Source organism: Oncorhynchus nerka, linkage group LG20 (genome assembly GCF_034236695.1).
Source record: "Oncorhynchus nerka isolate Pitt River linkage group LG20, Oner_Uvic_2.0, whole genome shotgun sequence".
Lineage (NCBI taxonomy): Eukaryota > Metazoa > Chordata > Actinopteri > Salmoniformes > Salmonidae > Oncorhynchus > Oncorhynchus nerka.
This window is the reverse complement of record NC_088415.1, coordinates 60,829,045-60,901,133: the sequence shown is the minus strand read 5'-3', so window position 1 is coordinate 60,901,133 and position 72,089 is coordinate 60,829,045. Positions and strand designations below refer to the sequence as shown.

Below are 72,089 nucleotides of genomic sequence, written 5' to 3'. Positions count from 1 at the left end.
ACAGATGAAACCAGGGCCGGCTGGGGATGGGCAGAGGTTGGAGCACCCCGGCCGGTCTCTGACGTGAAGACTTGCTTTGGACACAGATGGAACAGACCGCAACAAAGGATCTCACATCCTCAAGATGTCGTCAAGGTAACAAAGACGAACCGATTCAACATGCCCTCAGGGTATCATTCACCAATGCTTGAAAGACTGCCGGTGAGTTTGATAACCTGAAGGTTATGACTAAATACTCAGTGGCCACTAGGGGTGTTAAAGGCAGTCTTCCACTCATCTCCCTCCATGAGTCTCACCAGATTGTAAGTGTTGCAAGTTTGGTGAATGGCCCCATGGACCAACTCCAATGTGGAGGACATAAGGGGTAGGGGGTAACGATTCTTCAGCCCTCTAATCGATGCCTCCATCCTTCTTACCCACGAAGAAGAAGGGGATGTGGAGGAGCGAATGAAACCTGCCTCCAGCGACTCCCAGATGTAATTGTCCATGACGGATTCTTCAGGGGTTGAGAGGGAGTAAAGACGACCCCGGGGCCACAGGAGTTTTATGGCACAGTTGTAAGGATGATGAGGGAGAAGGGTGGTGGCTTGCCTTTTACCGAAGGTCGAAGTATTCGGGAGGGAGAGGGAAGAACTCTTGGTTTTCAACAGATGCAGGGGGACGCTGCAAGGCTTTTGTTTTTTTTCTTAGGCATTTAGTCTGACAGTTCTTCCCCCAGTCTCGTAGGTGTCCCGTGGACTAGGAGAATAGTGGGTTATGTAGCATTAGCCAAGGGTACCCTAGGATATCGAGGTTCTTAGGAGCAGTGATAAAAATAAAACAAAGAGTCTCTGAATGGTTCACCCCAAGTTGCAGTAGAATGGGCTTGGTCTGATATTCCACCTAGCTGGAGTCGATTGGGCATCCATCGGGGGCTTGAATCTGCAGAGAGATTTAAGTCTTGCTCAATTAAATTATCCTGGGTAGCCGGGGCGTAACTCTGCGGCTTATCAGGGTCTACCCTTGTCCTGGCGAGCCCCGGCATTTCCCGTCAGCTCTGGGAATGTAGAACGGAGATGGCCAAGACCTCCGCAGTACAGGTAGCAGCCTTAGCGCATGTGCCTGTCACATTCCTGTGTGCTCAGACATGTGCATCCCAGCTGCACGGGCTCCTCAATGATGGCCTAGGGGAGCTTGGGGTGCTCAGGAAATCGAGATACTTGGGTTGTGTCAAAAAGGCGCTGTCTCTAAAGGTTCTCGGATGTGGTTGTCAACCCTGATTGCACGCGTTATCAGGGACAAGGTCCTCCCCCAGTTCCCGAAAGTGATGACCAGTGCCTCAGTATTCCACCCACTCTCGGCTGCGAGTGTGCGGAACTCAATGGCGAAGTCAGCCACTGATCTGGCCCCTAGGCGGATGTTGAAAAGTCGGCTGGCCGCTTCTCATCCACTGACTGGGTGGTCGAGGCCTTGTCTCAAACTCGGCAGTGAAGACCTCTTATGGAATTGCAGGATGGTGGCTGCTGTTCCCACACCACCGTTACCCATGCCAGGTCTTTGCCCGAGATCAGAGAGATGATGTAGGAAATCATGGACCGATCGTCCTGGAATGAGGAGGATTGTAACTCGAACACCAGAGAGAACGAAGTGAAGAGTCCCTTGCATCCTTGGACAAGGGATCTTGGGTTCCCAGTGCATGTTCCGTGGAGGAACTACAGCGACGCCTGTAGCACTGGGCGATGAGACTTGGGATGGGGTTGTGCCATGGCTGGAGGGAATTGGTAAGTGCCTGGAGGGTCTCTGATATTTGGGAGAGTTGTTCTTCCTGCCGCCCCAGTAGTGCTCCTTGGTGGGTTATAACATTCTTGATCCCTGTTTGGAACCAGAAGCTTGCTGTGACGTGATGAGGTTGAACCCAGGAGCAGAGAAGAGACCAGATGAGGAATCAGTGGTTTAGGAAAAACGTAAATACTTTACTGAGAAATGGTAACAGAACGATCACAGTAACACTGGGAATACAATAAACACTAGGGCTAGAAAACTCACATGGCAGACGTATCCAGCTTCTGCAAAGGGAAACAGAAAACACACCTGAGTGTCATTAATGTCTCTAGGACAGTCTCTGCCTTCCTCTGGTGACAGGTGGAACCATGACACATAGAGGATCTAGATATTTTTTTTAGACCCTCTGGATTACAACTAAATTATGATGTTGTGTATTATATTACATATTATACAACAGGTCGGTCTAATCCTGAATGCTGATTGGTTAAAACTGCATTCCAGCCAGTGTCTATTCCACAAGTTACCACCGTTACCACCTATACCACCGTTACCACAAGTTACCACTGGCTAAATCTGTGACATCAAAATGCCTATTTTGTTCCATCTGTTGGAATCGGCTAAACTTTGAACATTGAGATATTAAATAAATGATAGAGAAGAAGCCTTGAATAGAAAGAGTGAAATAGACTGGGTTTTATGTCAGAAGTTAATGGTTCTCTGTAGGAATACAGATAGCTTTGGAATGTGTTGGGTCGAAGGGAGGAGAGCAACAGGTTGAGATAGGGGAGACAGATGGACATCTGTGGACTAGGGGAAGTAGGGGTTGAGGTCAGGAGGTGAGGTCAGTTCCCCTTAATTAAAACCTCTTGAAACTAGGGGGCACTTTTTATTTTTGGAAAAATAACGTTCCAAAAGTAAACCGCCTATTTCTCAGGACCAGATGCTAGAATATGCATATAATTGACAGCTTAGGATAGAAAACACTCTAAAGTTTCCAAAACTGTCTGTGAGTATAACATAACTGATATTGCAGGCGAAACCCTGAGGAAAATCCAATCAGGAAGTGCCTCTTATTTTGAAACTGTTGTGTTCGTATGCACCCCTATTGGCCATTAAAAGGGATATCAACGAGATTCCTTTTTCTACGTATTCCCTAAGGTGTCTACAGCATTTTGACGTAGTTTCACGCCTTTATGTTGAAGAATGAGCGTAAACGACTACATGGCGTGAGTGGCCAGCTGAGGGCTCTGAGTGATTCTTGCGTAAAAGACAGAGGTAGTCATTTTTCATCTCGCTCCTACTGAAAAGCCAATTGTCCTGGTTGATATATTATCGAATAGATATTTGAAAAACACCTTGAGGATTGATTATAAAAAACTTTGCCATGTTGCTGTCGATATTATGGATAGAATTTGGATTTGTTTTCGGCGTTGTCGTGACCACTATTTCCGTTGGGTTTCTCAACATAACGTGACCAACAAACGGAGGTATTTTGGGTATAAAAATAATCTTTATGGAACAAAATGAACATTTGCTGTCTAACTGGGAGTCTCGTGAGTGAAAACATCCGAAGATCATCAAAGGTAAACGGTTATTTTGATTGCTTTTCTGATTTTCGTGACCAAGCGTCCTGCTGCTAGCTGGACATAATGCTATACTAGGCTATCGATAAACTTACACAAACGCTTGTCTTGCTTTGGCTGTAAAGCATAATTTCAAAATCTGAGATGACAGGTTAATTTTAAAAAGGCTAAGCTATGTTTCACTATAGTTAACTTGTGATTTCATGAATATGAATATTTTCTAGTAATATTTTTGGACCGTTGCGCTATGCTAATTAGTGTAGTTGATGACAATTCTCCCGGATCCAGGATGGGTAGTTCCAATAGGTTTTAAGGCCATCAAGACGTTTTGGCTTGAGATATTGATGATACAACAATGCAACAAATACATTGATCATCTCAGCAAGGCTTTACCCATGGTTGTGGAGCTGGGGGGAAGTGCAACTAAAATGTAGTTTAAATAAACATCTACATTTTGAATGTCTTTTTTTCTCGTTATTGTATTAATGAAAGCATAAATATGTTGATGAAGAACTGTTGGGGCCAAATTGGGGGATTTTCACATCTACAGCAGCCGGGCTATGAAGAGTTGCGCATCAATTCATGTGCCATGAAATCTCTTCCCAACTATTTATATGGCTCTATGGCATTTGCGGTTGCATGGAAGTTAGAAATGTAACATTTTAGAGAACTTAAGCATCGAATACATTACAAATTGGGGGATTTTCACACCTACAGTAGCATGGCTGTGAAGAGTCTATTGTCTTGCTAATAGGAAACATTGTTTGCATGATGGGCTACAGTACTACAGTACACTTGCGAAAATCAACAGCGTCCGGCTGTCCATCACTACTGTAAATAAAAACACAGCATCTTGTTTACGTTCTTTATTGTAACCACAATGTCACAAATCATTTGTATCTATCTTTCCAATTACTTTTATAGTTTGGGATTTACAAATGTGTGCTTTTCATGTTATTAGTAAGTAATATGCTACAGTCCAGTTACAGCTTGTTCTGATCAAGTAGAAGCAAAAAAATAAGTATTTTTTTAGGGTGTGCGTGCAGGACAGAGGAATAGCAATTATTACACTATTGTTCAGGAGGAACGGTAAATTGAATGTCAATTCATAAACAATGTGCCATCAAATCTCTTCCCAACTATTTTGCAATCTATATGGCTCTCCTCCAATAATTACATTTAGAGGATTGGAGGATTCTAAATTGATATCTAAGGGGCTGTGACGATTGTCTGAAGAAGTAGACCAAGGTGCAGCGTGGTAAGTGTTCATGATCTTTAATACTCAGAACACCAAACAAAATAGAGAAATAAAACAGCTCGCTAAGGTCAGAGCGTGACAAGGGCATTTTTCGTTAGGGAAAATCTGATCTTATATAATTATAATGCAGGGTTGATAATAATAATAATCGTTTTGCTTAAAAAAATAACAATATTTTGGAGATTATTTCATTTTCAAATAACTGAAAGTGAGCGATTGTAATTTGAATGAAAGGAAAAAGGCCATTCTTGAACATGAACATTCTTACGAAATTGTAAATAAAGCCAGTTTGTTATTTAGATTTCTTTATTTCTGTTTTTAGAGAGAGAGAATCCAAAACCGCACCATGCCTATTTTTTGGACGGACAAGGACATCCTGACCGGCCAAACCCTCCCCTAACCCAGACTATGCTGGGCCAATTGTATGTCGCCTCATGGGTCTCCAAGTCGCGGCTGGCACAGTTATCGAACCAGCATCTGTAGCAACGCAGTTTGTACTGCGATGCAGTGTCTTAGACCACTGCGCCACTCGGGAGGCCTCTTCCACAAAATGTTTTATGCTGATCAATTGCCTTGCACAAAGTATCAAAACCAAATGGTTTTTGGGACCATATCATATTATTTGTCCATGTTTGAAAACATTAACAATATTTGAGATTATTTCATTTTCAAATAACCAAAAGTTGTTGGCTGTACTAGAGAATTTAAAACCTTTTTTGTAAGAACATAGTATATAGGATTGATATTACGAAATGTAGCCTGATTAATATTATTGTGTTTCTATTCCAAGAAAAAAAGAAAAAAAACTCAGGGTTTCCGTTAGCAAAATATGGTGTTGTACAATGTGACCTTTATTTAATATGGCATGTCGGTTATGAACAAATTCTTATTTACAATGACGCCTACACTGGCCAAACCTGGACAATGTGGGGCAATTGTGCGCCACCCTATGGGACTTCCAATCACGGCCGGTTGTGATACTGTAACAGTTTTCTTCTGGGGAAAGTGAGGCGGACCAAAATGCAGCGTGCTTAGTTTTGTACATCTTTAATAAAGATGAAAATACAACAATCTACAAAACAAGAAACGTGAAAAACCAAAACAGTCCTATCTGGTGCCACAAACACAAAGACAGGAACAATCACCCACAAGAGACCTAAAGAATATAGCTGCCTAAATATGGTTCCCAATCAGAGACAACAATAAACACCTGCCTCTGATTGAGAACCACTCCAGGCAACCATAGACTTACTTAGAGTACTACTCTAACCACAATCCCATAACTACAAACAACCCCAGACAAAACAAACCACATAAATCCCCATGTCACACCCTGGCCTAACCCAAATAATAACGAAAACACAGAAATACTAAGGCAGGGCGTGACAGATACAGCCGACCTAACTAAGAAATTGATGATACAATTTTCCCCCAACCCTCCTTCTTGGCATGAATCGATTCTCCTGCTAATAGCCCATAACGTCACCGGTCGGGAATAGGCTACAGTACTACAGTAAGAGCAAAATGGTCCTAACATTTCCATACCCTATTTGTAGTCTATCCAGTACCCAAACGGAGATTCAGTGAAAATGAACATCTTGTTGATTTTGTCCAAGATGGCATAGCAGTCAGACGTCCTTTGTCCTCGTCTTGTCGTGTCCCGTGTATATATATATTTACATCTTTCTTCGCATATCTTTTATATATATATTTTTCCAAAAGCTCAACTTCAAAACACTCTCCTGCAACCCGCCTCACCAATTGGGAAAAAAAGTATTATTTACCTCAAATCTGAAATACACAATAGAAGCTAACCAGGAGCATACCAGGGGCTAACCAGGAGCTAACCAAAAGCTAGCCAGAACCTAGCCAGATTACTGGCTAACGTTAGTATTCAGTTAACCACGGTTGATGGTCATCAGCTATCCTTTAGCTCGAAAAGCTATCGCCAGTTTTGAACAACGCGACTCAGACCAGAATATACCGGACCTATTTTTCTCTCCATATCCTCATATTTCAACCGAAAGCTCTGAACATTTACACCTGGATCTCGCAGCTAGCTAGTTGCTATACATGTGACTATTGGCTTACGTCGGTCCCGGAGCAAACTTCAATTATTCAGGAGCTAGCCAGCTGAAGAGTTCCATCATCCACTCCTGGGCTACAATCACCTATCCGGACCTGTTTTACTGCCGATGCGGAGCCCCACCGGGCCTTCACGACTGTACTACCAACGTTATCTGCACAAGGGAGTTATCCAACTGGCTCCTCCATCGCGACGTTACCTGAACGGCCATCTGCAGCCCGCTAATCGTTAGCTGTCTTATCGGCTGCTATCTGAACATTTTCTGACAATTTTTCTTGGGTCACTATAACTATATCTATTTTGCCAATTGGATTGATCCCCTCTACCACACGGAACCCAACTAACCTACTAACGGAAACGCACAAAGTGGCTAAAAACAGAACACTGTCCTACTCTAGCTTGCTAACGATGGCCCGGCTAGCTGTCTGAATCTCCGTTACCCCAACCAACCTCACTACTCACTGGACCCTTATGATCACTCGACTAAGCATGCCTCTCCTCAATGTCAATATGCCTTGTCCATTGCTGTTCTGGTTAGTGTTTATTGGCTTATTTCACTGTCGAGCCTCTAGCCCTGCTCATTATACCTTATCCAACCTTTCAGTCCACCACCCACCCATGCGATGACATCACCAGGTTTCAATGATGTTTCCAGAGACAATATCTCTCTCATCATCACTCAATACCTTGGTTTACCTCCACTGTATTCACATCCTACCATACCTTTGTCTGTACATTATACCTTGAAGCTATTTTATCGCTCCCAGAAACCTCCTTTTACTCTCTGTTCCGGACGTTCTAAACGACCAATTCTCATAGCTTTTAGCCGTACCCTTATCCTACTCCTTCTCTGTTCCTCTGGTGATATAGAGGTGAATCCAGGCCCTGCAGTGCCTAGCTCCACTCCTATTCCCGAGGCGCTCTCTTTTGATGACCGTAATAACCGTAATAGCCTTGGTTTCATGCATGTTAACATTAGAAGCCTCCTCCCTAAGCTTGTTTTATTCACTGCTTTAGCACACTCTGCAAACCCGGATGTTCTAACCGTGTCTGAATCCTGGCTTAGGAAGACCACCAAAAATTCTGAAATCTCCATTCCGGACTGCAATATTTTCAGACAAGATAGAACGGCCAAAGGGGGCGGTGTTGCAATCTACTGCAGAGATAGCCTGCAGAGTTCTGTCCTACTATCCAGGTCTGTACCCAAACAATTTGAACTTCTACTACATCTTCTCTAAAAACAAGTGTCTCACTGTTGCCACCTGCTATAGACCACCCTCCGCCCCCAGCTGTGCTCTGGACACCATATGTGAACTGATTGCCCCCCTTCTATCTTCAGAGCTCGTGCTGCTAGGCGACCTAAACTGGAACATGCTTAACACCCCAGCCATCCTACAATCTAAGCTTGATGCCCTCAACCTCACACAAATTATCAATGAACCTACCAGGTACCACCCCAAAGCCGTAAACACGGGCACCCTCATAGATATCATCCTAACCAACTTGCCCTCTAAATACACCTCTGCTGTTTTCAACCAAGACCTCAGCGATCACTGCCTCATTGCCTGCATCCGTAATGGGTCAGCAGTCAAATTACCTCCACTCATCACTGTCAAACGCTCCCTGAAACACTTCAGCGAGCAGGCCTTTCTAATCGACCTGGCCGGGGTATCCTGGAAGGACATTGACCTCATGCCGTCAGTAGAGGATGCCTAGTTATTTTTTTTAAATGCCTTCCTCACCATCTTAAATAAGCATGCCCCTTTCAAGAAATGTAGAACCAGAGATATAGCCCCTGGTTCTCTCCAGACCTGACTGCCCTTAACCAACACAAAAACAACCTATGGCGTTCTGCATTAGCATCGAACAGCCCCCGTGATATGAAACTTTTCAGGGAAGCTAGAAACTAATACACACAGGCAGTTAGAAAAGCCAAGGCTAGCTTTTTCAAACAGAAATTTGCTTCCTGCAACACAAACTCAAAAAAGTTCTGGGACACTGTAAAGTCCATGGAGAATAAGAACACATCCTCCCAGCTGCCCACTACACTGAGGATAGTGACTTCCGGCGCCGACTGAGATGGCCGCCTCGCTTCGCGTTCCTAGGAAACTATGCAGTTTTTTGTTTTTTTACGTGTTATTTCTTACATTAGTACCCCAGGTCATCTTAGGTTTCATTACATACAGTCGAGAAGAACTACTGAATATAAGATCAGCGCCAACTCACCATCAGTACGACCAAGAATATGTTTTCCGCGACGCGGATCCGGTGTTCTGCCCTACAAACAGGACAACGGAATGGATCGCATGCAGCGACCCAAGGAAACGACTCCGAAAAAGAGGGAAACGAGGCGGTGTTCTGGTCAGACTCCGAAAAAGGGCACATCGCGCAGTACTCCCCAGCATTCTTCTTGCCAATGTCCAGTCTCTTGACAACAAGGTTGACGAAATCCGAGCAAGAGTAGCATTCCAGAGGGACATCAGAGACTGCAACGTTCTCTGCTTCACAGAAACATGGCTAACTGGGAAGACGCAATCCGAGGCGGTGCAGCCAACGGGTTTCACCACGCATCGCGCCGACAGAAACAAACATCTTTCTGGTAAGAAGAGTGGCGGGGGCGTATGCCTCATGACTAACGAGACATGGTGTGATGAAGGAAACATACAGGAACTCAAATCCTTCTGTTCACCTGATTTAGAATTCCTCACAATCAAATGTAGACCGCATTATCTTCCAAGAGAATTCTCCTCGATTATAATCACAGCCGTATATATCCCCCCCAAGCAGACACATCGATGGCTCTGAACGAACTTTATTTAACTCTTTGCAAACTGGAAACCATTTATCCGGAGGCTGCATTCATTGTAGCTGGGGATTTTAACAAAGCTAATCTGAAAACAAGACTCCCTAAATTTTACCAGCATATCGATTGCGCAACCAGGGGTGGTAAAACCTTGGATCATTGTTACTCTAACTTCCGCGACGCATATAAGGCCCTGCCCCGCCCCCCTTTCGGAAAAGCTGACCACGACTCCATTTTGCTGATCCCTGCCTACAGGCAGAAACTTAAACAAGAGGCTCCCACGCTGAGGTCTGTCCAACGCTGGTCAGACCAAGCTGACTCCACACTCCAAGACTGCTTCCATCACGTGGACTGGGACATGTTTCGTATTGCGTCAGATGGAAATATTGAAGAATACGCTGATTCGGTGTGCGAGTTCATTAGAACGTGCGTCGAAGATGTCGTTCCCATAGCAACGATAAAAACATTCCCAAACCAGAAACCGTGGATTGATGGCAGCATTCGCGTGAAACTGAAAGCGCGAACCACTGCTTTTAATCAGGGCAAGGTGTCTGGTAATATGTCCGAATATAAACAATGCAGCTATTCCCTCCGCAAGGCTATTAAACAAGCTAAGCGTCAGTACAGAGACAAAGTGGAATCTCAATTCAATGGCTCAGACACAAGAGGCATGTGGCAGGGTCTACAGTCAATCACGGACTACAAGAAGAAACCCAGCCCAGTCACGGACCAGGATGTCTTGCTCCCAGGCAGACTAAATCACTTTTTGCCCGCTTTGAGGACAATACAGTGCCACTGACACTGCCTGCAACGAAAACATGCAGTCTCTCCTTCACTGCAGCCGAGGTGAGTAAGACATTTAAACGTGTTAACCCTCGCAAGGCTGCAGGCCCAGACGGCATCCCCAGCCGCGCCCTCAGAGCATGCGCAGACCAGCTGGCCGGTGTGTTTACGGACATATTCAATCAATCCCTATACCAGTCTGCTGTTCCCACATGCTTCAAGAGGGCCACCATTGTTCCTGTTCCCAAGAAAGCTAAGGTAACTGAGCTAAAGGACTACCGCCCCGTAGCACTCACTTCCGTCATCATGAAGTGCTTTGAGAGACTAGTCAAGGACCATATCACCTCCACCCTACCTGACACCCTAGACCCACTCCAATTTGCTTACCGCCCAAATAGGTCCACAGACGATGCAATCTCAACCACACTGCACACTGCCCTAACCCACCTGGACAAGAGGAATACCTATGTGAGAATGCTGTTCATCGACTACAGCTCGGCATTCAATACCATAGTACCCTCCAAGCTCGTCATCAAGCTCGAGACCCTGGGTCTCGACCCCGCCCTGTGCAACTGGGTACTGGACTTCCTGACGGGCCGCCCACAGGTGGTGAGGGTAGGCAACAACATCTCCTCCCCGCTGATCCTCAACACGGGGCCCCACAAGGGTGCGTTCTGAGCCCTCTCCTGTACTCCCTGTTCACCCACGACTGCGTGGCCATGCACGCCTCCAACTCAATCATCAAGTTTGCGGACGACACAACAGTGGTAGGCTTGATTACCAACAACGACGAGACGGCCTACAGGGAGGAGGTGAGGGCCCTCGGAGTGTGGTGTCAGGAAAATAACCTCACACTCAACGTCAACAAAACTAAGGAGATGATTGTGGACTTCAGGAAACAGCAGAGGGAACACCCCCTATCCACATCGATGGATCAGTAGTGGAGAGGGTAGCAAGTTTTAAGTTCCTCGGCATACACATCACAGACAAACTGAATTGGTCCACTCACACTGACAGCGTCGTGAAGAAGGCGCAGCAGCGCCTCTTCAACCTCAGGAGGCTGAAGAAATTCGGCTTGTCACCAAAAGCACTCACAAACTTCTACAGATGCACAATCGAGAGCATCCTGGCGGGCTGTATCACCGCCTGGTACGGCAACTGCTCCGCCCTCAACCGTAAGGCTCTCCAGAGGGTAGTGAGGTCTGCACAACGCATCACCGGGGCAAACTACCTGCCCTCCAGGACACCTACACCACCCGATGTTACAGGAAGGCCATAAAGATCATCAAGGACATCAACCACCCAAACCACTGCCTGTTCACCCCGCTATCATCCAGAAGGCGAGGTCAGTACAGGTGCATCAAAGCTGGGACCGAGAGACTGAAAAACAGCTTCTATCTCAAGGCCATCAGACTGTTAAACAGCAATCACTAACATTGAGTGGCTGCTGCCAACACACTGTCATTGACACTGACCCAACTCCAGCCACTTTAATAATGGGAATTGATGGGAAATGATGTAAATATATCACTAGCCACTTTAAACAATGCTACCTTATATAATGTTACTTACCCTACACTATTCATCTCATATGCATATGTATATACTGTACTCTAGATCATCGACTGCATTCTTATGTCACTAGCCACTTTAACTATGCCACTTTGTTTACTTTGTCTACATACTCATCTCATATGTATATACTGTACTCGATACCATCTACTGTATGCTGCTCTGTACCATCACTCATTCATATATCCTTATGTACATATTCGTTATCCCCTTACACTGTGTATAAGACAGTAGTTTTGGAATTGTTAGTTAGATTACTTGTTGGTTATCACTGCATTGTCGGAACTAGAAGCACAAGCATTTCGCTACACTCGCATTAACATCTGCTAACCATGTGTATGTGACAAATAAAATTTGATTTGATTTGATTTGATTTGATTTGGATAGGAAACACTGTCACCACCGATAAATCCACTATAATAGAGAATTTCAATAAGCATTTTTCTACGGCTGGCCATGCTTTCCACCTGGCTACTCATACCCTGGTCAACAGCACTGCACCCCCCACAGCAACTCACCCAAACCTTCCCCATTTCTCCTTCTCCCAAATCCAGTCAGCTGATATTCTGAAAGAGCTGCAAAATATGGACCCCTACAAATCAGCCGGGCTAGACAATCTGGACCCTTTCTTTCTAAAAAATGATCTGCCAAAATTGTTGCAACCCCTATTACTAGCAAGTTCAACCGCTCTTTCGTGTCATCTGAGATTCCCAAAGATTGTAAAGCAGCTGCGGTCATCCCCCTCTTCAAACACTCTTGACCCAAACTGCTACAGACCTATATCTATCCTACCCTGCCTGTCTTCGAAAGCCAAGTCAACAAACAGTTTAACAACCATTTCGAATCCCACCATACCTTCTCCGCTATGCAATCTGGTTTCAGAGCTGGTCATGGGTGCACCTCAGCCACGCTCAAGGTCCTAAACGATTTGTTAACCGCCATCGTTAAGAAACAAAACTGTGCAGCCGTATTCATTGACCTGGCCAAGGCTTTCGACTCTGTCAATCACCACATCCTCATCGACAGACTCGATAGCCTTGGTTTCTCAAATGATTGCCTCGCCTGGTTCACCAACTATTTCTCTGATAGAGTTCAGTGTGTCAAATCGGAGGGCCTGTTGTCCGGGCCTCTGGCAGTTTCTATGGGGGTACCACAGAGTTCAATTCATGGACCGACCCTCTTCTCTGTATACATCAATAATGTCGCTCTTGCTGCTGGTGAGTCTCTGATCCACCTCTACGCAGATGACACCATTCTGTATACTTCTGGCCCTTCTTTGGACACTGTGTTAACAACCCTCCAGTGGAGCTTCAAAGCCATACAACTCTCCTTCCGTGGCCTCCAATAGCTCTTAAATACAAGTAAAACTAAATGCATGCTCTTTAACCAATCGCTGCCTGCACCTGCCCGCCCGTCCAACAACACTACTCTTGACGGTTCTGACTTAGAATATGTGGACAACTACAAATACCTAGGTGTCTGGTTAGACTGTAAACTCTCCTTCCAGACTCACATCAAACATCTTCAATCCAAAGTTAAATCTAGAATTGGCTTCCTATTTCGCAACAAAGCCTCCTTCACTCATGCTGCCAAACATACCCTTGTAAAACTGACCATCCTACCGATCCTCGACTTCGGCGACGTCATTTACAAAATAGCCTCCAATACTCTACTCAATAAATTGGATGCAGTCTATCACAGTGCAATCCGTTTTGTCACCAAAGACCCATATACTACCCACCACTGCGACCTGTACGCTCTCGTTGGCTGGCCCTCGCTTCATACTTGTCGCCAAACCCACTGGCTCCAGATCATCTACAAGACCCTGCTAGGTAAAGTCCCCCCTTATCTCACCTCGCTGGTCACCATAGCAGCACCCACCTGTAGCATGCCAGCAGGTATATCTCTCTGGTCACCCCCAAAACCAATTCTTAATTTGGCCGCCTCTCCTTCCAGTTCTCTGCTGCCAATGACTGGAACGAACTGCAAAAATCTCTGAAACTGGAAACACTTATCCCCCTCACTAGCTTTAAGCACCAGCTGTCAGAGCAGCTCACAGATTACTGCACCTGTACATAGCCCATCTATAATTTAGCCCAAACAACTACCTTCTCCCCCTACTGTATTTATTTTGCTCCTTTGCACGCCCATTATTTCTATCTCTCCTTTGCACATTCTTCCACTGCAAATCTACCATTCCAGTGTTTATTTTTTTTATTATTTATTATTGTTATTATTATTTTTATTTTTTACTTGCTATATTGTATTTACTTCGCCACCATGGCCTTTTTTGCCTTTACCTCCCTTATCTCACCTCATTTGCTCATATTGTATATATACTTGTTTTTCTACTATATTATTGACTGTATGTTTGTTTTACTCCATGTGTAACTCTGTGTTGTTGTTCCTGTCAAACTGCTTTGCTTTAACTTGGCCAGGTCGCAATTGTAAATGAGAACTTGTTCTCAACTTGCCTACCTGGTTTAAATAAAGGTGGGGGGGATGCTGTCTTCCCCCCCTTCCACTTACTTAACTCTTCCAATAATTTTGAAAGAGTATTTCCAGATTCTAAACCCTGATTACTCCCTTCTTATGGCTACAGGGGCAGTTTTGAGTAGCTTGGATGAAAGGTGCCCAGAGTAAACGGCCTGCTCCTCAGTCTCAGTTGCTAATATATGCCTATTATTATTAGTATTGGATAGAAAACACTCTGACGTTTCTAAAACTGTTTGAATGATGTCTGTGAGTATATTAGAACTCATATGGCAGGCAAAAACCTGAGAAGAAATCCAAACAGGAAGTGAGAAATCTGAGGTTGGTCTATTTTCAACCCAGGCCCTATTGAATTCACAGTGGGAAATGGATGATGTCACACTTCCTAGGGCTTCCACTAGATGTCAACCGTCTTTGGAAACTTGAATGAGGCCTCTATTGTGTTGTGGGCCTGAATAAGAGCTGAATGAGTCAGGTTACTGGCAAAGAGCCATTTCCTGATCACGTGCATTCCACATGATATCGACCTGTGCTTCCATTGCTTCTCTAGACACAAAGGAATTCTCTGGTTGGAACTTTATTCAAGATTTATGATAACAACACCCTAAAGATTGATTCTATACTTAGTTTGAAATGTTTCTTTGACCTGTAATATAACTTTTTGAAGTTTTTGTCTAAAATTATGCGGGACCTGCACGAGCGTTTGGATATGTGTGCCTAACGCGGTAACAAAAGTAGCTACTTGGACATAAATAATGGACATTATCGAACAAATCAAGCATTTATTGTGTAACTAGGATTCCTGGGATTGCATTATGATGAATATCATCAAAGGTAAGGGAATATTTATAATGTGATTTCTGGTTTCTGTTGACTCCAACATGGTGGAAAATGTTATTTATTTTCTGAGCGCCGTCTCAGATTATTGCATGGTTTGCTTTTTCTGTAAAGGTTTTTTGAAATCTGACACAGCAGTTGCATTAAGGAGAGGTATATCTATAATTACATGTGTATAACTTGTATTATCATCTACATTTATGATGAGTATTTCTCTTGAATCGATGTGGCTATGCAAAATCACTGGATGTTTTTGGAACTAGTGAACGTAACGCGCCAATATAAACTCAGATTTTTTTATATAAATATGAACTTTATCAAACAAAACATATATGTATTGTGTAACATGAAGTCATATGAGTGTCATCTGATGAGGTTAGTGATTAATTTTATCTCTTTGTGACTCCTCTCTTTTGCTGGAAAAATGGCTGAGTTTTTCTTTGGCTTGGTGGTGACCTAACATAATCATTCTTGGTGCTTTCGCTGTAAAGCCTATTTGAAATCGGACACTGTGGTGGGATTAACAACAAGATTACCTTTAAAACGGTATAAAATACATGTATGTTTGAGGAATTTTAATTATGAGATTTCTGTTGTTTTGAAGTTGGCGCCCTGCACTTTCACAGGATGTTGTTATATCATCCCGTTAATGGGATTGCAGCCCTAAGAAGTTGTTAACCAGTTCATCTTTGCTTGTAGGCTTGGCAGAGTTACTGATGAATGTTTTCAGTTGATGTCAAACAAGTTCAATCGTGTTTAAATCAAGAGACATATACATGTAGAGATGTAAAACATATTTTTAGATACGCTGTAGGCCTACTATAGGTGTTGTAGGTCTTTTATTTATTGATATTGCTTTTACTACATAAAGGTCTACCTACTCTGCAGGCGTCTTGAACCAGTTTATGCCCTCATCTGCAAGGCAAACCCGGGCGGCTGTGTGTTTTGGGTCTTTGTCTGCATTTGAAGAAGAAAATAAGACATTAACCTTTTGTGACTAGCAAACTCGCGAGCGTAATCATAGCCTCAAATGCATTAGCATAATGCAGTGGACCACTAGAAACTTTTCCTATTCATGAAAATCGCAAATGAAATGAATAAAATATATTCAAACAAGCTTAGCCTTTTGTTAACAACACTGTCATCTCAGATTTTCAAAATATGCGTTACAGCCAACGCTAGACAAGCATTTGTGTAAGTTTATCATGGCATAATGCTATGCTAGGCTCTGCTGGCAGCAGGCAACATTTTCACGAAAATAAGAAAAGCAACCAAATTAAATAATTTACCTTTGAAGAACTTCGGATGCTTTCACTCAGGAGACTCCCAGTTAGATAGCAAATGTTCCTTTTTTCCAAAAATATTATTTTTGTAGACGAAAAAGCTCATGCTTGGCTGAGAAAAGCATCATGCTTGGCTGAGAAATAGACCGAAAAATGCTACTACTATAACACCAAACTTTTTTCAAAATTAGCTACAAAATATCGACAGAAACACGGCAAATGTTGTTTAGGATCCATCCTCAAGGTGTTTTTAACAAATATATTCGATAATATATCCGTTGAGCCAATGGGTTTCTCATAAAAGCGATTGGAAGAAATGGCTACCTCAGTATTTTACGCAAGATTTTCTGCGGGAGACACCATGTGACCACATGCTATATATGGTCCCTTACAGCCATTCTTCAATGGAAATGCCTAAAAAGACGTCACAATGCCGTAAACACCTTGGGGAATGCGTGGAAAACGTAAGCTCATTCGTAGCTCATTCACAGCCATATAAGGAGTCATTGGCATGAGGCGGTTTAAAAAAATGCAGCACTTCCTGATTGGATTTTTATCTGGGTTTCGCCTGTAACATCAGTTCGGTTGCACTCACAGACAATATTTTTGCAGTTTTGGAAACGTCAGAGTGTTTTCTTTCGAAAGCTGTCAATTATATGCATAGTCAAGCAGCTTTTCGTGACAAAATATCTTGTTTAAAACGGGAACGTTTTTCATCCAAACTTTTTTAACCTCTTGCTCCTACCTGGCACACAGGCGTCCCATCTAGAGCTCTGGAAATGCAAATGCGCTACGCTAAATGCTAATAGTATTAGTTAAAACTCAAACGTTCATTAAAATACACATGCAGGGTATTGAATTAAAGCTATACTCGTTGTGAATCCAGGCAACAAGTCAGATTTTTAAAATGCTTTTCGGCGAAAGTATGAGAAGCTATTATCTGATAGCATGTAACACCACAAAAGACTCGCAGGGGACGTAAACAAAATAATTAGCATATTCGGCGCTACACAAACCGCACAATAAAATATAAAACATTCATTACCTTTGACCATCTTCTTTGTTGGCACTCCTAGATGTCCCATAATCACTATTGGGTCTTTTTTTCGATTAAATCGGTCCATATAAGGGAGGTGGGCTGCAACAGGAGCTGCAATCCTAACAGTTACTTGTGCTGCATGAACATGCTTGTTGGAGAGTGGAAGGCATAGGCCTACATTTTTACCCAAACTACTCTAGCAGGATTTTTTTTCATTGTCTGGTGGTATTATTGGTATGAATATTTCTGTCGTTTGCCTCGTCCCTTGCATTCGGCACGCATCCACGAGCGGTCGCATCCGCGCTTCGGTCTGCAGGTTGTATAACTTTTCATTACATTTCATTACATTTCATTATAGTACAACGGTTTGATTTGTCTAATCTTAGCAATTTCTTCTTAGCTAGCTACATAGCCGTCTTTGTATCAAAGATAATTGCGTAATTATCGTATTTCGTCGTCCTCCTATCTGCCCAGCAGCTAGCCAGCTAGCTAACGTTCACCGTCTACCGTAGCACTGTAGTAACTATCACACTCAACTGAACGACTTGATTAGTGTAGTGTTAGCTAGCTACATAGTTGTCTTTGCTGTCTTCGTATCCAAGATAATTGTGTAGTTTAGAGTGTGTAGTCGTAGAGTGATTATCTTAATTTACCGAGGTTAGCTAGCCAGCTATTTGTCGTCCTTAACGTAGGAGTCACTTCTAGCTAGCCAACAGCTAGCCAACATCTACTGAATAGAACTTTCGCATTCCGGTCGCATTCCGCTTCGCTCCACAGGTAGTATCACATTTTCATTTCATTTCATTACAGTCCCAACGGTGTGATTTGTTTGATCGTAGCTAGCTACATAGCTAGCTACATAGCCGTCTTTGTTTCAAAGATAATTGTGTAGTCTAGAGCGATTTTCTAGGTTAGCTAGCCAGCTATTGTCGTTCTTTTAACGCAACGTAACGTAATCAACACTGCTAGCTAGCCAGCTAGCCCCCGAATAGCAGCATTGTAGAAACTTTACACTCAACGGAACGACTTGATTAGTGTAGTGTCAACAACGCAGCCACTGCCAGCTAGCCTACAAAGTCAACAACGCAGCCACTGCCAGCTAGCCTACCTCAGCAGTACTGTATCATTTTAATCATTTTAGTCAATTAGATTCTTGCTACGTAAGCTTAACTTTCTGAACATTCGAGACGTGTAGTCCACTTGTCATTCCAATCTCCTTTGCATTAGCGTAGCCTCTTCTCTAGCCTGTCAACTATGTGTCTGTCTATCCCTGTTCTCTCCTCTCTGCACAGACCATACAAACGCTCCACACCGCGTGGCCGCGCGCCACCCTAATCTGGTGGTCCCGGCGCGCACAACCCACGTGGAGTTCCAGGTCTCCGGTAGCCTCTGGAACTGCCGATCTGCGGCCAACAAGGCAGAGTTCATCTCAGCCTATGCCTCCCTCCAGTCCCTCGACTTCTTGGCACTGACGGAAACATGGATCACCACAGACAACACCGCTACTCCTACTGCTCTCTTCGTCCGCCCACGTGTTCTCGCACACCCCGAGAGCTTCTGGTCAGCGGGGTGGTGGCACCGGGATCCTCATCTCTCCCAAGTGGTCATTCTCTCTTTCTCCCCTTACCCATCTGTCTATCGCCTCCTTTGAATTCCATGCTGTCACAGTTACCAGCCCTTTCAAGCTTAACATCCTTATCATTTATCGCCCTCCAGGTTCCTCGGAGAGTTCATCAATGAGCTTGATGCCTTGATAAGCTCCTTTCCTGAGGACGGCTCACCTCTCACAGTTCTGGGCGACTTTAACCTCCCCACGTCTACCTTTGACTCATTCCTCTCTGCCTCCTTCTTTCCACTCCTCTCCTCTTTTGACCTCACCCTCTCACCTTCCCCCTACTCACAAGGCAGGCAATACGCTCGACCTCATCTTTACTAGATGCTGTTCTTCCACTAACCTCATTGCAACTCCCCTCCAAGTCTTCGACCACTACCTTGTATCCTTTTCCCTCTCGCTCTCATCCAACACTTCCCACACTGCCCCTACTCGGATGGTATCGCGCCGTCCCAACCTTCGCTCTCTCTCCCCCGCTACTCTCTCCTCTTCCATCCTATCATCTCTTCCCTCTGCTCAAACCTTCTCCAACCTATCTCCTGATTCTGCCTCCTCAACCCTCCTCTCCTCCCTTTCTGCATCCTTTGACTCTCTATGTCCCCTATCCTCCAGGCCGGCTCGGTCCTCCCCCTCCCGCTCCGTGGCTCGACGACTCATTGCGAGCTCACAGAACAGGGCTCCGGGCAGCCGAGCGGAAATGGAGGAAAACTCGCCTCCCTGCGGACCTGGCATCCTTTCACTCCCTCCTCTCTACATTTTCCTCCTCTGTCTCTGCTGCTAAAGCCACTTTCTACCACTCTAAATTCCAAGCATCTGCCTCTAACCCTAGGAAGCTCTTTGCCACCTTCTCCTCCCTCCTGAATCCTCCTCCCCCCTCCCCCTCCTCCCTCTCTGCAGATGACTTCGTCAACCATTTTGAAAAGAAGGTCGACGACATCCGATCCTCGTTTGCTAAGTCAAACGACACCGCTGGTTCTGCTCATACTGCCCTACCCTGTGCTCTGACCTCTTTCTCCCTCTCTCTCCAGATGACATCTCGCGTCTTGTGACGGCCGGCCGCCCAACAACCTGCCCGCTTGACCCTATCCCCTCCTCTCTTCTCCAGACCATTTCCGGTGACCTTCTCCCTTACCTCACCTCGCTCATCAACTCATCCCTGACCGCTGGCTACGTCCCTCCCGTCTTCAAGAGAGCGAGAGTTGCACCCCTTCTGAAAAAACCTACACTCGATCCCTCCGATGTCAACAACTACAGACCAGTATCCCTTCTTTCTTTTCTCTCCAAAACTCTTGAACGGGCCGTCCTTGGCCAGCTCTCCCGCTATCTCTCTCAGAATGACCTTCTCGATCCAAATCAGTCAGGTTTCAAGACTAGTCATTCAACTGAGACTGCTCTTCTCTGTATCACGGAGGCACTCCGCACTGCTAAAGCTAACTCTCTCTCCTCTGCTCTCATCCTTCTAGACCTATCGGCTGCCTTCGATACTGTGAACCATCAGATCCTCCTCTCCACCCTCTCCGAGTTGGGCATCTCCGGCGCGGCCCATGCTTGGATTGCGTCCTACCTGACAGGTCGCTCCTACCAGGTGGCGTGGCGAGAATCTGTCTCCTCACCACGCGCTCTCACCACTGGTGTCCCCCAGGGCTCTGTTCTAGGCCCTCTCCTATTCTCGCTATACACCAAGTCACTTGGCTCTGTCATAACCTCACATGGTCTCTCCTATCATTGCTATGCAGACGACACACAATTAATCTTCTCCTTTCCCCCCTCTGATGACCAGGTGGCGAATCAGCTGGCAGACATATCAGTGTGGATGACGGATCACCACCTCAAGCTGAACCTCGGCAAGACGGAGCTGCTCTTCCTCCCGGGGAAGGACTGCCTGTTCCATGATCTCGCCATCACGGTTGACAACTCCATTGTGTCCTCCTCCCAGAGCGCTAAGAACCTTGGCGTGATCCTGGACAACACCCTGTCGTTCCTAACTAACATCAAGGCGGTGGCCCGTTCCTGTAGGTTCATGCTCTACAACATCCGCAGAGTATGACCCTGCCTCACACAGGAAGCGGCGCAGGTCCTAATCCAGGCACTTGTCATCTCCCGTCTGGATTACTGCAACTCGCTGTTGGCTGGGCTCCCTGCCTGTGCCATTAAACCCCTACAACTCATCCAGAACGCCGCAGCCCGTCTGGTGTTCAACCTTCCCAAGTTCTCTCACGTCACCCCGCTCCTCCGCTCTCTCCACTGGCTTCCAGTTGAAGCTCGCATCCGCTACAAGACCATGGTGCTTGCCTACGGAGCTGTGAGGGGAACGGCACCTCAGTACCTCCAGGCTCTGATCAGGCCCTACACCCAAACAAGGGCACTGCGTTCATCCACCTCTGGCCTGCTCGCCTCCCTACCACTGAGCAAGTCCAGTTCCCGCTCAGCCCAGTCAAAACTGTTCGCTGCTCTGGCCCCCCAATGGTGGAACAAACTCCCTCACGACGCCAGGACAGCGGAGTCAATCACCACCTTCCGGAGACACCTGAAACCCCACCTCTTTAAGGAATACCTAGGATAGGATAAAGTAATCCTTCTCACCCCCCTTAAAATACTTAGATGCACTATTGTAAAGTGGCTGTTCCACTGGATGTCATAAGGTGAAAGCACCAATTTGTAAGTCGCTCTGGATAAGAGCGTCTGCTAAATGACTTAAATGTAAATGTAAATATATAGCCTAGATATCGTTCCATGTAGACTGTGTGATAAACGAAAAAAAATAGCGTTTCATAACGTAACGTCATTTTTAAAATTCAAAAAGTCGACGATAAACTTTCACAAAACACTTCGAAATACTTTTGTAATGCAACTTTAGGTATTAGTACACGTTAATAGCGCCACCTAGTTGCAAGAAGTTAAGCCTAACAGCCAAAAATACTAGAAATATACATGTAAATAAGCCTCAACATAACAAAATATTGATATAATCCTACCTTGAAAAAAAACGGTTGCAGAAACACCTCTCTGACATAGGGTCCAGCATATCTCTTGATGATTTCTTCCTCAATGAAATATCGAGCCATGATACCTGAAAAAGGAGGCAACAGTGAATTATTGTGGAACACATAGCATAGGTGTAGGCTACTTTTGTAAACTTACCATTAAAAATCAAATATGGTCACTGGGGACCAGGTTACCCCCCACACATGGACTTTGAGGGGATGCTTGGTACTCGGCTTACATGATCTTCTTCCTTTTTTTCTGTAGCAATTTTGAGCAAATTGCTCAAGGGCCATGGTTGATTCGTCTGTGAAGATGACGTCAATTAATGTCTCACCAGCTTTGATCCATGCCTAGGCCTGCAGGACGCGAAGGTCTTTGTTTGACATTCAAATCATTGGGTCGAAACAACAGAACAGTACAAAACAAGAGAAAACACAAGGTTAACCTCTCTCTAGGTTACGCTAGCATCCCACCTGGACAACATCCAGTGAGATTACAGAGCTCTAAATTCAAAAACAGAAATACTCATTATAAAAATATTTTACATTGGTTTAAAGATGAACTTCTTGTGAATCCAACCACTGTGGCAGATTTCAAAAAACTTTACGGCGAAAGCATACCTTACGATTATTTGAGAACATAGCTCAGCAGACAAATCATTACAAACAGTAACCAGCCAAGTAGAAGAGTTACACAAGTCAGAAATAGAGATACAATTAATCCCTTACCTTTGATGATCTTCATATGGTTGCACTCAGAAGACATTCATTTATTCAATAAATATTCCTTTTGTTCGATAGTCTCTCTTTATATCCAAAAACCTCCATTTTGTTTGCACGTTTTCTTCAGTAATCCACAGGCACAAATGCAGTCAAAACAGGCAGACAAAAAATGTCAAATTGTATCCGTAAAGTTCATAGAAACATGTCGAACGATGTTTATATTCAATCCTCAGGTTGTTTTTAGCCTAAATAATCTATAATATTTCAACCGGACAATAACGTCGTCAATATAAAAGGTAAACAAGAAAGGCACTCTCTCTGGTGGCGCGCATGAAAAAGATCTGTGACACGGCAGGGTCCATTCATTCAGACTGCTCTTACTCCCTAATTTATAGGAATACAAGCCTGAAACAATTTCTAAAGACTGTTGACATCTAGTGGAAGGCATAGGAACTGCAATTTGAGTCCTAAATCAACAGATACTGTAACGGCATTGAAACGGAAAAAAAGAAAAAAAAGGAATGGATTTTTCTCAGGTTTTCATCTGCCAAATCAGTTCTGTTATACTCACAGACATTATTTTAACAGTTTTTGAAACCTTAGAGTGTTTTCTATGCATACCCTATCTTCTGGGACTGAGTAAAAAGCTGTTTAATTTGGGCATGCTTTTCATCCAAAATTCTAAATGCTGCCCCCTACCCTAGAGAATGTAATGTTCTGAAAAGAATAATATATACATATTAAATGTCTTACTGAGCATTCTTGTAAATCCACGCAAGTTTATTCACCTGTCTCCTGTCCTTTGACTGTGATTACAGCGATGTTGAGATGTGATGCCAGCAGATTACATATGGCCTTTGCCGAGCGCTCATCATCTTCATTCGTCAGTGAGTTGATCCCTTGAATAGTCTTGTTGGGAATGGAATACAATGTAAAAATGTGCAACATACAGTAAAGACCAGCAGTCGATTTATGTAAGCATTATTTTTAGCATTATTAGGCCTACTTGTAGTATGGTAGCCTACTGTACCTGTTCATTTTCCTGGGATTTCACATTTGCCGTAACACAGGCATCTGATGATAGTGTTTGCCAATAGCACTCTCCGTGACCAAAATCCCCAAGTCTACCAGTATTTTTGAAATGTAGATTTTCCATTCCTCCTGAAAGCCCTAATCTGCTCACTTAATTAAATAGAGATCCTGGTCAAATCGAAATCGAATCAAATCAAATAAAATTGTATTTGTCACATGTGCCGAATACAACAGGTGTAGACAGTGAAATGCTTACTTACAAGCCCTTAACCAACAATGCAGTTTTAAGAAAATACCCCCCCCCCAAAAGTAAGGGATAAGAATAAGAAATAATTAAAAAGCAGCAGTAAATAACAATAGCGGGGCTATATACAGGAGGTACCGGTACAGAGTCAATGTGTGGGAGCACCGGTGTCAAGGTAATTGAGGTAATATGTACATGTAGGTAGAGTTATTAAAGTGACTATGCATAGATAATAACAGAGAGTAGCAGCAGCGTAGAAGGGGGGGGCAATGCAAATAGTCTGGGTAGATGTTGATTAGATGTAGATGTATTTTGGCCCATTCCTCCATGCAGATCTCCTCTAGAGCAGTGATGTTTTGGGGCTGTTGCTGGGCAACACGGACTGTCAACTCCCTCCAAAGATTTTCTATGGGGTTGAGATCTGGAGACTGGCTAGGACACTCCATGACCTTGAAATGCTTCTTACGAAGCCACTCCTTCGTTGCTCGGCGGTGTGTTTGGGATCACTGTCATGCTGAAAGACCCAGCCACGTTTCATCTTCAATGCCCTTGCTAATGGAAGGAGGTTTTCACTCAAAATCTCAAGATACATGGCCCCATTCATTCTTTCCTTTACACGGATCAGTCGTCCTGGTCCCTTTGCAGAAAAACAGCCCCAAAGCATGATGTTTCCACCCCCATGCTTCACAGTAGGTATGGTGTTCTTTGGATGCAACTCAGCATTCTTTGTCCTCCAAACACGACGAGTTGAGTTTTTACCAAAAGGTTATATTTTGGTTTCATCTGACCATATGACATTCTCCCAATCTTCTTCTGGATCATCCAAATGCTCTCTAGCAAACTTCAGATGGGCCTGGACATGTACTGGCTTAAGCAGGGGGACACGTCTGGCACAGCAGGATTTGAGTTCCTGGCGGCTTAGTGTGTTACTGATGGTAGGCTTTGTTACTTTGGTCCCAGCTCTCTGCAGGTCATTCACTAGGTCCCCCCATGTGGTTCTGGGATTTTTGCTCACCTGTGATCATTTTGACCCCACGGGGTGAGATCTTGCGTGAAGCCCCAGATCGAGGGAGATTATCAGTGGTCTTGTATGTCTTCCATTTCCTAATAATTGCTCCCACGGTTGATTTCTTCAAACCAAGCTGCTTACCTTTTGCACATTTAGTCTTCCCAGCCTGGTGCAGGTCTACAATTTTGTTTCTGGTGTCCTTTGACAGCTCTTTGCTCTTGGTCATAGTGGAGTTTGGAGTGTGACTGTTTGAGGTTGTGGACAGGGGTATTTTATACTGATAACAAGATCAAACAGGTGCCATTAATACAGGTAACGAGTGGAGGACAGAGGAGGAGCCTCTTAAAGAAGAAGTTACAGGTCTGTGAGAGCCAGAAATCATGCTTGTTTGTAGGTGACCAAATACTTATTTTCCACCATCATTTGCAAATAAATTAATAAAAAATCCTACAATGTGATTTTCAGGATTTTTTTTCTCATTTTGTCTGTCATAGTTGAAGTGTACCTATGATGACAATTACAGGCCTCTCTCATGTTTTTAAGTGGGAGAACTTGCACAATTGGTGGCTGACTAAATACTTTTTTGCCCCACTGGACATGCACACATACTTGTTTAATATTTTGAAACATTTTTATAACACACATACAGTACCTGTCATGTTCTTTCCTGTACTTATTAAATTCAAAATGTTTCATAGTCATTGTTTCAGTTGTTTATTAGTGTCTCATTTAGACTTAATCTCCTTATTTCCTCCCTACACAATTGCAGATCTAAGACAAGATGAAAGTAAAAACCCATTCTCGTTCTAATTCTTTTTTTTCCACCTGCATTTTGTCAGACTAGTGAAGATGGTGGTAAACTGTACTATTTGTATGAACGCTAGGTTACCTTTTCCCATTGTTATCATACTAACTGTATGTCATAAAACCTTAATTAGAGCTCTTGCTCACCTGATGTACCATGCCAGGTGTGTATAATACGGATGTTAATGGAAGAAGGAAGGTGTTAAGGTGTGGTCTTTACTCCAAAATGTCACTTAATATAACTTCCAATTGAAGAGAGACTATGAGATGCCCTCTGCAGGTAGTTGTGGAGAACACGTGACCTTCACGCAGACATCGACATTTGAGGGGCTGAGACGAAGCACTCTCCAATACATTTTCCACCGGGCTACCAGAATCCCAAAGGCACATTAAACAACTAACCTTGCCCTAGACAGTCATTTGTTGAAGATCCTTACAGACCTTGGCAATTGCAGCTGGCGTCTAGCGTACGGCCTCATGGGGTTGGGTTTCAAAAGGGAAGATCTCGTCGCCAACAAAGTCATTGGGAATGGGTCCCAGGTCTTCAGCCCATGGAGTAATACAGGTGGTGGACTCTCCAGGGTGCCATCCTGAAGTGCCTGGCCAAAGGCAGAGTCCCGGGGGGTCCCGCCATCACTTACATTGCCGTAAGCACCGACATCAACGTAATGAAAACAGTAGATGGAATCGACACACTATCAACAAGGCAGGTCCTAGTTTTGTCACACCTGGTCTACGGTTCAGTGGTGTGGTCAGGTGCCACAAACAGGGACTTAGGAAAATTGCAATTGGCTCAGCATGGCTGGCCCTTGTATGTCCACAGAGAATAATAATATGCATGTCAATCTCTCCTGGCTCGAAGTGGACTTCATCACAACTTGTATTTGTGAGCGGTATTGACATGCTGAATGCACTGAGCTGTCTGTTTAAACTATTAGCACACAGTTCTGACACCCATACATACCTCACAAGACATGCCACTAAAGGTCTCTTCACAATCCCCAAGTCCAGAACAGACTATGGGAGGTGCACAGTACTACATAGATCCATGACTACATGAAACTCTATTCCACATCAGGTAACTGATGCAGCAGTAGAATCAGATTTTAAAAAACAGATACAAATACACCTTATGCTATAGCAGTGACGGTGAAGTAACACAAACATAGGCACATACACATACACACACACACACAATAACATACGCACTATACACACACGTACACATGGATTTTGTGTCGTAGATATGTGGTAGTGGAGTAGGGGCCTCAGGGCACACACTTAGTGTGTTGTGAAATCTGTTATGAATGTACTGTAATGTTTAACTGTTTAACTAATGTATAACTGTCTTTATTTTGCCGGACCCCAGGAAAAGTAGCTGCTGCCTTGGATCCATAATAAATACAAATACAATATTCTATCTACTCATATAGCTACCTCAGTCTATGACTGTACCAATAAACTAGACAAGGATGACTCTACTCTTAAAAAGATGATATCTAGAACCTAAAAGAGTTCTCTGGCTGTCCCCATAGGAGAACCCTTTGAAGAATCCTTTTTGGTTCCAGGTATAACCCTATTGGGATCCACGTAGGACCTTTTCCCCAAAGGATTCTACTAGGAACTCAAAAGAGTTCTACCACTTTTACTTTTTTTCTAAAAGTGTACACGATTTCAATAAGAATGTAATGAATGACTAACTGTTTTGAACAACAAGTGGTCCTGGAGAAAACTACCCTACCTTCATCAGGGCAGAAGGCACCCTAACTTTCTTTTCATTTGGTAACTTAACATTTAATAATTTAAAAAATGATTTTAAACTAACATTCTGTGAAAATACATCTGATGTCACATAGGGGCTATTAACTAGAGAGCCCATTAACTAGCTAGGTTACACATAAAATATATCTAATAATCAATCAGTCATGGTATCAAAGGCTTTGAATTTAGCTTACAGGAGACAAATCGCAGGCGTTCAACTCGGCTGATGGACTCCCGGTAGTTGGTATCCATCCGGGCGATCCTGGATCCAACCATCTAGAGCAGGTGATCGAACTTGCTTCGGTCCAGACAAAAGTAGCTTTGGATTTCCTCTCCAAACAGTCGAAACTCTTGAATGAATCAGTGGAACTCCCCTGCCTGTTTTCGGGAATTCAACCATCTCTAGACCCACACAGATGCACGCTTTCGGTGGTGCTGGTGCCAGTCCAACAGCACGACCAAGACCACCTTCCCCAACCTGGTCTCATTGTTGGAATATCCTACTCTCTACTATCTATATTATTTATTATTGCATTTCGCTCCAAAACTATGCATTTTGGAGGGGAATTATATTATAGGCTGTCACAATAAATAATATGTAAACTACTTGTCAAATAAATGAATAAAACATGAAAAGAAATTCAACTGTCTAAACTTTTTTGTTAAGTAATCTCACTTTCTGTACTGGATATGTGTGCTACAAAAGTTCAACTATCACATTTTGCTACTTTCTGTCAAGTCTATGCATACAATTTGATGCATACTTTCGATAAATCCAACATATGCACCGCAATGCAACTGCCTCTGCAACGCAATGCTGAAAGGCAAACGCAGTGTTCCATTGGAAATGGAAGTACTTCTGGTGTACCAAAACAAAATAAAACAGTCGGTGTGTTCAAGGTATTAATCTTTTCACCCTCCTCTAACTTTCCATCCAATCCCCGTCCCTTAACTAAACACAATACCATATAGAGCCATGACTACATGGAACCCTATTCCACATCAGGTAACTGATTTAAAACCAGATAAAAATACACCTTATGGAACAGTGGGGACTGTGAAGCAACACAAACATAGGCACAGGTGATTAGAATGGCGCCGGAGGAGATGGGTGGCGTTTTAAGGACTCCTAACCAATTGTACTATTGTGTGTGTTTTTTCGCATTATTTGTAACTTATTTTGTACATAATGTTTCTGCCAACGTCTCTTATGACCAAAAAGAGCTTCTGGATATCAGGACAGCGATTACCCACCTCGTACTGGACAAAGATTTTTTCTTTAACAAGTCGTCCACGAAGGATTTACTACAAACACCCGACAAGGCCCATTTGCATGAGAAAGAAACTGAGATATCGGGGACGAAGGTCGGGGTGATCCGACGGCGAGTGGGTAATCTGCCTCTACCATCAGTCCTATTAGCCAACGTAAAATCATTGCATAACAAAAAAGACGAGCTACGATCATGAATATCATACCAACGGGACATAACAAACTGTAATATCTTATCTTTCACCGAGTTGTGCCTGAAAGACAACACGGATAACATACAGCTGGCGGGGGTTACGCTGCCAGGGCAAGATAGAACAGCTGACTCCGGTAAGACAAGGGGTGGCGGTCTGTGTATATTTGTAAACAACAGCCGGTGCACGAAATCTAATATTAAGGAATACTCAAAGTGTTGCTCACCTGAGATAGAGTATCTCATGATAAGCTGTAGACAACACCAAGAGAGTTTTCATCTATATTTTTCATAGCTGTACATTTACCACCATAAACCGATGCTGTCACCAAGACCGCACTCAATGAGCTGTATACGGTCATAAGCAAACAGGAAAACGCTCATCCAGAGGCGGTGCTCCTAGTGGCCCGGTTTTAACTCATTTGTACCAGCATGTTAAAAGTGCAACCGGAGGAAAAAAAACTCTACACACAGAGACGTGTACAAAGCTCTACTCGCCCAAATCTGACCATAATTCTATCCTCATGATTCCCGCTTACAAGCAAAAATTAAAGCAGGAAGAACCAGTGACTCATTCACTAAAGAAGTGATCAGATGACGCAGACTCTAAGCTACAGGACTGTTTTGCTAGCACAGACTGGAATGCATTCCGGGATTTTTCCGATAGCATTGAGGAGTACACCACATCAGTCACTGGCTTCATCAATAAGTGCATCGATGGAGTCGTCCCAGCAGTGACCGTTTGTACATTTCCCAACCACAAGTTATGGATTACTGGCAACATTCACACTGAGCTAAAGGGTGGAGCTGCAGCTTTCAAGAAGTGGGACTCTAACCCGGACGCTTATAAGAAATCCAGCTACGCCCTCCGACGAACCATCAAACAGGCAAAGCGTCAATACAGGACTAAGATTGTATCGTACTACACAGGCTCCGGCACTCGTTGGATGTGGCAGAGCTTGCAAACTATTACTATTACCACAAAGGAAAGCACAGCCGTGAGCTGTCCAGTGACACAAGAGAATCAACTGTTCCGGATGACTGTGTGTTCACGCTCTACGTAGCTGACATAGGTAATACCTTTAAACAGGTCAACGTTCACAAGGCCGCAGGGCCAGACGGATTACCAGGACGTGTATTCCTGAGCATGCGTTGACAGTTGACCAACTGGCAAGTGTCTTCACTGACATTTCCAACCTGTCCATGACAGAGTCTGTAATACCAACATGTTTCAAGCAAACCACTATAGTCCCTGTGCCTAAGAACACTAAGGTAACCTGCCTAAATGACTTCTGACCCGTAGCACTCACGTCTGTAGCCATTAAAGTGATTTTAAAAGCTGGTCATGGCTCACATCAACACCATCATCCCTGTAACCCTAGACCCACTCTAATTTGCATACCGCCCCAACAGATCCAGAGATGAAGCAATCTCTATTGCACTCCACACTGTTCTTTCCCACCTGGACAAAAGGTACACCTACATTAGAATGCTATTCATTGGCTACAGCTCAGCGTTCAACAGCATAGTTTTCTCAAAGCTCATTACTAAGCTAAGGACCCTGGGACTAAACATCTCCCTTTGCAACTGGATCCTGGACCTCCTGACAGGCCTCCTCCAGGTGGTAAGGATAGGTAACAACACATCTGCCACGCTGATCCTCAACACGGGGTCCCCTCAGGGGTGCGTGCTCAGTACCCTCCTGTTCACCCATGACTGCATGGCCAGGAACAACTCTAACGTCATCATTAAGATTTCCGACGACACAACTGTGGTAAGCCTGATCACCGACAATGATGAAACAGCCTATAGGGAGGAGGTCAGAGACCTGGCCGTGTGGTGCCAGGATAACAACTTCTCCCTCAACCTGATCAAGACAAAGGAGATGATTGCACTTGCTTGACTGACTACAGGAAAAGGAGGACTGAGCACTGGATTCTCATCAACGGGGCATAGATGGGGCAGCAATGGAGCAGGTTTAGAGCTTCAAGTTTTAAGGTGTCCACATCACCAATCAACTATCATGGTCCAAACACACTAAGACAATTTTGAAGAGGGCACGGCAAAGCCTATTCCCCCTCAAGAGACTGAAAAGATTTGGCATGGGTCTTCAGATCCTCTAAAAGTTCTACAGCTACACCATCGAGAGCATCCTGACAGGTTGCATCACAGCCTGGTACAGCAACTGCTTGGTCCGACTGCAAGGTACTACAGAGGTACATCACTGGGGCAATGCTTCCTTCCATCCTGGACCTCTATACCAGGTGGTGTCAGAGGAATCGCCTAAAAATTGTTATAGACCCTATCCACCATAGTCATAGACTATACGGAGCGGCAAGTCTAGGTCCAAAACGCTTCTTAACAGCTTCTACCTCCAACCCATAAGAATTCTGAACAGCTAGTCAAATGTCTACCCAGACTATTTGCATCCCCCCCCCACCCCACCACCACCTCTTTTACTGGAGCAACGAACCGCCCTTGCTGTCTCTGACTGGCCGGTTCCCCTGTTTGCACTGGGATTCTCTGCCTCTAACCCTATTACAAGGGCCGCGTCACTGGCTTACTGGTGCTCTTCCATGCCGTCACTTTAAGTATGCTCTCTCTAATTCTCTCTTTCTTTCTTTCCCTCTCTCGGAGGACCTGAGCCCTAGGACCATGCCTCAGGACTACCTGGCATGATGACTCCTTGCTGTCCCCAGTCCACCTGGCCGTGCTGCTGCTCCAGTTTCAACTGTTCTGCCTGTGGCTATGGAACCCGGTTCACTGGATGTGCTGCCTGTCCCAGACCTGCTTTTTTCAACTCTCTAGAGACAGCAGGAGCGGTGGAGATACTCTCAATGATCGGCTATGAAAAGCCAACTGACATTTACTCCTGAGGTGCTGACCTGTTGCACCCTCGACAACTACAGTGATTATTATTATTTGACACTGCTGGTCATCTATGAACATTTGAACATCTTGGCCATGTTCTGTTATAATCTCCATCCGGCACAGCCAGAAGAGGTCTGTCCGCTCCTCATAGCCTGGTTCCTCTCTAGGTTTCTTCCTAGGTTTTGGCCTTTCTAAGGAGTTTTTCCTAACCACCGTGCTTCTACTCCTGCATTGCTTGCTGTTTGGGGTTTTGGGCTGGGTTTCTGTACAGCACTTTGAGATATCAGCTGATCTAAGAAGGGCTATATAAATAAATGTGATTTTATGCTTTTGCTACTCTCTGTTTATTATCTATGCGTATTCACTTTAACTCTACCTACATGTACATATTACCTCAATTACCTTGACTAACCTGTGCCCCTGCACATTGACTCAGTACTTTCCCCCCCTGTATATAGCCTTGCTATTGTTATTTTACTGCTGCTCTTTAATTATTTGTTATTTAAATTTTTTACTTCTCTATTGTTTCTTAAAGCTTTATTGTTGGTTAAGGGCTCGTAAATAAGCATTTCACTGCCAATTACTGCACCTGTTGTATTTGGCGCATTTGACAAATACAATTTGATTTGAGACACATACATACACACACATGATAACATATGCACTATACACACATACACATGGATTTTGCATCGTAGATATGTGATAGTGGAGTAGGGGCCTGAGGGCATACACTTAGTGAATTCTGTAATTCATGTATTGTAATGTTTTTAAAATTGTGTAACTGCCTTAATTTGTCTGGACCCCAGGAAGAGTAGCTGCTGCCTTGGAAGCAGCTAATTGGGATCCATAATACATACAAATACAAATCATAATAGCTTGCAAGCGGAGTTTGAATAAGACATCCGATTACCACTTTGCAGTTAGAACAGTTGGTTTTATTATAGATAATAAATAACAAAATAATTGATGGATCACTAGATAAAACAAATGCATCTTTTGTTTTTTAATTGTATTTTTATTAACAAATATCAACAAACAGAAGAGGAATAGTCACATGCAAACAAGCATACATACAAACAATTTACATTGCCAGGATTCCTAAACAATGTTTTAATTGCCTTTCATTTTAGTTAAAGTAGTGCCATATTGTTAAAATTCATTTATAAAGTGAAAAAAAGTTAGGTTTCGAATTAGACCATTTGCATTTGTGAATATGAAATGTACCTACTATTATTAGCAGTTGAATGAAATATACTACATCTTTATCAATGTCAGAAATTCTGAAATAAATCATATCAAAACCATTAAACTGTTGCAATGCGTTCGGCATCACACACTCCATCTGATTGGTCGAGTAGGCGGGCCATCTGAATCTGTGGCTGTGGTAACTAGAGACGGCTCCCCGGTTCATGGTTTCTAGCAGGCTTTGCATTGTTGTACTTGCTCCCAAATGGATTTTTCTGGTAAGGATTTCGTTGTTTGTTTTGAGCAGTTGTATGTAGTTAGCTAACCAGCAACTTAACGTTAGCTGGAACGAAGGTCATGAAATAGCTAGCTTGCTACGTTAACGTAGTTAGCTAACCGGTACATAATGAATCAATGTACTAGTAGCTTGCAGCTAGCCAATAAATCCCAAAAGCGAACTGCTGCTAGCCAGCAGGCCCAGTTAACTGTGTCGTGATCTAGTTTTCTAATTGTATCGCGCCGTGTAATGACAGTTTACCACCAATTGGTGTTTTGGTGATCTCTTAATATTAAACTAAGCTTGCTTGCGCGGTATTATGCAAGCTTGTCAATGTCTTATTCGATAGGCAGCGAAGGCCTCGTTCTCCTTAGCCGATCGAATAAATTATTGAATCGCTTTTGCCAGATACTAGTTGGCTAAATATTTTGTAGCAGCAGGAATGGTGTAATTAGTTTATGCTAAAGCATGTACCGTAACTATGGTGTTCACTAACGTTAGCCCGTTGGTGTTGGTTTCTCATCAACAGTTAAGCCAGCTAACGCTAGCTACCTACCTGTCATGATGTTCATGATAACAAGCAACTTGGTATTGAACGCTGGACCTTGTAATAAGCTATAAGTAACCACATTATCACTACTGCTTGAAACAGAGTTACAACGCCCGTGACAACGGCAGTATTCTACATTGAGCTACAATGTTGTTAGACTAAGCTTCAGACACCGAAAGCATCATTGCGCAAAATAGTACACAGTATCATCTGGATATGTATGCAACAAAAGTTCAACATTCACCTTCTGCTGCCCTTTCTGTCAAGCCGTTTTCGCATACAGTTTGTATTGACCACACCGAATGCACTGCATGTGCAACGCAATGCTGCAAGGAAAACGCAGCGTTTTCTTGGGTATGAATGTAATGCTGGGGTACCAAAACGCAATGACACTGTCGGTGTGTTGGAAGTGAGCACCTTGACATCAACGACCTTTTCCCGAACGTCCTACTCAAATCAAATCAAATGTTATTTGTCACATAAACATGGTTAGCAGATGTTAGTGCGAGTGTAGCGAAATGCTTGTGCTTCTAGTTCCGACAATGCAGTAATAACCAACAAGTAATCTGGCTAACAATTCCAAAACTACTACCTTATAGACACAAGTGTAAGGGGATAAAGAATATGTACATAAAGATATATGAATGAGTGATGGTACAGAGCGGCATAGGCAAGATACAGTAGATGGTATTGAGTGCAGTATATACATATGAGATGAGTATGTAAACAAAGTGGCATAGTTAAAGTGGCTAGTGATACATGTATTACATAAGGATGCAGTAGATGATATAGAGTACAGTATATACGTATACATATGAGATGAATAATGTAGGGAACATTATATTAGGTAGCATTGTTTAAAGTGGCTAGTGATATATTTTACATCATTTCCCATCAATTCCCATTATTAAAGTGGCTGGAGTTGAGTCAGTGTATTGGCAGCAGCCACTCAATGTTAGTGGTGGCTGTTTAACAGTCTGATGGCCTTGAGATAGAAGCTGTTTTTCAGTCTCTCGGTCCCAGCTTTGATGCACCTGTACTGACCTCGCCTTCTGGATGATAGCGGGGTGAACAGGCAGTGGTTCGGGTGGTTGATGTCCTTGATGATCTTTATGGCCTTCCTGTAACATCGGGTGGTGTAGGTGTCCTGGAGGGCAGGTAGTTTGCCCCCGGTGATGCGTTGTGCAGACCTCACTACCCTCTGGAGAGCCTTACGGTTGAGGGCGGAGCAGTTGCCGTACCAGGCGGTGATACAGCCCGCCAGGATGCTCTCGATTGTGCATCTGTAGAAGTTTGTGAGTGCTTTTGGTGACAAGCCGAATTTCTTCAGCCTCCTGAGGTTGAAGAGGCGCTGCTGCGCCTTCTTCACGACGCTGTCAGTGTGAGTGGACCAATTCAGTTTGTCTGTGATGTGTATGCCGAGGAACTTAAAACTTGCTACCCTCTCCACTACTGATCCATCGATGTGGATAGGGGGTGTTCCCTCTGCTGTTTCCTGAAGTCCACAATCATCTCCTTGGTTTTGTTGACGTTGAGTGTGAGGTTATTTTCCTGACACCACACTCCGAGGGCCCTCACCTCCTCCCTGTAGGCCGTCTCGTCGTTGTTGGTAATCAAGCCTACCACTGTTGTGTCGTCCGCAAACTTGATGATTGAGTTGGAGGCGTGCATGGCCACGCAGTCGTGGGTGAACAGGGAGTACAGGAGAGGGCTCAGAACGCACCCTTGTGGGGCCCCCGTGTTGAGGATCAGCGGGGAGGAGATGTTGTTGCCTACCCTCACCACCTGGGGCGGCCCGTCAGGAAGTCCAGTACCCAGTTGCACAGGGCGGGGTCGAGACCCAGGGTCTCGAGCTTGGAGGGTACTATGGTGTTGAATGCCGAGCTGTAGTCGATGAACAGCATTCTCACATAGGTATTCCTCTTGTCCAGGTGGGTTAGGGCAGTGTGCAGTGTGGTTGAGATTGCATCGTCTGTGGACCTATTTGGGCGGTAAGCAAATTGGAGTGGGTCTAGGGTGTCAGGTAGGGTGGAGGTGATATGGTCCTTGACTAGTCTCTCAAAGCACTTCATGATGACGGAAGTGAGTGCTACGGGGCGGTAGTCGTTTAGCTCAGTTACCTTAGCTTTCTTGGGAACAGGAACAATGGTGGCCCTCTTGAAGCATGTGGGAACAGCAGACTGGTATAGGGATTGATTGAATATGTCCGTAAACACACCGGCCAGCTGGTCTGCGCATGCTCTGAGGGCGCGGCTGGGGATGCCGTCTGGGCCTGCAGCCTTGCGAGGGTTAACACGTTTAAATGTCTTACTCACCTCGGCTGCAGTGAAGGAGAGACCGCATGTTTTCGTTGCAGGCCGTGTCAGTGGCACTGTATTGTCCTCAAAGCGGGCAAAAAACTTATTTAGTCTGCCTGGGAGCAAGACATCCTGGTCCGTGACGGTGCTGGTTCTCTTTTTGTAATCCGTGATTGACTGTAGACCCTGCCACATACCTCTTGTGTCTGAGCCGTTGAATTGAGATTCTACTTTGTCTCTATACTGACGCTTAGCTTGTTTGATTGCCTTGCGGAGGGAATAGTTACACTGTTTGTATTCGGTCATGTTTCCAGTCACCTTGCCCTGATTAAAAGCAGTGGTTCGCGCTTTCAGTTTCACGCGAATGCTGCCATCAATCCACGGTTTCTGGTTTGGGAATGTTTTAATCGCTATGGGAACGACAATTAAAACATTCCCAAACCAGAAACCGTGGATTGATTGCAGCATTCGCGTGAAACTGAAAGCGCGAAACACTGCTTTTAACCAGGGCAAGATGACTGGAAACGTGACCGAATACAAACAGTGTAGCTATTCCCTCCGCAAGGCAACAAACAAGCTAAGCATCAGTATAGAAACAAAGTAGAGTCGCAATTCAACGGCTCAGACACGAGGTATGTGGCAGGGTCTACAGTCAATCATGGATTACAAAAAGAAAACCAGCCAAGGTCACGGACCAGGATGTCTTGCTCCCAGACAGACTAAATAACTTTTTTGCCCGCTTTGAGGACAATACAGTGCCACTGACACGGCCCGCAATCAAAACCTGCGGATTCTCCTTCACTGCAGCCATCGTGAGTAAAACATTTAAACGTGTTAACCTCTTACCTCTACCTGGGACGCTTGCGTCCCAACTAGAGCTCTGGAAATGCAAATGCGCTACGCTAAATGCTAATAGTATTAGTTAAAACTCAAAAGTTCATTAAAATACACATGCAGGGTATCAAATTAAAGCTACACTCGTTGTGAATCCAGGCAACAAGTCAGATTTTTAAAATGCTTTTCGGCGACAGCATGAGAAGCTATTATCTGATAGCATGCACCAATACACTACAACAGAAAAGCACAGCAGGGGACGTAAACAAAATAATTAGCATTTCGGCGTTACACAAACCGCACAATAAAATAGAAAACAGTCATTACCTTTCACCATCTTCTTTGTTGGCACTCCTAGATGTCCCATAAACACTATTGGGTCTTTATTTCGATTAAATCGGGCCATATAAAGCCAAGATATCGTTATATGTAGACTGTGTGATAAACGAAAAAAACAGCGATTTCACAACGTAACGTCATTTTTTAAAATTCAAAAAGTAGACGATAAACTTTCACAAAACACTTCGAAATACGTTTGTAATGCTACTTTAGGTATTAGTAAACGTTAATAAGCGATAAAAAATCATCCGTAGGCGATGTAAATATCATTAGCTGTCGTCTTGGAAAAAATTTCAGGAGAGAGCTCTTCCGGAATGATCTGGGCGGAGACCGGAGGTAAGCGGTGCCCCTCTTTCGGTTCAACCAAGAATCAAAGATGATTAAATTCACAAGATACTCGACAACATGGGGATGCTGTGGGAGTTGAATGCTCGGTCTTATCTAATTCGGCTCACTGTTAACAATTGCTGGAAGTGGCGCAAGGATATTTATTTCCATTTTCTGTGATCAGGTTTTCCTGCGCTTTCCGATGTAACGCACGTTATGTAATAGCCACAGTCGCGTTTTAAAAACGTCCGAGGGTTTCCTATACACACATTCTAACCATATGAACGTACTATATTCCTGGCATGAGTAGCAGGGCGCTGAAATGTTGCGCGATTTTTAACAAAATGTTTAAAAAAGTAGAGGGTAGGAGCAACTAGTTATCCCTCGCAAGGCTGCAGGTCCAGACGGCATCCCCAGCCGCGTCCTCAGAGCATGCGCAGACCAGCTGGCTGGTGTGTTTACGGACATATTCAATCAATCCTTGTCTCAGTCTGCTGTTCCCACATGCTTCAAGAGGGCCACCATTGTCCCTGTTCCCAAGAAAGATAAGGTAACTGAGCTAAACGACTACCGCCCCGTAGCACTCACTTCCGTCATCATGAAGTGCTTTGAGAAACTAGTCAAGGACCATATCACCTCCACCCTAGACCCACTCCAATTTGCTTACCGCCCAAATAGGTCCACAGACGACGCAATCGCAACCACACTGCCCTAACCCATCTGGACAAGAGGAATACCTACTGTGGGGCAAAAAAAGTATTTAGTCAGCCACCAATTGTGCAAGTTCTCCCACTTAAAAAGATGAGTGGCATGTAATTTTCATCATAGGTACACTTCAACTATGACAGACAAAATGAGAAAAGAAAATGACATTGTAGGATTTTTAAAGAATTTATTTGCAAATTATGGTGGAAAATAAGTATTTGGTCACCTACAAACAAGTAAGATTTGTAACTTCTTCTTTAAGACGCTCCTCTGTCCTCCACTCGTTACCTGTATTAATGGCACCTGTTTGACATTGTTATCAGTATAAAAGACACCTGTCCACAACCTCAAACAGTCACACTCCAAACTCCACTATGGTCAAGACCAAAGAGCTGTCAAAGGACACCAGAAACAAAATTGTAGACCTGCACCAGGCTGGGAAGACTGAATCTGCAATAGGTAAGCAGCTTGGTTTGAAGAAATCAACTGTGGGAGCAATTATTAGGAAATGGAAGACGTACAAGACCACTTAATCTCCCTCGATCTGGGGCTCCACGCAAGATCTCACCCCGTGGGGTCAAAATGATCACAAGAACGGTGAGCAAAAATCCCAGAACCACACGGGGGGACCTAGTGAATGACCTGCAGAGAGCTGGGACCAAAGTAACAAAGCCTACCATCAGTAACACACTACGCCGCCAGGGACTCAAATCCTGCAGTGCCAGACGTGTCCCCCTGCTTAAGCCAGTACATGTCCAGGCCCATCTGAAGTTTGCTAGAGAGCATTTGGATGATCCAGAAGAAGATTGGGAGAATGTCATATGGTCAGATGAAACCAAAATATAACTTTTTGGTAAAAACTCGTCGTGTTTGGAGGACAAAGAATGCTGACTTGCATCCAAAGAACACCATACCTACTGTGAAGCATGGGGGTGGAAACATCATGCTTTGGGGACCAGGACGACTGATCCGTGTATAGGAAAGAATGAATGGGGCTATGTATCGTGAGATTTTGAGTGAAAACCTCCTTGCATCAGCAAGGGCATTGAAGATGAAACGTGGCTGGGTCTTTCAGCTTGACAATGATCCCAAACACACCTCCCGGGCAACGAAGGAGTGGCTTCGTAAGAAGACCTGAACCCAATGGATATTCTTTGTAGGGAGCTGCAAGTCCGTATTGCCCAGTGACAGCCCCGAAACCTGAAGGATCTGGAGAAGGTCTGTATGTAGGAGTGGGCCAAAATCCCTGCTGCAGTGTGTGCAAACCTGGTCAAGAACACAGGAAACATATGATCTCTGTAATTGCAAACAAAGGTTTCTGTACCAAATATTAAGTTCTGCCTTTCTGATGTATCAAATACTTATGTCATGCAATAAAATGCAAATGAATTACTTAAAAATCATACAATGTGATTTTCTGGATTTTTGTTTTCGAATCCGTCTCTCACAGTTGAAGTGTTCCTATGATAAAAATTACAGACCTCTACATGCTTTGTAAGTAGGAAAACCTGCATAATCGGCAGTGTATCAAATACTTGTTCTCCACAATGTATGTACTGTACTCTATCATCTACTACATCTTTATGTAATACATGTATCACTAGCCACTAAACTATGCCACAATGTTTACATACCCTACATTGCTCATCTCATATGTATATACTGTACTCTATACCATCTACTGCATCTTGCCTATGCCGTTCTGTACCATCACTCATTCATATATCTTTATGTACATATTCTTTATCCCTTTACACTTGTGTGTGTGTAAGGTAGTAGTTTTGGAATTGTTAGGTTAGATTACTCGTTGGTTATTACTGCATTGTCAGAACTAGAAGCACAAGCATTTCGCTACACTCAAATTAACATCTGCTAACCATGTGTATGTGACAAATAAATTTGATTTGATTTGTTACTTTTAACTCTCTAATGAACTTATCCTCTGCGGTAGAGGAAACTCTGGTTCTTCCTTTCCTGTGGCGGTCCTCATGAGTCAGTTTCATCATAGCGCTTGATGGTTTTTGCGACTGCACTTGAAGAAACTTTCAAAGTTGTTGACATTTTCCATATTGACTGACCTTCATGTCTTAAAGTAATGAAGGACTGTTGTTTCTTTTAGCTTATTTGAGCAGTTCTTGCCATAATATGGATTTAGCCCTACTTGGTAAAATACCATCTTCTGTCCTTGTCACAACACAGCTGATGGGCACAAATGCAATAAGAAGGAAAGCAATTCCACAAAATAACTTTTAAGAAGGCACACCTGTTAATTGTAATGCATTCCAGGGTGCAAAGCTGTCATCAAGGCAAAGGGTGGCTACTTTTAAGAATCTCAAATATAACGTACATTTTGATTTGTTTAACATGTCTTCATTATTATTCTACAATGTAGAATAGTAAAGATAAAGAAAAACCTTTGAATGAGTAGGTGTTCTAAAACTGTTGACTGGTGCTGAAGATTGACACTTATGTTCTTTCCATTGAAAAACATGTTTTGCATGACATTTCATGGATTTACATGTAATTGATCACATAAAATATTTGTCTCAATTGGGCATATCTTTAGAGGTAAAGTTATCTTTTGGTTCTACAGCATAAACGGTTCCAGTCTTCCCCACGCCAGTCCCACTAAGAGGGGTGGATGGCACATCAACACCCCCCATCAGAGCTTCCCCAGTGGACAGCAGTCCCAGATGGGGACCCTGACTCAGATTCCGACCAGGACTCTGGAGTTGGAGAGGATGCTGGTGTTCACTGGCAGGACGGAGTTGGAGAGCGTGATTTCAACATCTTTGTTGCCTTTCGGGGAAACATGGATGACGAGGACTTCCAAGAGAAACTTGACAACATACTTAACAGGATGCATAGTATGCTTGAATTGGGTTAGTAATGGTTGGTGATGTGGTGCACCGTTCTAACTGGCTAAACACTTTCCAACTTTTTAATGTATTATGAAAGTAAAATGTTGAAAGTCATGATTTCAAAGCTCTGTATTATTTATATACTGATAAGAACAGTGATATTGAGGTATTGTACTCCTACCACTCCCCTCTCATCACCCAACTCTCCTCTTTCTTCATGTCTACCTATCCCTCTCCAGACTCAGAGAGACTGCAGCTCCAGCATGTGGAGCCATGGAACAGTGTGCGAGTCACCTTTAACATTCCTCGGGACGCGGCAGAGCGCCTCAGGCTGCTGGCCCAGAATAACCAGCAGCAGCTCCGAGACCTGGGCATCCTCTCTGTACAGATAGAGGGTATGTACAGTACCAAAATAGCAGCAGCCATGGGTATGGTCAGGCCCAAAATCTATTGTTTATTTTATAGTAAGCATCCTGAAAAGTACTTAGATTGTTGTTGTTAATATTTGTATTAAATTTTTTCGTCCAGGTGAAGGAACCATAAACGTGGCCATTGGGCAGAATAGAGGTCAGGAGGTCAGGGTAAATGGACCAATCGGTGCGTCCGGTCAGATGAGGATGGATTTGGGATTCCCGGGACAAGCAGGCCCAGGTGATTTGGGGCAGTACAGTAACAAGTTGAACTCTATGCATTGATTGATCGACTTTTAGTTGTTAATATAAACCAACTCCCATACCAATCTCTTGTAGGAGGCATGAGAATGAGCAACCCATCGATGGTACCCCCTTGCCCCAGTATGTCTGGACAGGCCATGGTTCCCGGCAGCAGTGGACAGATGCACCCCAGAGCTGCCAGACCCCCCTCACAGACTGGTGAGGTCATATGCATGCTTAATAAGCAACCATTTACACATCCAAAATATGTGCAACTTGTTCAAAGGTATTGACCATATACGTTTTTACCCTCCCTTCAGATGCGATGGGCCCAATGATGTCGTTGCAGCAGCAGCTTCAGCATCCTCAGGCTGGCCCCTACGGCCAAGGACCCATACCCCCCCAGGCAGCTCACCACATGCAGGTACACAATCACTAATGGAGCTCAACAATAACCATGCATTATAATCACTATCAATACTACCAATTAATGCAAGGATTAAATGTATCAGGAGTTGACTCTATTTATAAAGGCTGTATTTTGACCACAGACCATGCAGGTGGGCAGGCAGCTCAACCCGGCTGCCCTCCATCAGCTGCAGCAACAGCAGCAGCAGGCCCAGCAACAAGCCCAGCTCTCCCAGCTTGGTGGCCCCCGTCCCCCCTTCAACTCCTCTGGCCAGATGCCTGTACCCTCCGGCTGGAACCAGCTCCCCTCAGGGGTCCTCCAGCCGCCGCCAGCCCAGGGAGGACCCATGGGCTCAGCCTGGAGGAAGGCCCCTCCCCAAGCTCAGTTGACTCAACGTCCCCCCTCCCTGGCTATGGTCCAGACCCCCAGCCACCCTCCACCTCCGTACCCATTTGGTAGCCAGCAGGCTGGCCAGGTGTTTAATGCAATGGTGCAGGGGCAGCTCCAGCAGCAGCCAGGGGCTGGTCAGTTTGCAGCCCCCCAGCCTAAAGGTCCCCAGGGTGGGCCTGGAGGGGTGGCAGGACCCCTTAGACCTCCACCACCTCTGCCTCCTTCAGCAGGGCCTCAGGGAAACCTCACAGCCAAGTCTCCTGGGTCTTCACCTTCCCTCTTCCAGCAGGGTTCTCCAGGGACTCCTCCCATGATGGGGCAGGGTCAGGCCCAGCTGGGACCGAGACCTATGACCCCACAGGGTTTCTCTCAAGGGGTCGGCTCACCGGGCAGGGCGATACTGGGACAGCAGGGTAACCTGCAGCAAGGGTTCATGGTAATGCCCCAAAATGGGCAGGCTGGACCTCTGGTTCATCAAGGAGGAATGGGAGGTAAGAAATTGAACTACTGCTGATGACTACAAATGATGCATTCACTTTCACAGTGTAAGTTTGTTCCATGGTCACAAATGATCTCCTGAAGCATTGCCTTATTAGTTAGAATTACTTATTAGTTAGTAACACAATTCATGCTGAAATCAAAGTAATATTCAGACAGTTTGTGTATCCAGACTTACTATAATGACCTTTTATGCTGGGCTAATGAAATTCCCAACGGTGGTGTTTGATCATAGGCATGCCCAATCGCCTACCCATGGGGTTTCCTAACGTCCCAGGGAACCAGAACTTTGTCGAGGGTCAGGTGACTAGCGCCCCAGGAACCCCTGGGGGAGGAGCCAATCCCCAGCTCCAGAGCAGCCAGGTTATGGCACACACAGGTACAAGACAAAGAATAGATCAGCACAGTTAAATTTCTACTTTGTTTTTGAAAGAAAAGCAAATTTCTTGTCCATTTTTAAAATTACATCAAATTGATCAGAAATGCAGTGTAGACATTGTTCATTTTGGAAATGGCACATTTATTATGGGATATCTACATAGGCATACAGAGGCCCATTATCAGCAACCATCACTCCTGTGTTCCAATGGCATGTTGTGTTAGCTAATCCAAGTTTATAATTTTAAAAGTCTAATTGATCATTAGAAAACCATTTTGCAATAATGTTAGCACAGCTGAACATTTTTGTTCTCATTAAAGAAGCAAATAAACTGTCCTTCTTTAACTTCTTGCGTCGAGCAATCCCGTATCCGGGAGCGTAATCATAGCCTCAAGCTCATTACCATAACGCAACGTTAACTATTCATGAAAATCGCAAATGAAATTGGACATTGGAACACAGCGCCTTCAAAATCTGGGGCATTTCCTGTTTGAAATTTCATCTTGGTTTCGCCTGTAGCATCAGTTCTGTGGCACTCACATATAATATCTTTGCCGTTTTGGAAACGTCAGTTTTCTTTCCAAAGCTGTCAATTATATGCATAGTCGAGCATCTTTTCGTGACAAAATATCTTGTTTAAAACGGGAACGTTTTTTTATCCAAAAATTAAAAGAGCGCCCCCTATATCGAAGAAGTTAAACTAGTTGAGTATCTGGAGCATCAGCATTTGTGAGTTAGATTACAGGCTAAAAAAAGGCCAGAAACAAAGACCTTTCTCATTAAACTCGTCTATTCTCATTCTGAGAAATTAAGGCTAATCTATGCGAGAAACTGAAGATCTTGTACAACGCTGTGTACTACTCCCTTCGCAGAACAGCGCAAACTGGCTTTAACCAGAATAGAAAGAGTGGTAGGCCCCGGTGCACAACTGAGCAAGAGGACATTAGTGTGTAGTTTGAGAAACAAGACAAGTCCTCAACTGGCAGTTTCATTAAATGTACCCGCAAAACACCAGTCTCAACGTCAACAGTGAAGAGGCGACTCCGAGATACTGACCTTCTAGGCAGAGTTGCAAAGAAAAAGCCATATCTCATAGTCAGTCTGGCAATAAAAAGAACAGACACTGGACAGAGGAAGATTGGGAAAAAGTGTTATGGACAGACAAATCTAAGTTTGAAGATCACAAAGAAGAACATTCGTGAGACAGAAAAAGTTTAAAGATGCTGGAGGAGTGCTTGACGCCATCAAGCATGGTGGAGGCAATGTGATGGTCTGGGGAGCTTTGCTGGTGGTAAAGTGGGAGATTTTTACAGGGTAAAGGGATCTTGAAGAAGGAAGGCTATCACTCCATTTTTCAACGCCATGCCCATACCCTGTGGACGGAGCTTAATTGGAGGCAATTTTTTCCTACAGGACATTGACCCAAAGCACAGCTCCAAACTATTTTTTATTTATTTATTTGTTGTTTTACCAGGTAAGTTCACTGATAACACGTTCTAATTTGCAGCAATGACCTGAGGAATAGTTACAGGGGAGCGGAGGGGGATGAATGAGCCAATTGTAAACTGGGGATTATTAGGTGACCGTGATGGTTTGAGGGCCAGATTGGGAATTTAGCCAGGACACCGGGGTTAACACCCCTACTCTTACGATAAGTGCCATGGGAGCTTTAATGACCTCAGAGAGTCAGGACACCTGTTTAACGTCCCATCTGAAAGACAGCACCCTACACAGGGCAGGGCATTGGGATATTCTTTTAGACCAGAGGAAAGAGTGCCTCCTACTTCCAACACCACCAGCAGCATCTGGTCTCCCATCCAGGAACTGACCAGGACCAATTTGATTGATTAACTATTTAGGGAAGAAGCAGTCGGCTGGTATTCTGTCTATAATGGAGTGTCCAGCACAGTGACCAGATCTCAACCCTATTGAACTGTTGTGGGAGCAGCTTGATCGTAAGAAGTGCTTCAGGAAGCATGGGGTGATATCTCTTCAGATTACCTCAACAAAATGACAATTAGAATGCCAAAGGTCTGGAAGGCTGTAATTGCTGCAAATGGAGGATTCTTTGACGAAAGCACTTTGAAGGACAATTATTATTTATAACCTTGTCAACATCTTGACTATATTTCCTGTTCATTTTGCAACTCATTTCATGTATGGTTTCTTGGAAAACAAGGACATTTCTAAGTGACCACAAACTTTTGAACGGTAGTGAGAGAAAAAGCCCTTGCAGGGTCGTTCAATGTGATTTCTATCACTTTTTGACTGCACACCATTACATTATTATTTTAATCTAAATTTTAACTTCCAATTGCTCCCACGAAGATGGCCTCCGGTCCGCACACGGTTGACTGTCAATTTAAATGGTCATGTCTATTCTATTTTCTATATTTCTATGATTTAATTTGGAAGATTGACAGTGTAATTTACCGTTTGAAAGTTGAAATGCCAATGCTTTTCCCATTTTAGTGCATTTATCAGCCAAAACTTGACACCCACCCTCTATTCAAGAGCATGCTTTGTCTCAACCGCGGGCGGGCACAACCCAAACACCTCAGATTATGTAAAATGGGTTATCAGCTACAATGTATATACGACAAAAAAGTTAATAATGACAGATTTTTTTATATAATTGATGTTGAAAGTTTTTATATATACAGTTGAAGTCGGAAGTTTACATACCGTAAGGGAACATTTTGCCATTTGGTTAGTGAGAAAGTCCACATTGCAAATGTACGAACCCTTACTAGACGTCCGAAAACGTTTGTAAAATTCGCGGGCGGTGTCGGGCCGTGCGGCAGGGCCGGATTCTCCAGGAAGTCATCAAATGAACTCTCTCGGACATTCGGTTTCCATTTATAAAATAATCAAATTTTGGTCAATTTTCCACTGTCCCGGTAAATCCCAGAAGCGGGCGAATGGAATCATATTGCAAATGTACAAAACATCATGAATAACGATTTTTATTTTTATTTTACATTTATTTAACCAGGCAAGTCAGTTAAGAACAAATTCTTATTTTCAATGACTGCCTAGGAACAGTGGGTTAACTGCCTGTTCAGCTCGGGGGTTTGAACTCGCAACCTTCCGGTTACTAGTCCAACGCTCTAACCACTAGGCTACCCTGCCGCCCCGATGTGGCCTTATCTCCTAAACGGAAAATATTTCAAAGCCGAAACTGGGTGTACATAGGTTTGGCATAATGGGCAGTTGGCCCCGAACAAGATTTTCTGGGATTAAAGGTCCAAAATGAAAATAAAGCAATTTTTCTGCTTCACGTCAAAGTAAAGGAACATACGGTGTCAATAAAAAAAGAATCAGCCATTTATCTATCGTCATTTAAGAGAAATCGTACAATGTCAAATTGGTGATGATAAAAAATATGTATATATTTTTTTAAACAGTTACAGATCCAGTTGCAGCGTGTTCATACAAATCTTTTTAAAGTGTGCTCTGTGAGATTTCTGTGATTTTCTGAAATAACACACACTCACTAAACCCTCTGTAAATAAGTCAGTTCTTAACGCAAAGACTTAAAACTCAAAATTCTATAATTGCCTACCCCAAGGAGGATATGTGTTCACTTTCAGCTTCCTGTGTAGACCGGAAGTGCCTTAAAATGGTGTCATAGGTGCTGTTTCGAAGGGATAAAAAGGTCAGATCTTTTCAAAACTTCATATGTGTGATTAGGCAACCCTCATGAACTGTAAGTCAGTCATTTCTCCCAACAGATGTCAAAGAAAAGCTCCCTCACACACACACACAAACAGCAAGGATGGAGTGACAAAGTGCGGTGCTTAAAGACGCACAGAGCCTGCAATGGCATTTTCATATTCTCTAGGCCGTGCCGAGTTCAACAAGATGCGCCGCTTGACCGTAGCTCGCTCTGAGTGCAGCGACCGTGAAAAAAGTAGGCCCAAAATGTAATTTGCTTTTGGGTGACAGTGAAAGAACCATTAGGGTGAGAAGCACAATTCGACCTCATGTACGTTCCTGAGGTCCTCCCGATCTGTGCAAGCCTAACCTTGACTGTGTGGCATTAACCCTTAACAGTTAATCAGGGTTTTTTGATCTCACAGATTACAATGACATCTCTCCCCATAGGAATACATCGCCTGCTCCTCTAAAGTCAACCTGAAGCCTATGTGGGTTATGAATGTCTTAAGAACCGTCTTCAATGACAGTCCATCAGGACACTATGAGGTCTACCTGTGTTAATACTAAGCTTCCTGAAGCAACCGGAAGTGGTTAAAATCACCCTAAAAGTGTTTTTCCATACCCAACCAGCAGTTTGTGATAAATAGTGCATTCAACCCTGTGTAAATCGGTCAGTTTTTAACGTAAACACTTCAAATTCAGGATTCTGTAAAGGCACACCCCAATCAGGATATGTGTTTACTTATAGCTTCCTGTGCCAACCGGAAGTTCCTTAAATTATGTCATAGGGGCTGTTTCAAAGGGTTAAAAAGGTCAGATCTTTTCAAAACTTCATATGTGTGATTAGGCAACCCCCATGAACTGTAAATTAGTCATTTCTCCCATAAAAATTTCCAAGAAAAGAATCTCACACACACACACACACACACAGCTAGGACAGAGGGACACAGTGTGGTGTGTAGAGACAGACAGTGCCTGCAATAGTTACCTTTGTTCGAACTAAAAAAGAACCGTCAGACCTAGAGTTCTGAATCTTTAGAAACCTGTTCTAGACCTCAGGTCGATAGTGCGTGGTGAGTTACTTGGCTCTAGAATGTTCTCGGACCGAAAAACAGCCTCGTACATTTGCAATGACTTCAATTCATTTTGACCATTACGAAAATGACGACATTTAGAAAAGTCTCAGACTCAAGACTAGGTTCATTGAAACCGGCTCGGCCCATAGAGACGGACCCCAACGTTTCTGTCAGATAGCTCATTCAAGGACCCCGTAGCAAGGCATGGAAAAAAGTGGATTTCCAGCACCAATTAGGGACTTGCTCGGGCACCAAATGACCTATCGAGCCGTAACTTGGGATTCGGGGTCGCCTCACATAGGCCTACACATAATGTCAGAACTGGACCCGCAGCTAGAACGTAACTACGTGTTTTACGTTTTTATTATGGTTTGAACCGAAGGTGCTGTGAATTTTGGGCCAGCTCTGAAGTATGTGATAGTTGGCTTCTAAACGAGTTGGAAAAAGTGGGTGTGGTGTCAGTTTGTATCAGTTTGGTGTCAGAATGATATCTAATTGACTGATGGACTGTGACTTGCTGGTGACTTTTGTCAATTTGCAATATGTTTAAACAGTGAGGGACCATCACCAAAGTGACATTCTGAAATCAACCCCAACGAGTGATGGAGAGGAACCAGAATCACTGCCCAGCCATCCCGAATTCATCTGGCCAGTCAATTTTGCCTTCCTGCAGGATTTTTGAGCATGCCAAATTCGTGATGGTAAATGCCCATTGAAACATATTGCAAATGGACGTGCATTTGCAATATGATTCAACAGTGAAAAAACATCACCAAATGGACCTGATGAAATCAACACAACGAGCGAAGGAGAGGAACCACTATCGCTGCCCGGCCATCCCGAGTTTATCAAGCCAGTCAATTTAGCATTTCTGTAGGATTTTTGAGCATGTCAAATTCGTGATGGTACATGGACATAATGGCAAATGGACATAATTTTCAAATCTTTCATATTGCATTGGGACATTTCTTATGGCATTTGGCCCAAAAAAAGTGACTTTTGACTTCCTATGAAATTATATTGCAAATGGACAAACATATGCCTTGTGCACATATATATATATATATATATATATATTTTTTTTTAAATGATGATGATAAAATATGACTAAAGTATGTTGATACAGCTCTTATACATGTGTAATTGACACAAAATTTGAAAGAATTTCGAAAAACGGTCCAGAAAGCACTTTTTTAAGGGGGTGATAAGTTTTTCAAAATGTTACTTTTGGATGTTGACTTGTATTACATTTGCAATATGAAAATCCACGGTGGAGCGCACTCGCCATCTGTTGGATTTTTAAAGTGTTACACTTGGCATTTGACATAAACTTTGAATGAAACGACGCCAAATTGAGTGGTATTGGACACTTTATATGGTTTATCCAGTGCCAATGACTTCCCATTCATTTTTGTACATTTCAGGGGGGGGGGGGGGGGGGGGGTTCCCTTACATACACTTAGGGTCATGCGCTTAGGTTGGAGTCATTAAAACTACCTTTTCAACCACTCCACAAATTTCTTGTTAACAAACTATAGTTTTGGCAAGTCGGTTAGGACATCTACTTTGTGCATGACACAAGTCATTTTTCCAACAATTGTTTACATACAATTATAAGTGAAATAATCTGTATCTCAATTCCAGTGGGACAGAAATATGTGAAATGCTATGGTGCAGGGAATTTTTACAAGGATTTACATGTCAGGAATTGTGAAACTGAGTTTAAATGTATTTGGCTACGGTATGTAAACTTCGACTTCAACTATATACAGTGGGGCAAAAAAGTATTTAGTCAGCCACCAATTGTGCAAGTTCTCCTACTTAAAAAGATGAGAGGCCTGTCATTTTCATCATAGGTGCACTTCAACTATGACAGACAAAAGGAGAAAAAAAAATCCAGAAAATGACATTCTAGGATTTTTTATGAATTTATTTGCAAATTATGGTGGAAAATAAGTATTTGGTCACCTACAAACAAGCAAGATTTCTGGCTCTCACAGACCTGTAACTTCTTCTTTAAGAGGCTCCTCTGTCCTCCACTCGTTACCTGTATTAATGGCACCTGTTTGAACTTGTTATCAGTATAAAAGACACCTGTCCACAACCTCAAACAGTCACACTCCAAACTCCACTATGGCCAAGACCAAAGAGCTGTCAAAGGACACCAGAAACAAAATTGTAGACCTGCACCAGGCTGGGAAGACTGAATCTGCAATAGGTAAGCAGCTTGGTTTGAAGAAATCAACTGTGGGAGCAATTATTAGGAAATGGAAGACATACAAGACCACTGATAATCCCCCTCGATCTGGGCCTCCATGCAAGATCTCACCCCGTGGGGTCAAAATGACCACAAGAACGGTGAGCAAAAATCCCAGAACCACACAGGGGGACCGAGTGAATGACCTGCAGAGAGCTGGGACCAAAGTAACAAAACCTACCATCAGCAAGGGCAATGAAGATGAAACGTGGCTGGGTCTTTCAGCATGACAATGATCCCAAACACACCGCCGGGGCAACGAAGGAGTGGCTTCGTAAGAAGCATTTCAAGGTCCTGGAGTGGCCTAGCCAGCCTCCAGATCTCAACCCCATAGAAAATCTTTGGAGGGAGTTGAAAGTCCGTGTTGCCCAGCAACAGCCCCAAAACATCACTGCTCTAGAGGAGATCTGCATGGAGGAATGGGCCAAAATACCAGCAACAGTGTGTGAAAACCTTGTGAAGACTTACAGAAAACATTTGACCTCTGTCATTGCCAACAAAGGCTATATAACAAAGTATTGAGATAAACTTTTGGTTATTGACCAAATACTTATTTTCCACCATAATTTGCAAATAAATTCATTAAAAATCCTACAATGTGATTTTCTCGATTTTTGTTTTCTCATTTTGTCTGGCATAGTTGAAGTGTACCTATGATGAAAATTACAGGCCTCTCTCATCTTGTTAAGTGGGAGAACTGGAATTGGTGGCTGACTAAATACTTTTTTGCCCCACTGTGTGTGTGTGTATATATATATATATTACACTGCTCAAAAAAATAAAGGGAACACTTAAACAACACAATGTAATTCCAAGTCAATCACACTTCTGTGAAATCAAACTGTCCACTTAGGAAGCAACACTGATTGACAATAAATGTCACATGCTGTTGTGCAAATGGCATAGACAACATGTGGAAAATATAGGCAATTAGCAAGACACCCCAATAAAGGAGTGGTTCTGCAGGTGGGGACCACAGACCACTTCTCAGTTCCTATGCTTCCTGGCTGATGTTTTGGTCACTTTTGAATGCTGGCGGTGCTTTCACTCTAGTGGTAGCATGAGACGGAGTCTACAACCCACACAAGTGGCTCAGGTAGTGCAGCTCATCCAGGATGGTACATCAATGCGAGCTGTGGCAAGAAGGTTTGTTGTGTCTGTCAGCGTAGTGTCCAGAGCATGGAGGCGCTACCAGGAGACAGGCCAGTACATCAGGAGATGTGGAGGAGGCCGTAGGAGGGCAACAACCCATCAGCAGGACCGCTACCTTCGCCAGAGCCCTGCAAAATTACCTCCAGCAGGCCACAAATGTGCATGTGTCTGCTCAAACAGTCAGAAACAGACTCCATGAGGGTCCGTTGTCCACAGGTGGGGGTTGTGCTTACAGCCCAACACCGTGCAGGACTTTTGGCATTTGCCAGAGAACACCAAGATTGGCAAATTCGCCACAGTCAACTTGGTGTATGTAATCTTCTGACCCACTGGAATTGTGATACAGTGAATTATAAGTGAAATAATCTCTCTGTAAACAATTGAATTGGCCTTGAAATACATCCACAGGTGCACCTCTGATTGACTCAAATTATGTCAATTCGCTTATCAGAAGGTTCTAACGCCATGACATTATTTTCTGGAATTTTCCAAGCTGTTTAAAGGCACAGACGTACATACTTAGTGTATGTAAACTTCTGACCCCCTGGAGTTGTGATGCAGTGAATTATAAGTGAAATAATCTCTCTGTAAACAATTGTTAGAAAAATGACTTGTTTCGTTCACAAAGTAGATGTCCTAACCGACTTGCCAAAACTATAGTTTGTTAACAAGAAATGTGTGGAGTGGTTGAAAAACAAGTTTAATGACTCCAACCTACGTGTATGTAAACTTCTGACTTCAGCTGTGTGTGTATATATTATTTTTTTCTTCAGGAAATTATGCTAGTTTGACAACCCTCTTTGTAAGCTTTTAAATTATGTCAAACTCGATCGTTGTATCTTTTCCAGTGCTGAAGACATGGATGTCTCATATACCATGAGGAGGGTATGCAAAAAGGTTCAACTTTGGGCACCTCTATCTCTTGAATGTTTTGGCATTCAGGTCCAAAAGGTTACTTTCTGACCACTGGGCGAGTGTATGTATGGAGAGTTTAGTTAAAATCAAAAGAGGTGTTGTCAAAAAGTGATTAAAATCAAGTGGACTAACCCAGCAGACAATACAGTGATATGATTTAATCTGTATCAGGACAACTTCAGTGTCATTCTCTTATGATCTGATTTCAGGAGCCCAGTCGTCAGCCTCCACCCCCAACAACATGCAAAGTCCGTGCCACTCCCAGCCCAATGTCATGGGCCTCCACGGTGGCATGGCCGGCCAGCCCCCAGGCACCACCTCAGGCCCCAGTATGGGCCAGCCCAGCCTCCAGAACCAGATGATGGGCCTCCAGGGCCAGCCTGTGTCCTCGTCCCCCAGCCAGATGGTCCAGGGTGGGGGTCCGGGGCAAATGGTCCTCTCCAGACCCCTCAACCCAGGGCAGAGAGGAGGCATGACCCCACCCAAGCAGCTGGTGCCCCAGCAGGGCCAGGGGGTGATGCACAGCCAGGTGGTTGGAGGGCAGGGGCACCAGGCGATGCTCCTACAACAGCAGCATCAGCAGCAACAACAGCAAAACTCCATGATGGAACAGATGCAAGGAAACAAACATGCGTTTGGGGTGAAAGGTCAAGCTGGGGTCATGCGGGGTCCGTCTCCTAACGGGCCCGGTAACATGTCTCAGTTCCAGCAAGCTCAGGTGGGCCAACAACAGCAGCAGCAGCAAATGGCTCAGCTCCAACAACAGCAGCAGCAACACCAGCTACAACAACATCAACAGATGACCCAGCAGCAGCTCCAACAGGTATTCCATTTCTTAAAAAAAAAAAAGTTATTTGCATTGTGGCAATAGGTGGAAAACCCAATTTCCCTGTGTAGGGAAATATTATTTCACTTGCTCATTCCTACATTTGTTCAGGTCCCCATGGGTGGCAACCCAAACCAGGTCATGGGTATGCACAGTCAGATGAGACTCCCCAGTGGTCATCCTCTGGTCCAGCAGCAGCTACAGCAGCAGCAGCTCCAACAACAGAAACAACAACAAGCCATTCTACAACAGCAGCAACAACAGGCGACGCAGCAACACCCACACGCTCTCGGAGACCCCAGTGGCTGTACAGGCGACATGGGCAGTGTCCAACAGATGCTCCAGGACATACAGGGTCAGCAACAGCAGCAAGGCATGACAGGAATTGGAGCCCCCCAGCACATGCAGGTGGGCAACGGCCACTTCCCGGGTCACGGGATGAACTTCAATCCCCAGTTCGGGGGTCAAATGCCTATGAGTGGGTTGTGCGCTCAGGCAGGGGGTTTTCCAGTGAACAAGGACGTGACGCTCACCAGTCCTCTCCTGGTCAACCTGCTCCAGAGTGACATCTCGGCTAGTCAGTTTGGACCTGGGGGGAAGCAGGGGGCTGGAGGACCTGGCCAGGCCAAACCCAAGAAGAAGAAACCACCACGCAAGAAGAAGCCCAAAGTAGGGGAGGGACAGCAGCCGATGGATGGGTTAGGGTAAGGAGCTGAATGTTATTGAAATCTTAAGCTATATCCACACAAAGTATTTGGTATTGGACATGGTTAGTCATTTGAGGTATTATTTTCTTCTACCCAGGGGTCTGGATGTGGGTGTTGGCCTGGAGGACCCAGAGCTGCCAGCACTGAGTGGGGAACAGGGGGTGGGCATGGACCATTCTGGACCCAAACTTTCAGACTTCACCAACAGGCCTGCAGGTATGCAATGTTCATGATTCTTGGTTTGCTCACTCACACTTGTATCTTTTAGTTGAATGGCTTCTTATCATTCCTTTTTTCTCATGTCAGGTTTCCCAGGTCAGCCTGGAGACCAGAGAGTCCTACAGCAGGTGCCTATGCAGTTCATGCAGCAGCATCAACAACAGCAGCATATACAGCAGCAGCAGCATCAGCAGCAGCATCAGCAGCAGCTGCAACAACAGCAGCTACAGCAACAACAGCAGCAACAGATGCAACAGCAGATGCAGGGAATGCAAGTTCCTCCAGGACAGCAACAGGGGGTGGCTGGAGCTCTGGGTCAGACTCAAGGCCAGCCACAGATGCACCCTCATCATCTACAACAACAACAAAAGCAGCAACAACCACACCATCAACAGCAGCAGCAGCAACAACAGGTACCATCGACTGCGTGTGTGTCGTCACGACACATTTTCCATGTTAACTATGGATTATATAGCTAATTTGTTCCGGTTGTGTTATATTAGCAGATGGTCATGAAGATGCAGCAGGAGCAGGCTAAAAACCGGATGCCCCTCCATCCAGGTGGGCAGAACCCCCCCAGGGGCATGATGAACGCCGGGGAGGCCCAGAGGATGCCTGGCATCCAGCAGGGCAACATGCCCGTCATGATCAACCTCCAGGGGCACGGAGGAGTGCCCCCCTCCCCAGACAAACCCAGAGGGATGCCCCTCATGGTCAACCCACAGGTTGGACACGATCTGATAATGTTTGAATTATATCATATTTATTATTGTCTTGTTAATATTCTATGCCTAATTAATTCCCCGGGGTGTGTATATCATCTATCCCTACCTATGTAGATGACTGGGGCAGCCCGGCAGATGTCTCACCCTGAGGCAGGGCCTGGTTCCCAAGGAACGGGGGCTGAGGAGGCCCCTGGAGGTCCCAATTCACTGCAGGACAGATCTGGAGGCCAGGAGATGGGGATGCAGTCTGGGAATGGAGCCCAACAGTTGGTGGTGAACCAGGGCACAAACGCCCACATGATGAAGCAGGGCCCCAGCCCCTCGCCCATGCCCCAGCACCCTGGAGCCAGTCCCCAGCAACAGATGCCCCCTCAGCCCCTGCAGGGTGGCCCCATGCCTGGCCTCCACTTCCCTAACGTTGCAACCACCTCCCAGAGCTCCAGGCCCAAAACACCCAACCGGGCCAGTCCCAGGCCCTACCACCACCCTCTCACACCTACCAACCGTCCTCCCAGCACTGAGCCCTCTGAGATCAACCTCTCCCCTGAGAGGCTGAACGCCTCCATCGCAGGCCTGTTTCCCCCCAAGATCAACATCCCTCTGCCACCCAGGCAGCCCAACCTCAGCCGGGGCTTTGAACAGCAGGGTGGGCTCAACCCCACCACTCTCAAAGCCATAGGGCAGGCCCCTCCCAGCCTAACTATGTCCAGCAACAATGGAAGTGGTGGAGGTAACTCTAACAATGGTCAGCAGTCTTTCCCTATAGGCAGTGGAGCGGCCAACTTGGGCCAAGGGAAACAGGACAAGCAGTCTGGAGGAGGACAGGCTAAAAGGGCCAGTCCCAGTAACAGCCGCAGATCCAGCCTTGCCTCCAGCCGCAAATCCACTACCCCTAGCCCGGGGAGGCAGAAGGGGGCTAAGACTGCCCTAACCTCCCCTCACCAGCAACACATGGTCAACCCCCAGACAGGGCAGACCATGATGTTGAGCCCTACCCCAGTGCCTCCTAGCCCGGTCTCACTCCCACTCGCAGTTGGGGTGGGCCTGGATGCCCATCAGATCCAGAGCCCCTTCCAGGGGTTCCAGGATAACACAGCTGAGATGCCCAGGGAAGGGCAGGGAATGGCAAGTGTAGAGCAGCGGCAGATGCCCCAGCCTTTGAGGGAGCTCTCTGCCCCCCGGATGGCTAGCCTTCGTGTCCCAACTCCTCAGGAGGCTAAAGCTGGGCTTGAGCGCAGAATGGTAGCAGGGGAGAGGCAGCCTGTACAGATGGCTCCTCAGCAGGAGTTTGTATCTGTATATGAGGCCTCTCCTGCTCTCAGGGATGTTCCTACCTCCCTTAACCAGCTACTGGATAACGCAGCCACCCCCAGCGTGCCTGCCAGGCCCACTCAGAGTGCTCCAGCTGGGGATACTGTCTACAAGGAGAGCACTAAAGCCTCCATAGATCAAGAGAACCCATCCAGTGCTTTTCAGAGCTTGGAAGTGGGGGATACTGCTGTTGCTACTACTGGTGCTGCTTTGAACGAGCCAGAAGCTAAACCTAAGCCCAGCTCAACCCCCCGCCCCAAACTCCCAAATCCAGCCAGTAGTCCTAATCTGCAGCCTAAAGGAAGCCCCAATCTTAATGCTAATCACATCCCTAGCCCCAATGTAAACTCGACTGTAAGCCCCAACCCTACTCTAAACCCTGCTCCTAGTCTTCGTGTCAATGTGGGCGCTAGCCCCAACACAGCCGCAGTCAGTCATAGTTGTCCCAGCCTCAACGTTTCCCCCAGACCAAACTTTAACTCAAACCCTGCAGTTAGTCCCAAATTAATCCCCAGCCCTAAACCCCTGGCCAGTGTCTCCACAGTCCTGCAGATCCCTGCGTCCTCTGCCACCATCTCCCCCAACCAGATAACCGTGTTTGTCACCTCCAACACTATCAGTTCCACCCCTCAGGCCCCCCCAGCCATCGTCTCCACTATGGTGGCCATGCCCAGTAAGAACATCAGACCACAGCAGCTCAGCCAGCAGACCACTGCCCCCCGGCCCCAATTCATTACCACGCCTGTGTTTATTAATACCGGTACCCCAATCTTCCAGGTCCCCGCTGCATCTGTGGCCCCCAACACCACAATGGTGTCCCAGCCGATCACCATGGTAGGGCCCATACAAGTGTCCACAACTAATATCCAGCTCACCACCGCTCCAACCCAGGCTCAAGCCCCAGGCTCTGCCTGGACCCAGGCTTCTGTGGTCAGTGTGGCCGGCACCCAGCCTGCCCGAACGCTAGTTGAGCAGGTCCAGATGGCCAGTAGACAGGCTTCCCCTGTTAGTAACTTGCCTCCTCCCCAGCAGCAAAGCCCTACCACTCCCAAACCAGAGACCTCTGGTGAGGCGCTCACCGGACAGAAATCTACCCCACCAGTTGGGCAGCCTTCCCACCGTCCAAGCCCCTATCCCACAGCCTCTACGTTTGCCTCGTCTCCCTTCCAGCAGCCCCTAGGGTCCGCCTTTCCATGCTCCCCCTCCTTGGCTGCCCAGGGCAAGCCTTTCCAGGCTCCTGGCTCTGCACCAGTGAGCAGTCCACCAGATTCCCAGCAGGTTTCTAAGGAATGGCTAACCCAGACTTTAGGGGGGGCTTACCAGCACCAGACAGGTCTGAACGCTGGGGGTGTGCCCATTCATACATCCCCTGCATCTCTCACCCAGACTGAGGCCACAGTGTCTGGAGCACAGACTCGGACTACTTCTGCTGCTGCTCCGAAAGACACCACTCCTCCTCCTCCCGTATCAGCTCCAACTCATGTTCATGCTCAACCTGCTACACCAGCCCAGTCCCCTGTTCCTGCCCCAGTCTCTAAACCTACCACCCCTCCGCCAGTCTCAGTCCCTGTCACCACCCCAATCACTACTACTGCCCCTGTTCCTACCACTGCTACATTTCTCCCTGATCCGGCTCCTCCTTCAGCCCCAGTCCCGATACCAAATCTGTCCCCATCTACATCTCCTGTTGTTGCCACCACTGGACCCTCCAACCCGCCCAGGGACTCCTCAGCCATATCCTCCCCAGCGGCCCTTACCCCTACTGTAGCTCAGCCTGTCCCCACAGCCATGGAGCCTCCAAGCCAGCCAGCCCCACCAGAGGCCACAGCACCTTCGGAGAATACCCAGATCATCCCAGGTACATATCAATCAATCCATGATTGAGTAACTTATCGACCTTTCAGTGATAATAACAACCTCCACCATCTCCTTCCTCCCAGTGTCAATCCAGCCTGAAGCTCTACAGCAAGAGGAGCCTTCTGCTACTGAAAATACTGGTAAGTAATGTCACACTAACTGATCTATAACAAAATGGTGGATGCTCCGGACCCTTTATGTAATGACATGGCAATGACATAATATGACTTGGTAACAGAGTACAAATGGAATATATGCAAAGATGGTGGTATATCTAGAGGGCACCATAAAATGTAACAACTACAGCATAGAAGCACAAGTTACACTACACGAACAAAAGTATGCATTTACCTGCTCGTCAAACATCTCATTCCAAAATCATGGCATTAATATGGAGTTGGTCCCCCCTTCGCTGCTATAACAGCCTGGGAAGGCTTTCCACTAAGGTGTTCGATGGGGTTGAGGTCAGGGCTATGTGCAGGCCAGTCATGTTCTTCCAGACTGATCTCGACAAACCATTTTAGTATGGACCTCGCTTTGTGCATGCTAAAGTGAGATAGGGCCTTCCAACTTTGTGGCAACAGTTTGGGGAAGCACAGAATTGTCTAGAATGTCATTGTATGCAGGTAGCGTTCTCTTGGCATCCCCCAAACCCAGATTCGTCCATTGGACTCCCAGATGGTGAAGCGTGATTCATCACTCCAGAGAACCCGTTTCCACTGCTCCAGAGTCCAATGTTGGCAAGCTTTACACCACTCCAGTTGACACGTTGCATTTGCCATGGTGATCTTAGGCTTGTGTGTGGCTGCTCGGCCATGGAAACCCATTTCATGAAGCTCCAGACTAACAGTCCTTGTGCTGACGTTGGTTCCAGAGGCAGTTTGGAACTCGGTAGTGAGCGTTGCAACCGAGGACAGATGATTTTTACGCACTTCTGCAGTCGGCGGTCCCGTTCTCTGAGCTTGTGTGGCCTACCACTTCACGGCTGAGCCGTTGTTGCGCCTAGACATTTCTACTTCACAATAACAGCACTTACAGTTGACCAGGGCAGCTCTAGCATGGCAGAAGTTTGACAAACCTACTTGTTGGAAAGGTGTTATTGTATCACAGAGCCACATTGAAAGTCATTGAGCTCTTCAGTAAGGCCATTCTACTGCCAATGTTTGTATAAAACATTATATGGCTGTGTGCTTGATTTTATATACCTGTCAGCAACGTGTGTAGCTTAAATAGCCGAATCCACATACTTTTGTATATACAGTATTAAATAATGTTATAGTCTGAGACCAAATCTGAAAATGGTTTTGTTATAAGATACTTGTACAGGTCTTGGACCGTGCTTTTATATGATGCACTGTATGCCGTGAACATAGCATGCATCTTGTTGTGATATTTAGTAACTTTTTTTGTTTGTCACTTTTTCCTTCTACAGCAGAAGAAGTTGCCACTGTGACTGAACAAGGGTGAGGTTCTCAAGACATTTCAGACTAACAAAATGTCAGTATAAAATAAATACTTGTCATGCCATTGCCTGTAAAAGGTTACTTCAGTATTCTTTAAGTATTTGGCCTAGTCTACAGTAAGTGCCATGTTTGTAAACAGAAATGCTTTGCCATTTGTAACTACTAAAACTCAGGGAGTTCATATGGTTGGGCGGGGGGGGGTACATGAGGAAAAAAATCGATGAGCCACTTGTTACACTACATGACCAAAGGTATGTGGACACCTCAATGTTTCTGTTCTCTGATCTTGTGTGGCCTACCTCTTTGCGGCTGAGCTGTTGTTGCTCCTAGAAGTTTCCACTTCACAATATTAGCACTTACAGTTGACCGGGGCAGCTCTAGCAGGGCAGAAATGTGACGAACTGACTTGTTGGAAAGGTGGCATCCTATGACAGTGCCACTTCTACTATTTTCTCCAGCCACAGACGTCACTTCCTGTTGTACGTGGAACGGGAAAGAGCTCGGTTTTGTTTGTTTGGAAAGTTCTCGGTAGCTACCTAGCTTCTTCTGTTGGATCCCACGACGCAGTTGGCATCAGTTGCTGGGACTGCTTGTATCTTTCCAGTGATCCTGCCGACCAAGGACGGGTCTGAGGAGCTATTTGGTTGTCGCAGCTCGCCTAACTGCTAGGTAGCTGGACATCAACCTAGCGAGGTGTTCTTGAACGCAGCCTGCGACCTGGTTATCCATTGTGGCTGGGAATGCGGATTGTCCCGGGTTTGTGGCTGTCTAGAGCCCTGCTGTTTGTTGTTTTCAATTTTCTCGGTGACCTGCCCTGTCTGGAAAAGTGAGGAGTAATAGCCTAACATATGTTGCTAGCTACCATGACAAAGACCAAAGCTGGCGGCTGTACCATTGAGGACAGTGCCATTGGTGTCTCTCTATCACACGTGAATGATCTTTTAAACAAAGAAAAAGAGACCTACAAGGAGTTAAAACAAAAAGAAAATAGCTTCAAGTTTTTTGTCCAAATACTGGTGGATTCTACTAATAAAAGAATGGACGACCTGAAGAACAGTTTGCAGTTCTCCCAGGGTCAGCTCGACGAGTTGAAACAGGAGAACGGCAAGATGGCAGCAATCTGTAAGTCATTAAGAGAGGACATCAGTCCTGTGTGTGAATCCATGATAACAGATAAACCAGACTATCTTGAGGGACAATCAAGGCGAAACAACATGGTTGTGGACGGAATTGCAGAATCTCCACCTGAGACCTACCTGGGTGGAGTCTTGAGGACAAAGTGAGGGAAATGATCTCTGAGAAACTGAAGATGGACCACAGGAAGATTGAGGTGGAGCGTGTCCACAGGACTGGAAAACCCACTACCGGCCCTGGTGATAGGCCCAGGCCGATAGTGGTCACGTTCCTGAGGTTCAAGAACAAGGTAGCTGTTCTGGAAAGAGCCAAGAACTTGAGAGGAATGCATATCTTAACCAGGACTATCCTGAAGTTGTGCGCCAGAAGAGGAAAGAACTGATCCCAGTCATGATAGCTGCCAGAGCGCGTGGGGACATTGCGTACATCCGCTATGACAGGCTCATTGTCCACCCTCCCTCCCAGAAGCCTGGAAGGGATGAGAGCCAAGCCTATGGGTTCGTAGCCTCAACCCCGCAGCACACACACACACACCAATTGATTAATGGAATGTATATATGTGCTGAATGTATATATTTTTTCTCTTGCTTTGTCTGCTCTTTTCAATAGTATGTCTATCTCTGTTAATTAAGCTACCCAGGAAAGGGCTGAAAATAGCCCATATTAATATATGTAGCCTTAGAAATAAGGTTAATGAAATCAATAACTTGCTAACATCAGATAACATTCATATATTAGTCATTTCTGAGACTCACTTAGTTAATTCATTTGATGATACAGCAGTAGCAATACAAGGATATAACATATATATATATATATATATATATATATATATATATATATAGAGCCCTTATTGCATGGAACTTCAATCCAGCTCATATTGCTCAAATAAACAACAAACATGGTTTCAAAAAACAGAAAAGGCAACACCTCGCTGCACAACTTCTTTCCCCTATTTGACCAGATAGTTTATATGTATGCATTGATATGTAGGCTACGTGTGCCTTTTTTAAAAATGAATGTGGTTCTTCTCTAATGATGTTCTGTATTATGTCATTCTGTATTATGTTCTGTGTGGACCCCAGGAAGAGTAGCTGCTGATTTTGCAACAGCTAATGGGGATCCCAATCAAATACCAAATACGTTGAAAGTCACTGAGCTCTTCAGTAAGGCCATTCTACTGCCAATGATTGTCTATGGAGATTGCATGGCTGTGTGCTCAATTTTATACACCTGTCAGCAACGGGTGTGGATGAAATAGCCGAAGCCATTAATTTGAAGGATTGTCCACATACCTTTTGTGTATGTATATGTGTATATTTATATATATATATATATAGTGCATGTATGCTTAGCATGTAAACTATATCCAAACGTCAAAAGACGACAAGTACTTCCACTGCATAAGAACTGACTGTGCTAATTGAGTATGAATATGGCTATGTCTGATGATTTCTTTCTTCTGGGGATGATTGTCACTAAGAGTATGTTGGGGGAATAAAACCATTTTTGTTAAGCATTATCACAGTTTAGTTGACTGCTGTTTTTCCACTTCTATCACAGATGGGCAAAGAAAAGAAAGACACCCGTTAACTTGGGCTCCAGGTATGTATTTCCACGTGAGCACTGCCAGGACGCACGCAGCAGCCCTGTCGTGTCCACCATTTTGTTATCTATCGGATACTATTTACGGTGAAGACGGACAGTATCTGTGGTGGACAGGCTCCCGAGTGGCGCAGCGGCTAAGGCACTGCACCACAGTGCTTGGGACGTCCCTACAGACCCTGGTTCGATTCCAGGCTGTACACAACCGGCCGTGATTTCCCATAAGGTGGCGCACAATTGGCCCAGCGTCATTTGGGTTTGGACGTGGTAGGCCGTCATTGTAAATGAGAATTTGTTCTTAACTGACTTGCCTAGTTAAAGGTTAAATAAAAAAATAGATGAGGAAAGCCCACTCCGAAGCGATTTTCCCAACTTGAAGGAATACCGGAGCGATATTCCAACTTTTACTGAGTAGCTACTGAAGTTTCTTCTTTTATCTTTGTAACTGATCTCTCCTGCTTTTCTTTTCTATCTCCTCTGCTGTGTCTCTTGCTCTGTTTTCCGTCGGGCATCTATCAGGGCTGCCGTGGAGAAGTCAAAGGGTCCTAGCAGACGGAGCTCGCGGGCCGACAAGGAGGTGGAGGAGGAGACTGTGGCAGACAGCATGCAGAGGAAGAGACCGGCCAGGCCTGGAGCCGGTGCTGCTGCTAAAGGTACACGCACATGCACGCAGACTTGATTTAGAGCACAAACACTCTCTCATACACAATTTACTCTTACATATAGTTTACGTTTTTATTGTAAAGGGATTTGTCTCATCAAACATGTCCCCCTCTCTCTCCTCTGTGTCCTTTCAGAAACGGGTGCCAGCCCTACCCAGGCTAAGAGAAGGAAGTCTAAATGACCACAGTAGTGAAACCCTGTGAACTGAACTGTAAATGTATTTTTCTTTGTCAATCATTCGATGAGCATCTTTTCTCCAGGATTACACATTTTTGATGGTGAAAATAACCATGTACAGATAATTGTTTGAAAAATAATTGTTGATGTTTTGTCCCTGCTATCATGTGAGGTTGTAGCTTGTGTGTGTGTTTAATTAATTATGTGAAGACTGATAATAAAACTTGACTCAATTGTATAATTTTGTTGTAAAACTTCATTAAATTTTCTACTACTTTTTTGTCCTGTGATGAAATGGTTTAATGTGCTGTACTTCCAAAGTTGTACTGTGATATTCTGTGAAAGTTGGCTGCATGAGTTGTTTCATATACCGTTTTAACATGGCTCAATGCTGTCACCTTTGCATTGCAGGCTGAAAATGGAGTATTTACTGTAATTCAGAAAGTGACCCTATTTCTCATCGGTTTCCATGTTTCTAACATGATCTTACCAGAAATCAGTGAATTACAACTGTTTTAGTGAAGAACCATGTAGGACAGTAGGCAACATTATTTTAATTAATTTGAGTATGCACAGTGGCCATAAATTCGGACCCAGTGCACAACGATTCCAGTCTATCCAGACGACTCCATCAACCTCATCTTCTGACCTTGGGCGTCTGTCTTGTGTATGCTTTACAAGCAAATTGACAATGAGCAGAGATCATGGTCAAAGAGACTCACAGGTAGTGTTATTATGCTTTATGATTTTTATATTTAGTAGGCTAGATAGTTATTTGAATTGTGACAATTGGTTTTGTTGACTATATAATGATAACATGGCATTTTTATGTTCACATGGATACAATCGATATGTAAATAAAGTTTAATTAGTTGTCATTCAGGAAGCAACTTTATTTCAAATGCGCTAGCGATCGCTGTGCTTCGTGTAGAATTTTTCTTATTTCTCTGTCTGAATCTTGACGTTCTCCTTTCTACTGGCATACATAACATTTGTATTTATTCTGTACAGTTTGCAGGTCAATTCTGGGCCTCGAGCCAATGGTAAATTGTCTTTTGATGTAGATTTATAATATTTATCATGGTTTTGCTTTTGTTCCTCTCATTATCTTCGTCTGTCTATTGTTCGTTTTCAAAGGACAGATGGCCCCCCAGAGAGTAAAGCTGTGTTAAAATACCCATACTAACATAGTGTATACTACATTTACATTTACATTTATGTCATTTAGCAGACGCTCTTATCCAGACTTACATACTTAATGAGGATACTACATGCTATAAATTCATTTTAGGGTGGGTTCGTAAATTCACTCTGGCTATCTACTCTAACAGAATAACTGATGAATTTACGAATGCTCAACACCGGTTGAATAGGGCCAGTGTCACTAAACGTCGGCAAAAAAAACCTAATAAAATGTTGCCCACCAACACACTTAGTCACCAACGTCCTGGGTGCGTTCATAAATTCAATATGGAGTGCCAGAGTACCTTCTCGGCATTTGTAAATTCAGAGAGTTGTCAGATTGTCCGTTGGTAAATCCAGAGCGCCCATTGGTGTAAACCTGAACAAAACTCATGTCCATGTCCTCATTTTCAAGATGTGGCCGATTGTAAACAGCCAGAAGGTTTATTTAAAAAATGTATTTTTTGACGATTTTTTTCTAAATGGCATCTGGGTAATTTCCTAACTCTCCTTCACTGCAGCCGAGGTGAGTAAGACATTTAAACGTGTTAACCCTCGCAAGGCTGCAGGCCCAGACGGCATCCCCAGCCGCGCCCTCAGAGCATGCGCAGACCAGCTGGCCGGTGTGTTTACGGACATATTCAATCAATCCCTATACCAGTCTGCTGTTCCCACATGCTTCAAGAGGGCCACCATTGTTCCTGTTCCCAAGAAAGCTAAGGTAACTGAGCTAAACGACTACCGCCCCGTAGCACTCACTTCCGTCATCATGAAGTGCTTTGAGAGACTAGTCAAGGACCATATCACCTCCACCCTACCTGACACCCTAGACCCACTCCAATTTGCTTACCGCCCAAATAGGTCCACAGACGATGCAATCTCAACCACACTGCACACTGCCCTAACCCACCTGGACAAGAGGAATACCTATGTGAGAATGCTGTTCATCGACTACAGCTCGGCATTCAACACCATAGTACCCTCCAAGCTCGTCATCAAGCTCGAGACCCTGGGTCTCGACCCCGCCCTGTGCAACTGGGTACTGGACTTCCTGACGGGCCGCCCCAGGTGGTGAGGGTAGGCAACAACATCTCCTCCCGCTGATCCTCAACACGGGGCCCCACAAGGGTGCGTTCTGAGCCCTCTCCTGTACTCCCTGTTCACCCACGACTGCGTGGCCATGCACGCCTCCAACTCAATCATCAAGTTTGCGGACGACACAACAGTGGTAGGCTTGATTACCAACAACGACGAGACGGCCTACAGGGAGGAGGTGAGGGCCTTCGGAGTGTGGTGTCAGGAAAATAACCTCACACTCAACGTCAACAAAACTAAGGAGATGATTGTGGACTTCAGGAAACAGCAGAGGAACACCCCTATCCACATCGATGGATCAGTAGTGGAGAGGGTAGCAAGTTTTAAGTTCCTCGGCATACACATCACAGACAAACTGAATTGGACCACTCACACTGACAGCGTCGTGAAGAAGGCGCAGCAGCGCCTCTTCAACCTCAGGAGGCTGAAGAAATTCGGCTTGTCACCAAAAGCACTCACAAACTTCTACAGATGCACAATCGAGAGCATCCTGGCGGGCTGTATCACCGCCTGGTACGGCAACTGCTCCGCCCTCAACCGTAAGGCTCTCCAGAGGGTAGTGAGGTCTGCACAACGCATCACCGGGGGAAAACTACCTGCCCTCCAGGACACCTACACCACCCGATGTTACAGGAAGGCCATAAAGATCATCAAGGACATCAACCACCCGAACCACTGCCTGTTCACCCCGCTATCATTTATTTATTTTTTTTATTTATTTCACCTTTATTTAACCAGGTAGGCTAGTTGAGAACAAGTTCTCATTTGCAACTGCGACCTGGCCAAGATAAAGCATAGCAGTGTGAACCGACAACACAGAGTTACACATGGAATAAACAATTAACAAGTCAATAACACAGTAGAATAAAATGGGCAGTCTATATACAATGTGTGCAAAAGGCATGAGGAGGTAGGCGAATAATACAATTTTGCAGATTAACACTGGGGTGATAAATGATAAATGATCAGATGGTCATCATCCAGAAGGCGAGGTCAGTACAGGTGCATCAAAGCTGGGACCGAGAGACTGAAAAACAGCTTCTATCTCAAGGCCATCAGACTGTTAAACAGCCACCACTAACACTGAGTGGCTGCTGCCAACACACTGTCATTGACACTGACCCAACTCCAGCCACTTTAATAATGGGAATTGATGGGAAATTATGTAAATATATCACTAGCCACTTTAAACAATGCTACCTTATATAATGTTACTTACCCTACATTATTCATCTCATATGCATATGTATGCATCGTTATATGCCAAGATGGCGTATCAGTCAGACGTGTGTTTTGTCTTGTCCCGTCCTGTATAGTGTAAATATAGTTTTTCCTCGTTTTTTTTCTGTATATATTTCGTACATATTTTAATCTCACTTTCCAACTACAGGCTGAATATACTCTCCTGCAACCCGCATCACCCAATGTGGTACGGATCTGCTTTTTCTATACTTTAGAATCGGAACCCTCATCAGAAGCTAGCCGCTAACTAGCTGCTAGCGGTCTTCAACGCTAACTAGGACACCAGCGCGACATCTACCCAAAGCATATCAGACTGCTTTTTCTCTACCACATCTCCGGATTCCTACCGCAAGCTCTGAACCTTTATACCGGATCATCGTAAATAGCTAGCTGCAATCCGAGTGGCTACTCCTGGCTAACGTCTCTGTCCCAGAGCAAGCACCAGTTAGCCTGGAGCTAGCCTCGAGCTAAGCCCATCTCCCGACTAGCCGAAGAGGTCCAAAGATACCTAATTTGCCAATTGGCCTGGACCCTCTACTGACCCTCTACTGCCGACACGGAGCCCCGCCGATCCATCACGACTGGTCCGCCGACATAATCGTCCGAGGGGGTTTCAACAGGCTTTTCCGCTGCGACATCGCCAAAGATCCATCTGCTGGCCAAGGCCCGCGAGCTTTCTGAATCGCTGTATCTCCAGCTCACCGCATGAAGAGGATTAAACAGACTCACCCCATCGCGACGTCCCCCAAAGGTTAACTCTCTAGCCCTCGCTATCTCCCTGCTTGCTAATTCGGCCTGCTTAACGGCTTGTCAAGCTCCGGTCCGCTAACTGCTACCTTGTCTAGCTCGGGCCTACGAACTGTTAGCTTGTTAGCACAGGCCTGCTAACCGTCTGAACCACCGCGTCCCAATCACTCTCTGACCCCATTTACTTTCTATCTCTTTTTGATTTTTAATTTGTTTATACCTTCCGGAAACCTGCCTCACCCAATGTGATACGGAATCGCTATTACTTTTACTCTTATTTTTATTTTTATGACACACTCAAGAACCTCCAGACGCTAACCAGCTAACTAGCTACAAGCTAGTTAGTCATTGTTAGTTTAAAAAAAAAACCTGGATAACACTCGCCAGCCCAGCCCCCTGCCCATCCACCGCTGCCCCTGGACACTGATCTCTTGGCTACATAGCTGACGACGCTGGACTGTCCATTAATCACGGTACTCCTTTCTGCTTGTTTGTCTTACCTGTCGGCCCCGTTGCCTAGTCAACGCCATTTTACCTGCTGTTTGTTGTGCTAGCGGATTAGCCCCGCCTACTGTTTTTAGCTAGCTTTCCAAATTCAACACCTGTGATTACTGTATGCCTCGCTGTATGTCTCTCTCAGATGTCAATATGCCTTGTATACTGTTGTTCAGGTTAGTTATAATTGTTTTAGTTCACAATGGAGCCCCTAGACCCACTCTGCATACCCCTGTTACCTCCTTTGTCCCACCTCCCACACATGCGGTGACCTCACCCATTACAACCAGCATGTCCAGAGATACAACCTGTCTCATCATCACCCAGTGCCTGGGCTTACCTCCGCTGTACCCGCACCCCACCATACCCCTGTCTGCGCATTATGCCCTGAATATATTCTACCATGCCCAGAAACCTGCTCCTCTTATCCTCTGCCCCCAACGCTCTAGGCGACCAGTTTTGATAGCCTTTAGCCGCACCCTCATACTACTCCTTCTCTGTTCCGCGGGTGATGTGGAGGTAAACCCAGGCCCTGCTTGTCCCCAGGTACCCTCATTTGTTGACTTCTGTGATCGAAAAAGCCTTGGTTTTATGCATGTCAACATCAGAAGCCTCCTCCCTAAGTTTGTTTTACTCACTGCTTTAGCACACTCTGCTAACCCTGATGTCCTTGCCGTGTCTGAATCCTGGCTCAGGAAGGCCACCAAAAATTCAGAGATTTCCATACCCAACTATAACATCTTCCGTCAAGATAGAACTGCCAAAGGGGGCGGAGTCGCAGTCTACTGCAGAGATAGCCTGCAAAGTAATGTCATACTGTCCAGGTCCATACCCAAACAGTTCGAACTACTAATTTTGAAAATTACCCTCTCCAGAAATAAGTCTCTCACTGTTGCCGCCTGCTACCGGCCACCCTCAGCTCCCAGCTGTGCCCTGGACACCATTTGTGAATTGATCGCCCCCCATCTAGCTTCAGAGTTTGTTCTGTTAGGTGACCTAAACTGGGATATGCTTAACACCCCGGCAGTCCTACAATGTAAGCTAGATGCCCTCAATCTCACTCAAATCATTAAGGAACCCACCAGGTACAACCCTAACTCTGTAAACAAGGGCACCCTCATAGACGTCATCCTGACCAACTGGCCCTCCAAATACACCTCCGCTGTCTTCAACCAGGATCTCAGCGATCACTGCCTCATTGCCTGTATCCGCCACGGAGCCGCAGTCAAACGACCACCCCTCATCACTGTCAAACGCTCCCTAAAACACTTCTGTGAGCAGGCCTTTCTAATCGATCTGGCCCGGGTATCCTGGAAGGACATTGACCTCATCCCGTCAGTTGAGGATGCCTGGTCATTCTTTAAAAGTAACTTCCTCACCATTTTAGATAAGCATGCTCCGTTCAAAAAATGCAGAACCAAGAACAGATACAGCCCTTGGTTCACTCCAGACCTGACTGCCCTCGACCAGCACAAAAACATCCTGTGGCGGACTGCAATAGCATCGAACAGCCCCCGTGATATGCAACTGTTCAGGGAAGTCAGGAACCAATACACGCAGTCAGTCAGGAAAGCTAAGGCCAGCTTCTTCAGGCAGAAGTTTGCATCCTGTAGCTCCAACTCCTTAAAGTTCTGGGACACTGTGAAGTCAATGGAGAATAAGAGCACCTCCTCCCAGCTGCCCACTGCACTGAGGCTAGGTAACACGGTCTCCACCGATAAATCCACGATTATCGAAAGCTTCAATAAGCACTTCTCAACGGCTGGCCATGCCTTCCGCCTGGCTACTCCAACCTCGGCCAACAGCTCCGCCCCCCCCGCAGCTCCTCGCCCAAGCCTCTCCAGGTTCTCCTTTACCCAAATCCAGATAGCAGATGTTCTGAAAGAGCTGCAAAACCTAGACCCGTACAAATCAGCTGGGCTTGACAATCTGGACCCTCTATTTCTGAAACTATCTGCCGCCATTGTCGCAACCCCTATTACCAGCCTGTTCAACCTCTCTTTCATATCGTCTGAGATCCCCAAGGATTGGAAAGCTGCCGCAGTCATCCCCTCTTCAAAAGGGGAGACACCCTGGACCCAAACTGCTATAGACCTATATCCATCCTGCCCTGCCTATCTAAGGTCTTCGAAAGCCAAGTCAACAAACAGGTCACTGACCATCTCGAATCCCACCGTACCTTCTCCGCTGTGCAATCTGGTTTCCGAGCCGGTCACGGGTGCACCTCAGCCACGCTCAAGGTACTAAACGATATCATTACCGCCATCGATAAAAGACAGTACTGTGCAGCCGTCTTCATCGACCTCGCCAAGGCTTTCGACTCTGTCAATCACCATATTCTTATCGGCAGACTCAATAGCCTCGGTTTCTCGGATGACTGCCTTGCCTGGTTCACCAATTACTTTGCAGACAGAGTTCAGTGTGTCAAATCGGAGGGCATGCTGTCCGGTCCTCTGGCAGTCTCTATGGGGGTGCCACAGGGTTCAATTCTCGGGCCGACTCTTTTCTCTGTATATATCAATGATGTTGCTCTTGCTGCGGGCGATTCCCTGATCCACCTCTACGCAGATGACACCATTCTATATACTTTCGGCCCGTCATTGGACACTGTGCTATCTAACCTCCAAATGAGCTTCAATGCCATACAGCACTCCTTCCGTGGCCTCCAACTGCTCTTAAACGCGAGTAAAACCAAATGCATGCTTTTCAACCGATCGCTGCCTGCACCCGCATGCCCGACTAGCATCACCACCCTGGATGGTTCCGACCTTGAATATGTGGACATCTATAAGTACCTAGGTGTCTGGCTAGACTGCAAACTCTCCTTCCAGACTCACATCAAACATCTCCAATCGAAAATCAAATCAAGAGTCGGCTTTCTATTCCGCAACAAAGCCTCCTTCACTCACGCCGCCAAGCTTACCCTAGTAAAACTGACTATCCTACCGATCCTCGATTTTGGCGATGTCATCTACAAAATGGCTTCCAACACTCTACTCAGCAAACTGGATGCAGTCTATCATAGTGCCATCCGTTTTGTCACCAAAGCACCTTATACCACCCACCACTGCGACTTGTATGCTCTAGTCGGCTGGCCCTCGCTACATATTCGTCGCCAGACCCACTGGCTCCAGGTCATCTACAAGTCCATGCTAGGTAAAGCTCCGCCTTATCTCAGTTCACTGGTCACGATGGCAACACCCATCCGTAGCACGCGCTCCAGCAGGTGTATCTCATTGATCATCCCTAAAGCCAACACCTCATTCGGCCGCCTTTCGTTCCAGTACTCTGCTGCCTGTGACTGGAACGAACTGCAAAAATCGCTGAAGTTGGAGACTTTTATCTCCCTCACCAACTTCAAACATCAGCTATCCGAGCAGCTAACCGATCGCTGCAGCTGTACATAGTCTATTGGTAAATAGCCCACCCATTTTCACCTACCTCATTCCCATACTGTTTTTATACTGTTTTTTTATTTATTTATTTACTTTTCTGCTCTTTTGCACACCAATATCTCTACCTGTACATGACCATCTGATCATTTATCACCCCAGTGTTAATCTGCAAAATTGTATTATTTGCCTACCTCCTCATGCCTTTTGCACACATTGTGTATAGACTGCCCATTTTTTTTTCTACTGTGTTATTGACTTGTTAATTGTTTATTCCATGTGTAACTCTGTGTTGTCTGTTCACACTGCTATGCTTTATCTTGGCCAGGTCGCAGTTGCAAATGAGAACTTGTTCTCAACTAGCCTACCTGGTTAAATAAAGGTGAAATAAAAATAAAATAAATATACTGTACTCTAGATCATCGACTGCATTCTTATGTCACTAGCCACTTTAACTATGCCACTTTGTTTACTTTGTCTA

At 45.0% G+C, this 72,089-nt stretch overlaps 1 protein-coding gene across 2 annotated transcripts; it reads left to right on the top strand.

Annotated features, from left to right (window-relative positions):
• Positions 1–33,365: 33,365 nt before the first annotated feature.
• Positions 33,366–63,733, top strand: LOC115102885 (nuclear receptor coactivator 6-like). 2 transcript variants are annotated; one of them, XM_029623300.2, is made up of 19 exons: positions 33,366–33,467; positions 41,112–41,400; positions 41,619–41,774; positions 41,908–42,030; positions 42,129–42,251; positions 42,353–42,456; positions 42,584–43,322; positions 43,565–43,708; positions 52,978–53,591; positions 53,706–54,298; positions 54,399–54,517; positions 54,608–54,933; positions 55,024–55,245; positions 55,360–58,414; positions 58,497–58,553; positions 59,846–59,876; positions 62,574–62,615; positions 63,135–63,268; positions 63,413–63,733. In XM_029623300.2, the coding sequence occupies exons 2-19, from the start codon at positions 41,160–41,162 to the stop codon at positions 63,457–63,459; spliced, it is 6,870 nt and encodes a 2,289-aa protein (XP_029479160.2). In that variant the 5' UTR covers positions 33,366–33,467; positions 41,112–41,159; the 3' UTR covers positions 63,460–63,733. The 2 variants fall into 2 exon arrangements, with proteins under 2 accessions (XP_029479160.2, XP_029479161.2); XM_029623301.2 differs by lacking the exon at positions 43,565–43,708.
• The last annotated feature ends 8,356 nt before the right edge of the window (positions 63,734–72,089 follow it).

Bases quoted from the DNA above. Each gene is read 5' to 3' on its own strand.
- LOC115102885 (XM_029623300.2), top strand. From the start codon at position 41,160: ATGGCACATCAACACCCCCCATCAGAGCTTCCCCAGTGGACAGCAGTC. The intron at 43,709-52,977 runs GTACAAGACAAA...ATCTGATTTCAG, and splicing joins CCAGGTTATGGCACACACAG to GAGCCCAGTCGTCAGCCTCC. The intron at 55,246-55,359 runs GTTGGACACGAT...CTACCTATGTAG, and splicing joins CCCTCATGGTCAACCCACAG to ATGACTGGGGCAGCCCGGCA.